At 39.2% G+C, this 71,398-nt stretch overlaps 5 protein-coding genes across 14 annotated transcripts in view; 2 read left to right on the top strand and 3 right to left on the bottom strand.

Moving 5' to 3' along the window:
• ncoa5 (nuclear receptor coactivator 5) overlaps positions 1-8,565 on the bottom strand; it is a 14,143-nt gene extending 5,578 nt beyond the window's left edge. The window contains exons 1-7 of one of the 9 annotated variants that reach the window (XM_079682080.1): positions 8,412-8,565; positions 7,527-7,583; positions 5,656-5,926; positions 5,328-5,435; positions 3,949-4,012; positions 2,378-2,701; positions 947-1,065 (exon numbers count right to left, since the gene is read on the bottom strand). In XM_079682080.1, coding sequence (XP_079538206.1) covers positions 947-1,065; positions 2,378-2,701; positions 3,949-4,012; positions 5,328-5,435; positions 5,656-5,824 — 784 coding nt within the window. In that variant the 5' untranslated portion in view covers positions 5,825-5,926; positions 7,527-7,583; positions 8,412-8,565. Of the gene's footprint in view, positions 1-946; positions 1,069-2,377; positions 2,702-3,948; positions 4,013-5,327; positions 5,436-5,655; positions 5,927-7,526; positions 7,584-8,411 lie in introns of all 9 variants that reach the window. The other 8 variants (XM_079682078.1, XM_079682083.1, XM_079682079.1 and 5 more) reach the window with 8 other exon arrangements.
• Positions 8,566-12,770: 4,205 nt separating this feature from the next.
• Positions 12,771-17,839, top strand: LOC307038970 (F-actin-capping protein subunit alpha-1). Its single transcript, XM_079680646.1, has 10 exons — positions 12,771-12,885; positions 14,601-14,664; positions 14,770-14,821; positions 14,917-14,980; positions 15,078-15,284; positions 15,364-15,443; positions 15,580-15,658; positions 15,752-15,823; positions 15,927-15,989; positions 16,978-17,839. The coding sequence occupies exons 1-10, from the start codon at positions 12,850-12,852 to the stop codon at positions 17,116-17,118; spliced, it is 858 nt and encodes a 285-aa protein (XP_079536772.1). The 5' UTR covers positions 12,771-12,849; the 3' UTR covers positions 17,119-17,839.
• An 808-nt stretch (positions 17,840-18,647) lies between these two features.
• Positions 18,648-38,336, top strand: mov10a (Mov10 RNA helicase a). Its single transcript, XM_079680106.1, has 23 exons — positions 18,648-18,752; positions 18,964-19,118; positions 19,202-19,307; positions 19,902-20,092; positions 22,074-22,315; positions 22,421-22,667; positions 23,235-23,360; positions 23,469-23,631; positions 24,420-24,562; positions 24,670-24,840; positions 31,566-31,713; positions 32,635-32,796; positions 33,290-33,393; positions 33,522-33,619; positions 34,983-35,081; positions 35,240-35,348; positions 35,436-35,553; positions 36,122-36,313; positions 36,398-36,469; positions 36,974-37,099; positions 37,190-37,278; positions 37,569-37,687; positions 37,817-38,336. Exons 2-23 carry the CDS (start codon positions 18,997-18,999, stop codon positions 37,879-37,881), a joined length of 3,012 nt encoding a protein of 1,003 aa, XP_079536232.1. The 5' UTR covers positions 18,648-18,752; positions 18,964-18,996; the 3' UTR covers positions 37,882-38,336.
• Positions 38,337-38,439: 103 nt separating this feature from the next.
• On the bottom strand, positions 38,440-53,139 carry LOC307038595 (rho-related GTP-binding protein RhoC). 2 transcript variants are annotated; one of them, XM_079680107.1, is made up of 5 exons: positions 53,009-53,139; positions 44,285-44,445; positions 42,344-42,464; positions 41,900-42,030; positions 38,440-41,081 (listed from the first exon to the last, which is right to left on the bottom strand). In XM_079680107.1, the coding sequence occupies exons 2-5, from the start codon at positions 44,438-44,440 to the stop codon at positions 40,908-40,910; spliced, it is 582 nt and encodes a 193-aa protein (XP_079536233.1). In that variant the 5' UTR covers positions 44,441-44,445; positions 53,009-53,139; the 3' UTR covers positions 38,440-40,907. The 2 variants fall into 2 exon arrangements, with proteins under 2 accessions (XP_079536233.1, XP_079536234.1); XM_079680108.1 differs by having other exon boundaries at positions 44,285-44,442.
• Positions 53,140-54,662: 1,523 nt separating this feature from the next.
• Positions 54,663-70,513, bottom strand: ppm1j (protein phosphatase, Mg2+/Mn2+ dependent, 1J). The gene is made up of 10 exons (XM_079683729.1): positions 69,991-70,513; positions 64,472-64,586; positions 62,668-62,997; positions 61,620-61,732; positions 61,257-61,341; positions 60,727-60,845; positions 60,174-60,237; positions 59,738-59,845; positions 57,242-57,393; positions 54,663-56,057 (listed from the first exon to the last, which is right to left on the bottom strand). The coding sequence occupies exons 1-10, from the start codon at positions 70,251-70,253 to the stop codon at positions 55,910-55,912; spliced, it is 1,497 nt and encodes a 498-aa protein (XP_079539855.1). The 5' UTR covers positions 70,254-70,513; the 3' UTR covers positions 54,663-55,909.
• Between the last annotated feature and the right edge of the window lie 885 nt (positions 70,514-71,398).

The raw sequence follows: 71,398 nt of genomic DNA, 5'->3' as shown, positions 1-71,398 counted from the left end.
TGAGGGGGACTTTATTTGCATGACACACGGCACTGAACACACCGGCAGAGGTGAACACAATACAACATTAGCACGACCAGTAATCCTACAAGCTGTCATCACTACCCTCCTGACTGTTCTCCTCACTGTTCTCCTCACTGTCAGACATAGTAGCTGCTGATGTAGGCCTACTACTTTCTCTCTGGTTGAGTCTGCGATTAGCTGCTTGCATCCACAAGCCAACAGCTGGTTTTGGGTGGAAAGTCTCTGTTGTCATCTTAGACAAGTGGATGTAATCAAATAAGTATGTGAACATAACCAATAACTTACCATAGCCAATAACAAATGAATGTAACTTATTTTATTTGTGTTGTTCATTCATATCTTATAGTTAACATTTATTTATGCATTTTTTTGTATCTCCAGTTTTAAAAGGATATTTTTGGTTACTGTCCTATAGTATACATTGGAATGATTTCAAACCTGTTTATCACAATAATTATAAAGGAGTGCCTTGAAAATATGTGTTTACATAAATTGTGACCAAACCGTTTGAACTTAGACTAAATTGAACTATCTAAACACTCAAGAGTCCTTTACCTCACTGAGCTGTAGTTATCGGCCTCTCAGTCTGACTGGAGAGGACTCTCCCTTCAAATTATTGTAGACACATCTTCTCCCAGATCTGGCGCCCTAGGCAAACATCTATAAAGCCAGTGCTACGGGCCGGCCCAGAGTTCATATGCAACTCGGAAATATCTCTCTCTCTCTCTTCTTTCTCCTCTGTCCTCTCTTTTCTCTCTTCTCTCTCTTCTTTCTCTCAATGTTGGTACGCAAATGCGCCTTGTTTCAAATGACCCGGTGCTCTTTTTTTGGCGAAGGTGCACCTGCCCACCAGTTATGTGCAGCCCATAACCACAAACAGTAATTAATCAATAATATTTGGAAAGTACACCGTCGTACACACCCTCTGACTCACGGCGCCCGTTCCAGGGATCTCTGAACGGCTCCCTGAAGGGTTCTTCCTTCCTCCGGTAAAACTCTTCTGCACCGCTGCCACTGCGGTAGAGTCGGTCATATTCTTCCCTGCTGCATGGGGACATTTCAAGGTCAGACAAAGATGCAAAAGGTGGATTTCAAATGAATGCAGGGCTCGACATTATAATTGGCCCACTGGCCCGGAAGCACTATTTAGACACCCCGGGCCAGCATAACGTACTTTCCACTTGCCCGCTCGGGCCACTAAAAATATTGCTTTAAAAAAAAAGAATTGTCCTGGGGTATTGGTATTTTGACTAGCAATTTAGTTAAATTGTTTCGTTTATTAACGCTACAATATAGCGTTTTGTGAGTCGGTTGTCGTTGTAGGGTGAAAAGCAAACAGCTGTTTGCTGCGGAGCGGAGCGCGAGCAGGCTCCCGTGAGCGGGAGCGCGCTCCTTCACTACAGACTATCGCGCCACCTAACCATTCGCCATTAATGTTTTTAATACCAGCGGTAACCGGCCAAGCGCCGGGCAAAAAACAATCTTCAAATAAAAGAAAGTCACCGGAGGAGTTAAAGGAGAGTGACAGGGAGTATGAGAAGAAGAGGGAGAGAACGTTTCAGCCAGCTTGATCGATGGAGTTGGCTTCTCGTGCAGTGACGCGTCCTAAACCCCTTTTATAATCTATCGACTAGATTTATGATTCGAAAATTATAAAAGTAGGGTAGACATGTGGAGATTATCCGGCTGAACAAAACGTGCATTTATCAAACAGGTTTGTTTTCCACAGACGTTATTTCCAGCTATTTTCCAAAACCCTGTGGAGAAATCCCATTGCTTTTTGTCGAGGGAACCAGCAGCTTACTTCCTGGTTTAGGACACGTCACTGCACCTCTCAATATGATGCCAATATAAACAAGGTCTTCTGTCGGCTCTATACATCAATGCCGACCTATGCTGACAAGTAAGTGAAGAGTAGAGAATATAAAAGGTATTGGCTATAGGGAAACAAATGTCCCAGCAGTTTAGGATAATGAAGGTTCTAATCTAATCTATTACATAGTCATTACATTTCTAACTCCTAATGACAGGAAGGCAGAAAGCGCATTATACTAATAATAATAATACTCATAATATTAGCTGAGATTTTTTAACAATGACCACAATATCATTATTTTAATAAACCAAATATGAACAATTGAGGAAATGAGGAAGAACTGATGATTCAAATGTTGTAGTACAAGTAGTAATGTAGTTAGTGCATAAATTACTATTGCAACAAATGTGTTCATTTTCTTCATTATAAGTCGATTTTTTTTTGGGACGAATGCTCCGGGCCAGTGGTTACAATGGTGGGGCCAGTGATAACACAATTCCACCGGCCCGGAGGAATGGGCTCAGTGTCAGTAGTCACCTGTACGCAGGATCACGAGGGTCCTTGTCTCTGCTCTCTGAGGTACGGTACCGGTAATCATGGTCACGAGAGTGGCCCCTTCCTGGTTCCCTTCCTGGTTCTCTTCCTGGTTCCCTTCCTGGTTCCCTTCCTGGTTCCCTTCCTGGTTCCCTTCCTGGTTCCCTTCCTGGGTCCCTCACTTCACGGCTATCCCGAGCATCTCGTCCTTCTCGGCTGTCCCGAGTATCTCGTCCGTCACGACTTTCCCGAGGCTCACGCGCATAAACAGGTGAGCGTGACCGAGGCCGGGGCTCTTTGCCGTCTCCGTAGCTGCTGTACGGGGCCCTGAGAGAAAAGTTTGCAATTAGTAAAAGGCCGGTTCGAGTTTGGGTTGCCTATGAAATACTGCAATGGGTTACTTCTGCCCACGACTGGTGCAGAAAAGCCTATAGTTGGTATTGTTTCATCGCAAACGGAACTAACAAATTCAATCCAGGAGGTGGGTCCGATAAATGTCCTTTCAACAATGATTTTTGAAAATGTCCATCGATCCTTGCACGCAACAAAACCGAGACGACGACCGCTTGAGTTTCATTGACCATAAGTCCAGCTTTGAAAGTGGTTTAACAACAAGGCAAATTATTTTGCGCTTTAGCACAATTTGCTTGAGATGGTTTGTGTTTTGCTCTCCAGTGAAACACATTCCCATGCTGCAAATACTGTGTAAGAAATGTGAATGAAAAAGCATGTGCTTGAAATGTCTTTAGAAAGTACAAGTAATTAATCTCAGCTTTATTCTCGATTGCGTGGAACAATCCGGTCTAAACTCTTTTTGGAAGCAAACAGTAGAAAATGACAGCTGAGGCTTTGTTAGAGTTTCTACAAGCATGAAAGGACCTAGGTGTATCCAAGTGGGCATGGTAAGTGCAGTTTGAACTTTTCATGTTAAGAAAAAGGTACATGATGCCTAGTCTTCCGTTCTATTTAGGGTTGGACCAGTATTTACTATGCTCTTCCACAATTATTTGCTCTAAATTAAGCAAAATCCTCTATTTTTTTTCCCCTTCTTCCAACATTTAGTTGTGTCACAATATGAACGTTTACTCATTTAGCTTGAGATATAGCTATATGGCATGTCAAAAGTAAAACGTATTCACAATGCATCCGCATCTTAATAAATAACCATTAAAACACATCACTTGCCCTGGACTGTGATCTTATGGGTGTAAATGGTGTAAATGCACATTCCTACAATATAATCTCCCTTACATACATTTTAATGTTTTAATTGCTTAATCTATTCTGGATGTGTCCCAGGCAAACATGGACCTGTGTCAAAGGTCCGGGGCAGGGTGAAACTATCATCTTGAAAGTTGTATATTTTAGGTCTAAGATGAAAAACACTACTAACCCCCTCAAAGAACACAAATGTTGAAAAGCGTTGAATCTTTGAGACAGACACTTTTTTGAAATTACATTCAGATGATAAAACTGGAGGTAAACGACAGTTGAGGAACACGTTTAACGCCTTTGTTGTTGTTTTTTTTTTTAAGGTGATGGTAGATCTTCACACCCATTTCGCGTTACTTTACCTTCGTGGAGGGCTCTGCTGGGATTGAGGTTTAGGTTGCCGTCGCTCCACTGCCATATTTACATCTGAAAATAAATCAATCCAAACGTTGAACATAACAGTGACATGTTTATCAGCTTCTGTTTTTACGCAGAACGGAGTGGCCGCGTCACTACTTCCACGATCCAAATAAAAATGAGCTCCAACATCCAAGTTGGAAAGTCCAAACTGAACGCGACAAAATGCAGCAAATGAAGTTGCCAAATCCGTCAAATTGAATTGTAGGATGAACAAGAAATGAAGTGATCATTAAACTACTTCAAGTACTGTTCAAAAGAACGATTAACACTAGCCAATCTTAAATGCGGAAATTACAGGGCTGTACAGAATAGTTTGACGCTTAATTACGTTGAATTTCCAATTCTAAAAGATTCAAATAATGCGCTGCTTTCTCTTTTTGCATGGCTACTTTTTCTGTTTAAAGCTAGAATTCTTTCAGTTTATTTCTTTATTATAAATAATCAAATATTTGTAGAATTTTATTCCAGAGTTTGATTGTTTCTGACTCGTTTAATCAACACATTTCCAATTGCTCCAAAGCGTTGTAAAGCCTGAGAGTTCATTAAGACCCATGAGTGTCAATTTTGAAATTGGACTAGTCCTGTTGTCCACAATTGGCATATGAATTCTTCAGTGTTGGCCAAAAATGTGTTTATACGGCTCAAGGTGACTATTGTCCACCAATAATCAAAACCAGTTAATCCTTCAGTCCAAGTGGACGTTTGTGCTAAATTTGAATACATTTCTTCTAAGTATTGTGTTAACGAGAATGGGTTGGACAACCTCGAAAACATTGACTTTAACAAAGACTTGGTACAGCCTTAGTACATTTGATTTTCTACTTGAAATGTTACCTTCAGAAAACAAATGAACATAAGCGAGACCTTTACATGTTGAAGAAAATTCACAAGAGATTTGTCAAAGATCAAGGCTTTGCCAGAATGTAATAATGCACTTGTTTATTTGCTTTGTAATTCAATAATATAACATGTCTACAAATAAAAAAGAGGTAGAAAAATCAGCTAGGCTGAATCTTCATTTTTGTTGAGTTGTAAGTCAAATGATACAACCTAAACTCTGTCAGATGTGGGTTATCAGGCACTAGTTTGATCACCGGGCATGCAGCTTATTAAAATACATATAAATTAACTATTTGTAATTGTTAAAACAGAAAATGTGCTACTTCTTTGCTGGCAAGGGAAGTACACTGAAAATATAATGCCCAATCAAGATTTTAACAGTCAGAACAGAAGAAAAAAACAACCTTCCAATAAATGTGTTTGTTTGCCTTACACCTATTCTCTTTGGCAGAAAATCACACCCACTGCAGTAAAGGCTTACCTATTTTATAACCTTTATACAGTCGACCCTTTTGAGCCGCCTTTGCAGCTTCGGCTTCCTCAACCCGTTCAAATTGTACAAATCCGAACCCGCGAAACATGGACACGCCTGGAAGAGGAACATTTTAAGTTGTACAGTCTTAAGATCATTTTGAAAAACATAACTATCCATTAATCTAATTGAAAAAATAGTAGCAGTAGGGATATCATTATGAATTTCACAGGTTTGCCTATCATGAAAAACACGACTCATGATGCGTAATGTTAATAGATTTGATTAAAATTATTATCATGAATTAAACCTATTGATTGTATTGTGTTTTACTAACCGATTACTTTCCCATATGTGCTGAACAGTTCTTCCAAATCCTTCTTTTCCATGTCGGAGGTCGGCAAATTCCCAACAAAAATCCGTCTCTCCAAATCTCTAGGGTCATTACTGCTGCAGGAGCGCGAAAAACTTCCTGGGGATGCGCTGCGGCTTCTTCTGCGAGACATGGCTCAATCCAAAAGGGTTTGCTGGTTTCTTCTTGCGTGCCAAATGCTTGAAAGGGTTTGATGGTTCAATAATAAAGCTTCTTTAAATTGTCGTCCACAATCCTGAAACATGTCAGTGAATTAAGAGAAAAGATCAAATTCCTTGGAGGGATGAAAAGTTTTAGCAGAGCAAAAAGTGGCAGACCAAAATCACAAAGTTCAGACAACGTAAATGCAGTGGCAAATAAATGTTCAACTGTTGAAAATACCTAAATTGAAACAAGTTGATTAAAAAACGCAAATCATTTTTGACAGAAGAAGATTTAACGCTGCACTGAACCGTAATGCATTAGAGCAATTGACTTGGTGGAATATCAGAGTACGATTAATGCGGTTTATATAAAGCGCAAATGTAAATCCATGACGCAAATTCGGAGATGCAATGGACATCCTTCCAAATGATACCTCATGGAGGGATGGGAAAGATGTTGTCTGGCTTTATACAGCTTAAGATGCAAGGCAATGTGTTGAGAAACAAAGCCAATCAAGCCAGAAATTATTTTCATGATACAAGACATTTGTCCCAGGGGTAGGCGGTATATTGTGGCAATCCAGTGGAGACTTTTTCATCGTATATATTGGCAACATCTTTTGTTGAAGTAAAGAAACTCTTTTCTTCTTTTTTTTTTTATCGTAGAATGCGTCCGCAAGCTAAACCAGATAGCATCCGATTCCTTTTAATGCTAAAATAAGCCGAAAACGGTTTGAACTCAATGCTGAAAACACATTTCACAGAAGGCAACACCAAGCCACAAACCCTAACGCAACATTTAATTGCAGTTAAAAAGAGAAAGTGCAAGAAAATGGCACAGATACCCATGGAGAGTCAAGGCAACGTTATATTGTGACATTTTTAAATGTTTCACGATTTAAGTTTAGGGTCCCATTGCGTATCTCAACGTTGTCTGTCCTTTAAATTGTTTAGCAGTGGAGCTGGTTTCAGTTAATGTCTGTATGGTTTCACTAATTCGCAATACAGACTCCCCACAAATAGCAACGCACCATTTGTTTAAATCATTCTCTTTGCTCCAAATGTTGAAAATATCTCGAGGAAAATTGCATTGAGGAAATAAAATCAAAATCATGGGTTTATGATCAACTTGTCAATGTCAAAACATTTTTTTTCTTCTATAGGTTGAAGAAACCAATGATTAAAAAAGTTTTCAAGGTAAAATGAAGTCTTTACACAGCCAACATGGCCCAATGTAACAGGATTTCAGAAAAACACAGATTTCAAAATAATACATGAAAGTGAAAGCATTTAGTGTTCATTTAAAAGGTGGGGTAGATAAGTTTGAGAAACCGGCTCGAGATACACTTTGTTATATTCCATGGAATGCCGATAGCAATGAATATCTTAAGTGCTTTGACAAAAAAAAAAAATCATAAAAAAATGTTATCTTTGGAAGCCCAATACTGGATGGCCTACCTGCCTGTCAGCCTTCCATCTGTGCACAAACTTATCTCGTGCCCTCATTGGTCATGTGCGCGTTCGTGTGTGTTGGAGGAGGGGCTCTGTAAGGAAGTGGCAGTTTTACTCCGGCTGTGTATATTCAAATTGTAGCGCACTCGAGCTGGTTTCTCCAAAAGTACCTACCCCACCTTTAATGTATGGTTGGAGGAATTTTAAGTAATGCTTTTTAGGAAGCAGCCCTTTACATACATTAACTTCAACGATGCCCTGGATTCTGTGTCGACACAATTCAAAAACAGGAACCGTCTGAGGAAGGGAAAAAAGAAAAAAAAAATCTATAACTTGTCTTGTCGTTAGTTTGTATTCATAATATAACTCTAAACAATGCAATTTCTCTTTGCATTCAAGGTTTATTGTTAAAACATTAATTCCAAATGTATTACCTAAATTGTATATCAATCTATTCATCTATCCATTTGCTCTCTTTGAAAGACCTCAGGTAATTAAATAATATGCAAGTGTATCAACACAGAACTGATATACTTTCTCATTATCCAATGCCGTTATCAGTAAGTTACATACTGACCACTTGTGATATTATTTAAACAGTTGGTATGAGAGATGCGGGGTTGGAACTTTCTGCAGGAAATGAATGATTATTCTGCAAAGTAATGCAAACTGTAACTTTATTTCTGGATATCTGGTTATTAAAATCGTTGAACCGTCCATTTTGACCTCCTTACTGCAAGTACTAGTTGTACTGTTTCCAACGATAGGCATGACTACCTGTACAACATCGCTCGCGCAGCAAATGGCGTGCCACGCGCTACGGCATCGGGTTGTGTGTGAACAAATAATAATATTTAGCGAGCTGTGTTCTCTGTTGTTTTGTTTTTTAATATCAGATTCACATGCACGTATGCATTTCCATACTTTTGTTTGTTAATGGTTAACATATATTGTGACGATATAGCTACACGTAGCTAAGTTAGCGGTTAGCGAGCTATTTAGTGTTAGCTGTCGTTAGCATACAGGTTAGCGGCTAGCCTTGCAGTTACACAGCCAACTGCACGGAGTCAGGATTTCCATTTGTATGTCGTTGTATTACTAACAAAACAGCGACTATTCACTCACCTTCAACGGGGATCGTATCTATTTTTACTGCCTCTCAGCGCCGGACAGATACTGGTCGAGGCGATATCGCTAGCTTAAGTCACAAAGCCGCTTCTTCTTCTTCTGCTGCTACTTTACGGTAGTTTGATCTTCTTCTTCTTCTTCTTTCGTGTTTATTGGCGGTTGACAAACCAACTTGTAGGTGCATTACCGCCACCAACTGGACTGGAGTGTGGACGAGAGACTAAGCAGAAAACAAGAATAAAAAAAACAAAACAAAGAACCAAAACTCTAGATTATTTGAAATGTATCAATTTCTCTTAGAAATTTAATAATCTCACAATATATATTGCCTGATGTTTTCCCTAACAGTCCTGACTCCTGATAGCGACAAGTCATGGAATTTTGCTTTCTTCGGTGTCTGGAAAAGCACATTTCTCTGAGTACTATATTTCCTGCAAAGCAGTAAAACATGCTCAACAGTTTCTGGCTGGCTACAGTGTATACACTTTCCGGTTGGATGCGTTCCTATTATACTTAATGTATGATTGAGACCTGTATGACCTATTCTCATCTGAGAAATGACATTTTCCTCCCTTCTTTTAAACCCCACCTTCCTTCCATCCCCCACATACCTTTGAATGTTATAAAGATTTCTTCCTGTATCACTAAGGTCCCAATGATCTTGCCATGTTGTTTGTGCATATTTCTGTATGAATGTTTTAACCTCCGCTTTACTGAGTGGAACTTCTATGTCCATACTTGAGTGTTTGTTTGGCCAGAATATCCACCTGTTCATTACCCACCACACCAAAATGAGCAGGAAGATTTTCTTCTTCTGCGGCCACAAATACTTTTGACAAAGACATCGCCCCATGCTGGTTACTTGGGTAAAATGTGCTTTTGTTGAACCGTTGAATTGTAGCTTGTTATACAGTAATTCCGATTCACAGTAGAAATCTAAAGTGATCTATAGATCATTAGGTAATAATGACCTAAAACAATAATGATGATTAATACATACACATGTATATGTCCCTATTGCTTCAAATGCTGTGTGTGTTTGTTCCAATTCAAAACAGCATCACCTGTGTTTGTTGTTATTCTGCTAGAAAATCATTTTGTACTGTGACGCCTGGGCCATGGGCATGAAAATAGCAAATTGGCTAATTCTGGTATTTTCTTATAGTTATAATATCCCTTCACATTATATACAGAGGTTCCTGCTACATGTGTTATGCCTTTTATCTGTATTTATGCAAATGTCAGCAGAAACTATTACAAACATTTGTGAAAATGTATTTTAAGACACAAAAAAAACGTATTGGAAGAAACGGTGTGACCAATGCATGTTTTGACTTGCATCTGTTTAGCCAAAGGAATGGCTCGGCTTTCCTCTATCAACTGTATCATTGTAATGTTGAAATTGTATTTTAAAAATATTTTTACTTTAGTGTTTTCTGTATTATATTTATGTATCTTGTCTATACACAAATATAACACAGCACATTTCTCTTATTTGAAGACCACTTGGCATGAACCAGATTCAGATTTTTCTGTTTCTGTATTATCCTCTCAAACCAATGCAAAATCACATGTTAAACCTAACTACTATCATGGACAATTATGCTTGCAGGCAGACATATTTTGCAACTATGGCTATTCTTGCTAATTTGCAAGAATATATCTCTAGTAACTATAGCTACAACACCAAAGATAACAGGAAGCATTTGAGTCTAAGTTGATTTGCACACAATGTGTTGATACTGGTTGCCTGTATACTGCACAGAGGCCTGCTTACATGTTTTCTTCTTCTGTCAACTCCACATGTGACGAGCAGATGCTTAAGCCTCACTAATTCTTCATACTTTTTTAGGTTGATGGTAATGGAATTTTTTTTTTCGCATTCTGCATTTGGTGTTTTTTTACAGTCGAGGGGTCTTATTGATCTACAGACATTTTTTTTATATATTGCTGTCAGAGATTTGGAGAAGATCTTGTACTTAAGTCAAAGTAGAAGTACCGGAGTGTAGGAATACTCCGTAACAAGTAAAAGTCCTGCAATCAAAATGTTATTTAAGTAAAAGTTTTTAAAAGTATTGGCATTCAAATATAACTAAAGTACCAAAAGCAAAAGTACTCAGTATGCAGATTGGCCCACTTCAGAATAATATATATTATAAGTTTTGATTATAATTATTGATCATTAAAGTGTTATCAAAGCTGGTAAAGGTGCAGCTAGCTTTAATAACTGTGTATGCTGCAGGTTAGCTTGTGAATGTACTCCAAGTGTAACTAAAGTCTTATTGAAGTGTTGATTATATTTCACATCATTAATCCAAATCTGTAAAGTAACTAAAGGTACAAAATGTATTTAGTGGAGTAAAAGTACAAGATGTACCTCTGAATTGTAGGGGAGTAGAAGTACAAAGTAGCATAAAATGGAGATAATCAAGTAAAGTACAAGTATCTCAAAACTGTACTTATGTACAGTACTCAAGTCAATGTACTAAGTAACTTATCACCTCTGGCTGTTTTAAAGTCCTTGCCAAAATAATTCACATTTCAGTATGTTCTTTTATGGGCCTTCATCCACACTGAATTTGCTAGTTAGATACATCTTAGTTGTAAACCTACAAATGTTCATTGTTACAAATGATGCCAGATTTCAATAACATTTGGGGAAAAACAATATTTCTAATGGTTTTATATTATCTAAATACAAGAAAAAACAAACAAGAGAATGTTAAAAATTGGACAACCTCAACCCTAATGACTGGCTCTTTGTGTGTCTTTACTGAGTAAAGCCTTTGGGATAAATAAAGTTTTCTGAATGTGATTATATTATGACATATATTATTATATATAGAAAAATGTCCCAATTTGGGATCTATAAAGTACATCTTATACAATGGTAATAAGACACATGTATATGTCCAATGGAAAGGCACCAGGATAAAAGATAGAAAGAGCAGCTTCACCGTGTTACTCAGTGATACTGTGAGTGACCTGATTAAAGATGAATGAGCACAATGGACAATTAGGCTCCCAACACTTCTATATAATGTATATCATGAGTGGGTTTTCTTGTAAGGGCATGGGGTTTGCATCCAAATTCCTATAGTGTGTGATATGTGTTCATCATTTATTCACACCATTTTTCTTTTTTTACAATATTTATTCTCTTTCTTCCTCTGTCGTCTCAGGTGTGTGTAAATTGTTTTTGTTGAAATACAAAACCCAGCATTAGTTTGAGCAAAGAGCTTAGCTGGCTGAGAATCCTGATGCCGCATTCAGGTAATTTCAGAGTTATTGTAATTAAGACATCCATCGTCTATATGGCGTTTATGTCAAAAAATATAAGTCGTAGTTTTATTTTTACTACAACGGTTATCCCACATTTTTAAAGCTCTTACGTGGGCCTATTGATATTAACCGATATTCACACAATGGGTCGATCATGCAAGCAATCCCGGCTGAAGGTAGCTACTTCAGCCGGGGTTTTATCTTTAGAGGACATTACACCAATAATGAAATGGATATACGTTAGTGGGATTACATTAATATTATCAATAGTATTCATTATTTTTAATCCGTACATGATCAACACTTACGTTGATAAACAGTTGTCTTTAACACTTGCAATCAGTCTCAAACGTACAATTCCCCCCATTTAACCAACATGACTTGAACGCGTCAGGGTTGCCAGGTTTTGGATATTGTCAGCTTCGTGTTGTATGTGAAAGTGTTGTAGGCCTACATTAAAAAAAATAAAAATAATAATCATGCGTTTCTTTTAGGTAAATGTTGCTGTTATTATGTAACACATCCGTTATAATAAATCCGTTTTAATTATTATTATTATTATAAAATCATTTATTTATTTAAAAGTCGGTTCTATTTCAATCGCTTTACCCATAAATACTTGATTTACTTTTAACATATAAACAGTTTACATCTCTATTCAACAAATATTTTTCATTAATCTACTTCTGATGATACATAATGTATTACAATCGTGTTTTTACATTAATTGTATTCACCTGCAATGGTGTCTTCCAGACATTTTTAGTTTTTTGATTAATGATTTACTGATAAATCTTCCCTATGTTTTAACTTGTTATATTTTAATTATTGTATTCTCTTTTCGCTTGTCCTTACGTTATTTGTGTTCCTTTTGTTATTATTGTTAATTAATACATATTTAATGAGCATTGTTAAAGGAAGCCTGAGATCACATATTTGAATTGCCAACAACTTTCTCTCTGTAATTGTTGTGCAGACGTATGATTATAAAGAGCATGAACCTTAAAATAACACTTAAAGGTGTATTATTGTATATTCGTGCGGTGGGGACAACCTGGAGAGTGTTCCTGCTCGGCCTGCGGCTGTTCTGGGAGGAGTCCCACATACCTGGCAACACCGGACGGGCGCTTTGTTAACACTTCATTGAGCCAAGATGGCAGATTTCGATGAGCTCAGCAATGAAGAGAAGGTATTACTTTATAAATTAATTGTATTATTATTCTTTTAACCTTAGTGTTTGTCTGGGATAATACCAAAGCTTTATGCAAGGCTCACGTTGTAGCATGAATTGCAAACGGGCCGTATTAGGCGTGTGCTGGTGGAGCTAGCTAAACCGAGGCAGTGTTTGACAGTTCAGAGTTGTATGTTGTTCCTGTGCACAAACGCACAAGTTAGCTAACTTATATGGCTGTCTTTACTTAAAAAGTAACATATGAGTACGGGCTGAGCTTGAGTTTAGAATATTTAAAAAAGCTAATGCTAAGATGTAAGGAAGTCGAGCTACTTCCTGCATTTACAGTAAGGATAATGAGTGCATCGGCAGACTAACACCACCCACACCCAGTTCACTATAACTTCATGCAGCTGCTTATACTGGTCTCGCCGACATCAGAAGTTATAGTTAGTGTATCGAGTTGGTTGAGTTTGCAAGTATTATGTATTTAGCTTGGGACTTTTGCACTCAGTTCATGGGACAGACGCAGTTTTCCTGCAGTGTTATTGGGGCTTGCAGCGACTGGCTGCCTCAAGCTGCTACATGTTGAAAAGTAATGCTCTGCATTCCTACAGCTGATGGAGCTGCTAGGGGCTTACCCCTCCCAACACTGCTACAGTGACCCCTTTAAATACATTTAAAGAAGTCAGTGCAATAAGTGTTGGGAATTCCCCTTTCTGAATTTTAATGGACATATCATTTTTATTTAAATGTATAAAACTACTTTTGAATATAGTATCCGATGTTTATGTTGTATTATTAGGCTGATTTATTGTAGTGTATTTTAACTTGGTCTGTATATTTCTCATTGTGATGTCCTGCCTTGCTAACACACTGCTGCTGTAATAAAATAATGTCCATATTTGGGATAAATGAAGAACGGGAAATCTAATACTTCTGATAGCATCTTAATCAGACATAAGCTCAGATTGTTTTACTGCTTGTCTGTGCCTTGGAGGCCTTTCTAGGCACTGAATGGAGCCACTATTCAGGAGTGTGCTGGAACTAGGTTACTCATTGTTATGCCCCTCTGGCCTTTCAGCTGGACAGGCCATTTGTAGGTCACGGCCAGCTGCTGCCTGGGGGCTCAATAACCCTGTCTGTCTGACAGACGCCATCACTGGCAAAGCCCCTCTATAATGTGGCAGGGACATTAAAAACTGAAAAAAGCTGCCAGAAATGATTAATGAATTACAACTTCTCTCTTGAGAGTAAACCTCGCTTCCACATTTGTATATGCTGCCTTGATTGTTAAACTCAGTCCCTTTTTGAGTATTACCTTATGGAGCACTACCTGCAACAACTTCTACACCCTGCAGCTTTGACACCACATGCTTACACTTGCATTCTGGATGCTAAGAAAAGCCCTTGGGCGTCATTCACTGCTCGCCATCTAAGGAGTGGCCAAAATAAAGTGAACAAGCCCGCTGCCAAGAAAGTGATCAGACAGCTCTCTGCTTCTCTCTAGTGGCTGCCTGCGTGTCTTCATTTTGCATGAATACAATACATTGGCTAGATAAAAAAAAAAAAAATCTGCAAATGTGGCTTATGATTAAAGAAAGTTCTTATTCTGCTCTACCACAGCTTGTTTAGGCATGAAGGGAACTGCCTCCATATTTTATACACTTTGTTTGTGATATTGCGATGCCTCCTACTATTTTCAAATATAATGACAAGTTATGTATTTCTAGGTCCGTATTTCGGCTAACTTTGTGATGCACGCTCCTCCTGGAGAGTTCAACGAAGTTTTCAATGGTGAGAGTCTTTCTGATTGGCATGTGTAGGGCAACCTGAATTTAACACTGGAAAACAATCGAACAATTTGTGAACGTGTTTACCATCTTAATTCTTTCTTTACAGATGTGCGAATACTGCTCAACAATGATAACCTTCTCAGAGAGGGCGCGGCTCAGTAAGTTTCATATTCTTTTTTTTAAAGTTGTAAGAAAATGATATTCTGGATGTGCATTGAACTTATGGTTGTATTCTTTCTTTTTCTTGAATCAGCGCCTTTGCCCAGTACAACATGGATCAGTTCACCCTTGCTAAAATTGAAGGATATGAAGATCAGGCAAGCTTATTAGTGGAATGTCATCATTATTTTACGTTATTAAGCCAATTCCTGCGTTAACAGGTGGAGTAATGGCAGGTTTCTCTGACCCATAAAGGTCCTGATAACGGAGCATGGAGACCTGGGTAATGGCCGCTTCTTTGACCCTCACAACAAGATTTCCTTCAAGTTTGACCACCTGAGAAAGGAAGCCAGCGAGCCCCAGCCGCATGAGGGCGAGTCGGGCCTCAGGTCCTGGAGAGACGCCTGCGATTCTGCTCTCAGGGCCTACGTCAAGGAGCACTACCTCAGTGGAGTTTGCACCGTAAGCTTTCCCAGACTGCACTGCAGCCATGTGTATCGTCGCTCACAATGAATCACTCATCCTGTGTTATCTGCCTCAGGTTTATGGGAAAACAATCGATGGCCAGCAGACCATTATCGCTTGTATCGAGGGCCATCAATTTGAGCCTAAAAACTTCTGGTAAGTTGATAGAGGATAATGATTTGAAATTCAATGTATTCACTTAATCAATTATGTTAAAGTGTAAAGGCAGTGAAGTTTTAGATGTGTTTGGCATTGTTTTTTTGGTGAACTGTTTCCTTTTCTCTGTCTCCAGGAACGGCCGCTGCCGGTCTGAATGGAGGTTCAGTGTCTCGCAATCTACAGCTCAGGTGGTTGGAGTCTTGAAAATACAGGTAGGTGGAGAAATGTTTAGGTGTAGTATGAGTTTAGCTGTGAAGTTGGTTCTGTTTCACTTTAGTGTGCATGTCTTCTGTCTTTATTTCCAGGTACATTATTATGAGGATGGAAATGTACAGCTGGTCAGCCATAAAGATGTACAGGAAGCACTGACCGTGTCTGTAAGTAGGACATAATGAAATCGACCTATTGGAATATATCATAGTGCTTTATGTTGAAGTGTGTTTTAAGTTGTTTATTTAAACAACACGTCTCTTTTGGCAGAATGAGAGCCAGACTGCAAAGGAGCTTGTGAAAATTATTGAGGATGCAGAGAATGAATACCAGGTATGTGGAGGTTAAAGAGACTTTCTAAGCACAAATGTAATAGTACTAATACTCTTTTTCAAGAGCATATAATCCTGTGAAACAAATATTCCTTGTGCAAGTGTTATCTTTGAATGAGCCTTTCCTATTCACACAGAGAGCAGATCCTATGTCCTTATACAGTAGGAAACAGGTTCCCGGTTCATTTCCCTTAAAGCTGCTCAGTCGCCCATGAAGCAAAGGCTATTTGTGCATTTAACAACTTTAAGGAACCATTGATTTAAATTAGGGCTATTCCAGTGTTCCTAATGGAGAGTGTACCTGAACAAATCACATCATTTTCTTCCCTAATGTAAGTCTATGGGAAAAGCTATTTTTGGGCCCTGGTATCATGTTACCAAAGTGGTATTTTCAAGTTGTTTTGGTCGTTGTGATAGTTGGCTCCAAAGCAAAACTCGTCTGGGAGGGCTTCCACAGAGTCCATGATGTTGCACCAGCATATATTGTTGTATCCCAGAACAGGCAAAGTAAAGATGAGCTTATTGGATGCGATTCCAATAAGTCCTATACACTCCTCATTTGAGAATAAGATGAGTTGCCCTCATATGTGTCAACATTGCCCTGCATACTGAACAAGACATAAAAGACTCATTTGATTCAGAATGCTGCTTCTACATTTCCAAGCACTACCACAAAAGTCAAATATGCAATTTGAATCATTATCAAAATCAGATTTTCAGACCAACATGCCTAAAATAAAACGTTAGATCTCGAGGAATTTGAATGAATAGTACTAGCAGTAGATTTAACAAACACATACAGAGTACAAAGCTGTTTCATAGCAAATATACACATTCAAATTTTCACATTAAATGCAACACAAACAAACATTTTAAACAATTTACATTACAAATTACATAGGTTCTGTTTTGTTTAGAACATGTTCAATTGACTGTCACTGGTAGATGCCATCCTGGTACAACGTGTGCTTATCTGTGTTGTGTTTCAGGTGGCCATCAGTGAGAACTATCAGACCATGTCGGACACCACCTTCAAAGCCTTACGCAGACAGCTCCCAGTCACCCGCACCAAGATCGACTGGAACAAGATTCTCAGCTACAAGATTGGCAAGGAAATGCAGAATGCTTAGAGGACAGACGCTGTTTGGGTGGCGACAAACGAACGAGAAGAAGCTGATGCTCGTGCAAAGATGTGTGACGCACCGTAACGTACTGTATGTCCTGCTAAAAGAGACATTTGTTTGGGGTCTTTACAGAACAAATAAAGCCTTCAGTGACACTGTGAATGCTTGGGTCATTCCTTGCTGTTCAAATTCTTAGTCTCATGGTAAACAAACATAGTTTCTGATCCCTCAGTGCTTCATAATGGACTCGCATCCTCCCACAACCCCTCGACTATCCTGTAGCAACTAATTAACCCTCTCTATATAACAAAACTGATATTCTTTAAGAGCTTCCAATACCCCCTATAGTTTTTTATTAACAGAAGGCAAATACTGTATGCAATTTGATTTATTAGCAGAGACACTTAACATCACCAAGTGATTTGGTTTAGTCTAATGTGTTTATATGTATGCATCTCTCTGGACGCAGGGTTGTAGCCAAAGCATCAACTTTCTTTGCCCATTTCCCTACTATATTCCCTCTTGAAGTTCTTTCTCTCGTCATAGATTTTGAAAGCCATTTTTGGTTGTAACCCCTCTATACTCCCCTGGAATGATAAAAGTATTGGTGTCCTCCAGCCAGCGGTTTGCCTTTAGCTTTTGCTATATTTTTTATACAATCATTGTACATTTATTATTCATGAAATAAAAGTATGATCTTCAAGCAATGTTGATCATTTGTGTGTTACATCTTGTGTTGAGTTTCTTTTACAGCGCCTGGGCACTATATGCTTTATTCTGGGAATCTTTTTTGACTACATTTGATTGCTCGAGTCTAGGAAAACAACTGAATAAATTAAATTACATCTAGTATCCCCCAATCAAACAGCCTGACAACAAACCATAATTTAGTGGAATACATTTTGCATTATATAAAAATAATGCAGCCTGTTTTCTTAACCAAATATTTGGTGCTTGCTGATTTTCCTTGGTTTAGCAAACTCATTATGTTTAAGTGGTGTAAAATCATTTTTCTAAATAAAAAGTTAGCCTTTGCTCTAAATAGGTGTCTGTGTGTGTTGAAAATAATTGTAGTGCAGAATGCCACGTTTTCAAATATGTAGATGTACTGCTCTTTGGTATTGTCATACAGTTTATGGTCATGACGTAATTGCACTACATATTTGGGTTTTGAATTGCCATACTAAAGGGCTACATAGCCTACTAATCAAATGCGAAATGACACATTGCATATCCTTTGGCTTGATATTTCAAAAAGTATCACTCACTCAACAGCTTAATCCATTAAATGTATAATGACTGACTACAGCCAAAGTGTATTTTAGTATTGTGAAAACATTATATTATGTAATCGATGGGAACGCCCATTTCACATGACTCCGCACGCGGCTGTGAGCCTAGGGAGTGTCATCAAAAACATGAGGATGTGTACTCCTCAAATAAGGTCGTAACGGAATTTTAAAAAATCATCTATAACTTATGAGGCATATGTAGGTGGTGGAGTTTACACTGAAGCTATTTGTGTAGACTATTGTTTTTTTTTAGTCGCTCTGGTGTCTTCGTTTTTTCTCTGTAAGACAATTGCAGACGCTCTCTTCCGGTTTCCGTTCCGGAGACCGTTCACCAGCTTGAATTTTGCGGTAAACTGCGTTAAGTATTTGATAAATGTATCATTTTATCGCCATTTAACCCAAAAAATGAACCAGAAATCGAGGCCCGGTTTAACTAATGTTTCCTTCAGACATGCGCAAAAGTGCCGCAAAGTGTAACATGTGGAAATGTTGTGCGCATTTCAACCAACAGCTACAGTGATACTTGGGTTGATAGTTGAACTTCCTCATTGTGATTCAGCCCTCAGACAGCAGCGGCCTGTAGCTCACCAACATGTCTCGTAAACAGTCGCTTAAATCCGGGCAGGACTTTATTGCATTTCTGGGAGACAGAATATCCAATAGTATCTCTAAAGAGGAACTTCGGGCAATCTACTACGCTGAATTTAAGGGCAGGTAAGCTGGAAAATCAGCATGTGTCACATGCAGTTGTTGGACTTGGCTGTTATGATACCCCTGTTGTGTTTGTATTGTCACAGGAAAGGATTTAAAGACCCCAGCTTTTCCTCTGTTGTCTACGCCCTAGTGAAGTCCAACAAAGCCATCTTAAAACAGGAGAAAATCTATTTAAATGTCAAACCTCAGGTAAGATGAGCCGTCATTTCACTAGTGCAAAGTGTCCCCACTAGCTATCACCTGCAAAATTTCCAGACATGTAAAGTAACTAAGTACATTTTCTCAAATATTTTACTTAAGTACAATTTTGAGAGACATGTAATTAAAACTAGCTGCACCTTTACCAACTTTGCTAAACACATTGAGGCATCAATAATTATAATCAACAAATTAACATATTATTCTTAAATGGGCTACTTTGCATAATGAGTACTTTTACTTTTGTACTTTAAGTATTTTTTGACGATAATACTTTTGTACTTTTACTTGAGTAATATTTTGATTGTATGACTTTTACTTGTAACAGAGTATTCCTTCACTCTGGTACTTCTACTTCTTTTTGTCTTCTTTAGATCTGAGTACTTCTCCCACCTCTGAAAATGTCATTAGAAAATGATGTTGGAGAGATGTTTATGCGTTTTGCATGTCTTTGCCAAGGGGAACATTGTCTTATAATCTGCATGTGCTCCTGCTGTGAGAAAACAAGACTGGATATGTTTTATTTATTTATTAAATACAGAATTAAAATGAAGACACAACCACTATTTTGAATCCCTGCTGTAGGTTCCAGTGCACTGTGACCAGCCAAGGAGGCCCCGGGCCCCTCAGTCGCCCCACACCCCTAGCTCTGGCTCCAAGAAGAAGACCGCGAAGACACTTTCACCCTCCTCTGCCCCCTCTACCCCGGTGACCCCGGTACTCACTCCAAAGAAAAAGCTGGCAGCGGAAATCCTGCGCAAGTTAAAGCTGAACAGGTATGTGCCTTATCACCTACAGTATAATGTTGTCATTATACTGTAGGTGCAAGGTGTAAGCCTCCGTGCTTACCCCAGGTTTTTACATGTGCATCCATTATATTACTTTTCAAAATAAAACTCTTCACATGAGATCACATCCAGCTTAACCCATGCATTAATAGATTCAGTTGAGGTCATCATTAGGATATAACGGGGTGTTGAGCATTACTAATGTTTATTTTATTATCTTTGCTTTGCCATTTTCTTAATGTCTTTCATTTTTATAAAGCACTTTGAATTGTCTTGTGTTGAAAGGTGCTGTATAAATAAACTTGCCTTGCCTTACTAAATTAAGAAAGTAACTGGAGAAGCAGAGGGGTTGACAGTCCATGATAGGTGTGGAAGGGGTCTTACATTATGCATGTGGCTTTGTCAAGGTCAAGGTTGAACTCTATTGTCATTAGGAATGCACATCAGCATATATTCGGACTGTGGCTGCGAGGAAGTGCGGTCGCCTCTGAACCAGACATAATAATAATAATAATGCATTTTATTTATATAGCGCTTTTCACGACTCAAAGACGCTCAAAGACATGTAGTATGTAAACACTTTGAGGGGTCGCAAAGACTGGATAAAGCGCTACACAAGTACAGTCCATTTAACATTCAGTCTGAGTGTGCTTATTTAATCACAATTGAAAAACAACTCCCATACAAAAGCACCAAATACCAACGACCACATGCAAAGAAAGTGCTGTGTATAGCAGGTAAAGGAAGCAGGTATTTTCGGATTAGTAATGATGACAATGTAAAGCACATTGCAAAATATGCTCTGCTAAATTCTCAAGTTGAGGGGTTAAAAATAGCTAATCATTTCTAGAAGCATCTAATCACAATGTAATCACAATGCACACACAGAATTCGTAGAAAATACTCAAATATAAAAAGAGCAGTATAATAGGGCAAAATATATAATCGTAGCAGTAAAGGGATAATGGTTAACAAATGTATATTTAAAAGAAAGATGTACAGTTACACCAATTTGTGACGATTCCAGTCACTTTTTTACTGTAGAACTTGGTACAGGTACTTTGACTTTTTAAGTTTCTTTAAGATGTACAGCCATTGCTTAGCCATCTTTATCAGAAGGGATATGTGCTTTCCCCTGACTCATCTGTTGTATCTTTGTTTTCACTGGTTGAAACCATAGGTTGAAACTAGTTCTGCTTACCACCTTGTAGCGTTTTATTATCACTTCAGGGCAGTTGCTCCTTGTCCTTTCCCACAAGGAGTTACAAGGTTCACTTGTTCTCCGATATAATGTGTCACAACTTTTTCCGCAGTGTTAGTCACTGCAGAATTACTGTGAGATATCGAACCCCTTTGCTTGGTTTTATAACTTTTTACCTTATTAACAATACATATAAAGACATTTTGTTTGAAGGACTCATTTCAGATTTCAACCACAACGGTTAAATTGCCTATAGGAGTGAATCTAAGAGTGAATAATTGTCTTTGCATATGTTTCATCCCTGTGATAGACTTTCTAGTGGTAGATTGTGGATTAAGGGTTAGGGCACCAAGCATGAACTGCTGTTTCCATCTTGCCTGTGACCTTTGTATCTTTTCGACCCCCTCTCTCCTTTTCCCTCATTTCCTGTCGTATCTCCACTGATGGCTATCAAATAGTTCTAAAAAGCTAGGCAGATTATCATCCAAAAATGTAATAAAACTCTTGAAACCCCCAAGAGAAATAATGGAATTCAGACCCAATTCTCCACCCAATGTTAACATTTTTCACAATTTCAATGAAACTCAATTAAATGTTTTTACTGTCATTCATCTCATATTTGACAGTTTATGGAGACAAAAAACAAGGGGAGATAAAGAGTTTTGACCTAGATCCATGACCAGAAATGAATGGTAAAAGTTTGACTTTTTTGTGGTTATAAGTTTTACAGATGTGTACCCTGACCAGGTCTTTCTCTCTGTCTCACAGGAAAAAGATGACAGCTGACAAGGGCGGCATTCAAATCACCTCAGACCCTGCTGCGATCGGCGGAAAGGTCCAGTTCACTGTGGAGCGTCTGAAGGAGTTGTTCCTCATCAGGTTTCACATCGCAAACAAGGGCACACACTGTGTCAACTTCAACTTCTACACTGCCCTGCACAATATGCACTGTTTCACTTTGGAGGACGAGAGGAGGGTGACCAGAGCTTGTCCCCTCTTCCTCTCTCCAGGTGACACTTCTAACACTCCTCCTCTCTGTTGTCATTAACAAAAAACACACTGAGGTGGAGGTCAGTGATGCTCACAGCTCCTACTCTGCTTCCTTTCTTTCACAGGAGAAAGCTATGAGGTTTTGGTTCGTTACACACTGAAACACTATGGATTTTTCCCCACCACGATGTACTTTGAGTTCTGCGCAGATCTGCCGGGAGCCGTGCCCTTTTGCATCGTGAGGGATATGGAAGCTGCAGCCAGGACCCCGCTGGCTGTGGAGCTGGGGCCTGTGTCTCCTTACAAACCATACAAGGTGGTCTCATACAGGCGTGGGGGCAGAATGATAGTGGAGGGAGTTCCACCTGAGAGGTACGTTATTACAAACTAATTGTAAACCAGTTCAAGTCTCAAAATAGAAATGGAGTTTTAAGGCTGGTTATTAAGGAGATAACTATAAATCAGGTACCACAGATTTTCCATATTGTGGGTTTTTTGTGGGTCCAGAGGAAGCAGAAAGTCATGGAACTGACCATTGTCTGATCTAAAATGTTTATGGATTTCAATAAATTATATTAAAGTCAGTATTAAATGGGAATAAACACATTTGCCCATACATTCTGGATTATCAACGTCAACATTTTAAAGATCTTATTTAAATGCTGGCCCCTATTATTTGAAACTTAAAATAATGTAGACTAAAGTGTAACTGATAGAACCAGAAGATGGTTTTACTAATTTAAAATGGAATGAGTACAGATTTATTTTCGCCAGCAGCAAGAAATCCGATATTACAGATTACTGTACACATATTTGATTTGGAAGCTCCTTGTAATTGCAACAGATAGACCCGGAATAGTCCCAGAAACAGTTTTTTATTAATTTATAATGTGTTTGTTTATAATGTGTGTGCTTGTGTTTGTGTTTTGTTCTCTGCAGGCCTGGGGTCCAGCCTTTACAGTCAACATTGAAATTAGGAAACTTTAACTACCCCAAATACCTAAAGGGACTGAGGCTGGAAGACTCTGAGTCTCCATCAACCAAGCAACACCTGTCATTAGCGAAGTGAGAGCATGACCTAATTACCTAAAGCTTCACCAACCCTGTATTTTCTGATCTGAACTCCCTCATGATCACAATGTGTGTCTCTGTGCGTGTTTGCTGTATATCCAGGAGTCTCCTTGACGCTCCCTTAAAGATGAAGAGCTACGCTCATCGATTTCACCTCCTGCTACACCTGGAAGAGGTACAGATGGAGAGGGACATCCAGAACTATGACCTCCACAATCAAACCATGACCCCTGACCAATTAAACAAGAAACTGCTTACACTCAGGGTAAGGAATCCTCACAGTACACTTTTTAAAAAGCAGCAACAACAAGTCTAATTATTATGAGTCTAAAACATTTTCATGATCTAAGATTCTAAGCGATGCCAAGTAGTCTTTATGCTTTCTTTGTATGATTTTCTATTATTTTAATGTTGTTGTCCTCTGAATGCTTGCTGATCTAATGTAAGTTCAGTTTAGGAAATACTTAAGCTCATATTTTATTTGAGAAATGTTTTGTTTGTGTGACATATTACATAGATGGTGAATCTATGTATCTAATTATTAGTAATCATTCCTCCATGTTTGTATGGTTTTGTAGTGATATAGGGGGACTGTGCTTAGGTTATGTGTCTGTTTGCAGTATGTGCTGGATTTTAACAATTAGTTCTGAAACACAGCGTGGCCAAACATTATTTATGTCTTCAACAATAGTGTGCTATTAAGATTTCGGGAAGTCTACAGGTTTGGATCACAACACGTTTTTGACCGTTTTTGTAATTTATTATAAGAATCAAGCATCATGTCTGCAGTGGAATGGACGAGATGCAATTAGGATGGACATCACCTGCCATGATTTAATTTAGTTTAAATAAACCCTTGTTTAAGTTGAACCTGCCTTTTGGGAGTACATTGGGTCTTCACAGAAACTTGGAAATAATTTGAAACGGATCAGAACTGAAAGACTTGCAGACAATGTGGAATGGGAACTTGTTGCAGTGTAAAAAAGGCCATCACATCCAGTGTTTGAAATGAATAAAACATGCATGATGGCCAACGCTGATATTGTTCAACAGGTTCCTGGTGTTGCTGAGAATCGGCCATCTGTACTACGAGGAGACTGTCTGAAGGTGACCAAATGTGGAAACGATGACACTGTGTACAATGGATACGTTCACAGTGTGGAGCTGGATAGTGTGAAGCTGGGCTTCAATAAGAGGTGAGAGCGGCACTACAGATACATGTCCATTTAAAACACAGTGAATGTCTATGAAAATGAATAAAGCATCTAACTCGAACACTCCTCCCACTTTCCACCTGCTTCAGATTGTTGCAGATTTTTTTCCCCAACATGAAGTTCGACGTGGAATTCACCGTCAACCGGTTCTCCTTGAGGCTGCAGCACCGTGCCGTGGACTTGGCAGTAAAGCATAGGCTGGAAGAGGTGCTGTTCCCGTCTGGTGCAGCAGTGGCTACTCTCCCTATGCCTAAACTCAGGTGTGAGGCCTACACACACAAAGTGAATGCTTATAGATCACTAGTTGATGAGTAAGGGATAATGTGTAGCGAGGCGGTCATGCTGATCAAGATCAGTCGGGCTCCTGATCTGCCTGTCGGGTGTTCTTTTCCCCATAATTGATTGATTGATACATTTTATTTCGAACAAGTAAAATAAATAATTACAAAAAACAAAGAAATGTTGCAGTGCATAGTCATGTAAGAGAAAACAAAACAAAGTGACATTTACAACTACAACAGCATTAGCAACATAAACAGTCTAGTAATCTAGTGTTCGAAAAGGAGTGAGAAGAAGTCGCTTCACATTATCCCGCTTATTACAAGGCCAAATTCTCAACAAAGTAACGATATGACTCCCAATATTAATTGAAATGCTTTTATAGATTTAGAAAATATTTGTATTGATTTAAAAAAGTTTTATTGATTTAAAATGACATGCATCCGCTAAGGAAAATAGTGCGTTGTTATCGTTTGAACTACGTAGCAACGGCAGGAAGGCGGAGCTTTTTGATTACAGATTTGAAAACATCGTTGCTTGTTTTAAAAGTAGCACAATTCATTATGTTAAACCTTGGAAAGTATCTAGATATCCCTGCCCTAATGCCAAAGTAACTGGCAACTGAATATGTTTGCCCTTCGATGTCTATGTCTGGACCGTTGCGTATAAAGGACCGCAGCTCCGTGTTGCCCCGTTACTTCTCCGCTGTTTTCTTATCCCTCTCGTCTTTTTATTTTCTTCGCTGGGGACTCATCAGCCACTAACCATTCATCCAAATTACTGTGCTCTCCAAATATATTAAAATCAATATTAAAATCCTCCATGTTGCTGTCAGACGGGAGACAACAGAAAACTAAAGACAAGCAAACAGTTAGAAAAGCAAACTGCATGCAGTTTGCTTTTCTTTCTGCAGATGTGAGCGTCCTTAACAACGGTCAATAAATCCTTGACAGCGGTCTGTACTACTGGATTAACAACTTGTCACGTGTTCTGAATTGACCAATCAGAATCGAGTATTCAACTAAGCCATGTAATAAGATAAGATAACATAACCCTTTACTAACCCCCAGAGGGAAATTCAGGTGTCGGATCAGCAACAGCAATAAGAGCGAAACACAGGACAGGAAAAAAGTAAGAGTTCAAAAGTTTAAAAAGAGAGTAGCTGACTCTACATTACATTACATGTTACTTGTTAGACGCTTTTTCCAAAGCGACTTACATACTCAACACTGTGGACAAATAGTCTAGCAGGAAGGGCCCTCAGATTTTGAGATACCCCTACCCGAGGTAGAACAAATGACAACAATGATTTTTCTTATCTTTAGGGTCTCCCATTAATGAAATTGATTGTTGTCAAATTTTATTTTGGGGGAAAAAATGTTTTTTTGGTTGTTCTTTAGAACTACCCCAATCCCTGAAAAAGAGCCAAATTAGACCAGGCCGAATATGGGCAAGGTGACAAGAAAGCGATAACTAGAGAATGATCACTCTTTTCCTCTTCACATTTGCTGAGGTATGAACCAGGTGGCTGTCCTACATCTCCAAATAGTCAGACAATGATTTAACTAAAGAAATACTGAATTATAGTCCTGTAAACTTAGCTTTAGTTTAGACGGAAATTGTACTTTTTGGTTATAGGAACATAGGACTCAATCACTTCTCTCATTTATCAGAAAAACTGAATTGTCTAGGGTGCTATTGAACACTAACCAGTAGTTGTATGGAAATATCTGGTACAGTTCTATTGCAAATGAGATTTCTTTAGACATAGGCCAACCTCTTCTCTGATACAGTCAAACTCCGAATGGGGGAGAAGTGGCACAATAGCCTATACTGTAAGTTAAGAATGCTCACTCTGATGGTCATTATATTTGCAGAGGGAAATACCAGGTGGCTGAACTACATCCCCAAATAGTCAGAATAAGAGTAACCCAATAAAATAAAGTGTATTAGTTCTAAATTGCAAGCCTCTAAAACATAGGTGTAAATATTACAGGTTTTATTGAAACTGGAACTTTAATTCAAAGTACAGTATACAATTCATCAAATAATTCTGTGAGAGGTCAAGTATATAGATACTAGAATATAATGTTAAATGTCAGGTTCCTCAGAGACGTCAGGGGACACATTTTGACATTCTGCACAGCAGGTGCAGGGGAAGTACAGGGAAGGCCAACAGAGAGGCACTGGCACTTTCCACTCTCTCCACACTTTGCATCTTTGCAATACAAGTGAGTAATGTCTCTCACTTCTGTAGGTGATGGGGTTTTGTAAATAGCACTGGTTGAATGGCCCCATCTCTGACAATCCACCCCCTGCCAACAGGACTCCATAACAAGGGTTTGGGTTCGGCCTGTGACGCCATATCGCTGTCTGAAACATTGCTCTTTACATGTTGTTGAAATGCATCCTCTGTTGGCGGCAGATTTTCCGAGGCTGCATCTGTTGTTGATGCAATTATGAACCTCAGTTCATCCAAGTTTGTGCACATCAGTCCAATTTCCTTTTTATTTTTTTCATATAGCAGAAGCGCAAATTCTCTTGCGACTGGGCCAGATCTTTGAGCTCGCTGAGATGGGTCTTGAGTTTGGTGAATGCTGTTGTCTTTCCTATTCTTTACAAACTACGTGTTGTGCCACATCCAGTGAGTGCATGACATGCTGGTAGTTAGACATGTAGTTGTCGCCCAGCTTCAGGACCATCTCCAACAAAACAGCCTCTTTGAGAATTTCCAGTCCGGTTTCCGTTCCACCCACAGCACTGAAACAGCTCTGGTCAGGGTCACAAACAACCTGCTGAAGGCGGCTGACACTGGATCCCCATCTCTCCTTATCCTCCTGGATCTGACTGCAGCATTCGACACTGTCGGCCATAACATCCTCCTTCAGCGCCTCAAACACACCATCGGACTCTCTGACTCCGCCCTGAGCTGGTTCCAGTCCTGCCTTTCTGGAAGAACAGAGTGCGTCTCCTTGGGAGGTGCGAGGTCCCAGACACACCCTGTCACCTGTGGTGTGCTTCAAGGGTCGGTCCTCGGGCCCACTCTGTTCATCCTGTACACTCTGCCCCTTGGCCGTGTCATTAGCCAGCATGGAATATCATTCCATTGCTAACCTGATGACCCACAGCTATATATAAAGACATGCATCCTCACTGTCACCATCATTATCACCGTTCCCATTAACATCCTTTAACACCTGCATTGAGGAGATAAAGACTTGGATGCAACAAAACTTCCTGCAGCTAAATAGCTCCAAAACAGAGGCTATTTTAGTTGGCACACCAAACCAGGTCCAGTCATCCCCCATAACCCACATCACCTTTTCTGGCCAAAACATACCCCTCTCCACATCAGTTACCAACCTGGGTGTAAGATTTGACCGACATCTGACCTTTGACACCCACATCAAACACCTGTGCAAAACCTCCTACTACCACCTCAGGAACATTGCAAAACTCCTGTCAGATGCTGAAGAACTGGTCCATGCCTTCGTTTCCTCAAAGCTTGACTATTGTAATGCTCTCCTCATCGGGACTCCTAGCGGGAGCCTTCAGAAGCTCCAATACGTACATAACAGTGCCGCTAGGATCCTGATGAGGGGGAGAAAGTACAACCACATCACACCCATCCTTCATTCCCTCCACTGGCTTCCTGTCTCATTCAGGATTGAATACAAGATCTCACTGCTTGCCCATCAGTGCATCCACGGGAATGCTCCTTCATACCTAAAATAACTACTCGCATCACAAACCTCTACACGTAACCTCCGTTCCACAACAAACCATCTGCTTCGCCCCCACCAGGACCAAACTCTGCACAATGGGGGATCGGGCTTTCTGTGCAGCTGCTCCTCGCCTGTCGAATTCCCTCCCAGACCACCTGAGGACTCCACAGACCACTGAAGCCTTTAAGAAAGGCCTAAAAACCTTTCTTTTAAAAAAAGCCTTTGATTAAACTTTTGTTTGTTTCTTATGCCTCCTGTAGCACTTTGGGATTGCTTTTAGCAATGAAAGGCGCTTTACAAATACAATTTTTTATTATTATTATTATTATTATTATGTATTTTCTCACGTATGGTGTTGATGGGGACATATCTCTCTCTCATTCCATGGCCTGCATGCATGTACACTAGAGATGAACCAAACATGTATTTGCTTGCATAATATATGAGCAGTACTTCCACACCTGTGTCATCAGACCTCACAATGATGCGGGAATATGACTCTGCAAGATGTATGGCATTGAGCACCATCCTTGTGTCTGCCTCCTCCTGATCACTGTATACTACTGTGATGTCAACTGCTGAAACATGCAAGCCATGGAATGAGAGAGAGATATGTCCCCATCAACACCACATGTGAGAAAAATTGGAAAAGACATGTCTAACTGTCTACCAGCATGTCGTGCACTCACTGGCTGTGGCACAACAAGTAGTTTGTACAGAATAGGAAAGACAATCAGCATCAGCAGGTCGTTTGTGACCCTGACCAGAGCTGTTTCAGTGCTGTGGGCGGAACGGAAACCGGACTGGAAATTCTCAAAGAGGCCGTTTAGTTGGAGATGGTCCTGAAGCTGGGCGACAACTACAATGATGTCTACCAGCATGTCATGCACTCACTGGCTGTGGCACAACAATTAGTTTGTACAGAATAGGAAAGACAACAGCATTCACCAAACTCAAGACCCATCTCAGCGAGCTCAAAGATCTGGCCCATTTTGGACTCTCTGCCAGCTTGGAAGAGACTTTGCCAGTCGCAAGAGAATTTGCGCTTCTGCTATATGGAAAAAAGGAAATTGGACTGATGTGCACAAACTTGGATGAACTGAGGTTCATAATTGCATCAACAACAGATGCAGCCTCGGAAAATCTGCCGCCAACAGAGGATGCATTTCAACAACATGTAAAGAGCAATGTTTCAGACAGCGATATGGCATCACAGCCCGAGCCCAAACCCTTATTATGGAGTCCTGTTGGCAGGGGGTGGATTGTCAGAGATGGGGCCATTCAACCAGTGCTATTTACAAAACCCCATCACCTACAGAAGTGAGAGACATTACTCACTTGTATTGCAAAGATGCAAAGTGTGGAGAGAGTGGAAAGTGCCAGTGCCTCTCTGTTCGCCTTCCCTGTACTTCCCCTGCACCTGCTGTGCAGAATGTCAAAATGTGTCCCCTGACGTCTCTGAGGAACCTGACATTTAACATTATATTCTAGTATCTATATACTTGACCTCTCACAGAATTATTTGATGAATTGTATACTGTACTTTGAATTAAAGTTCCAGTTTCAATAAAACCTGTAATATTTACACCTATGTTTTAGAGGCTTGCAATTTAGAACTAATACACTTTATTTTATTGGGTTACTCTTATTCTGACTATTTGGGGATGTAGTTCAGCCACCTGGTATTTCCCTCTGCAAATATAATGACCATCAGAGTGAGCATTCTTAACTTACAGTATAGGCTATTGTGCCACTTCTCTCCCATTCGGAGTTTGACTGTATCAGAGAAGAGGTAGGCCTATGTCTAAAGAAATCTCATTTGCAATAGAACTGTACCAGATATTTCCATACAACTACTGGTTAGTGTTCAATTGCACCCTACACAATTCAGTAATGGTATATTTTTTAGGGATTTCTGTTTTTCTGATAAATGAGAGAAAAGTGATTGAGTCCTATGTTCCTATCACCAAAAAGTACAATTTCCGTCTAAACTAAAGCTAAGTTTACAGGACTATAATTCAGTATTTCTTTAGTTAAATCATTGTCTGACTATTTGGTGATGTAGGACAGCTACCTGGTTCATACCTCAGCAAATCTGACGAGGAAAAGAGTGGCCTTTCTCAAGTTATGGGCTTTCTTGTCACCTTTCCCATATTCGGCCTGGTCTAATTTGGCTCTTTTTCAGGGATTGGGGTAGTTCTAAAGAACAACCCAAAAAACATTTTTTCCCCAAAAATAAAATTTGACAACAATCAATTTCATTAACGGGAGACCCTAAAGATAAGAAAAATCATTGTTGTGATTTGTTCTACCTCAGGTAGGGGTATCTCAAAATCTAAAGCCTTTTTTGAGGACTTGCTGCTGGACTAAATCCCCACAGGAGCAATTTGGGGTGAAGTGTCTTGCCCAGGGACACAACGACATGCTTACTGCAGTGGGGTTTGAACCTGCGCCCCACTGATCCGATCACCAACGCACTACCCACTACGCAACACGCCTACATGTATACAGGAATGAATTAACATAATCTATCATAATGTATAAATATATTTACATGGCTTTGTGTGAGCCCAAAGGAGGTAGATTCAATATCATGTATGTACCATAGACTGTATGGTACAGATACATAGACCTAAGCACCTTAAAGTGCAGTATCTCATGTTCTTATAGAAGCTTAAACTGTCTGCTTTTTGTGATAAGAGTGCATAAACTCCAAATGATGAGTGAGTGCTCAGCAGCCTTCACCTCAGCTCTCTCTGGGCACTAATTCACTCTATCGCACCAACAGGCTGTTATTTGGTTTAATGCTGTGAACTTGCCTGGATTAGATATGGGTCATATATGGAGGATTATGTTTGTGACAAAGTTCACATCCGGTTCTGTAACGACCGTGTATTGTCTGATTATACATATACAAATGACATTTTCGTCTACATTTATATATATTTTTTTTTATTCAACATTCTCACATGACTCTCCAGTATGTTCAACCGTCAGCTGGAGAACAACCCGGAGCAACATGCTGCCGTCCAGCGCATCGTGGCCGGGTCGTCAAAGCCCGCCCCTCATCTTGTGTTTGGGCCCCCTGGAACTGGAAAGACAATCACTCTGGTTGAAGCTATGCATCAGGTATTCGTTGTTGAAAGTGTGACATAACTAGACTGATTAAACCCTCAAAACTGAATCAGCCTCTCATTAAATCCAATGGTGGGATAGTTTTGACTGTTTCATGGACGAAAAGAGATGACATACCGTTGGAAGTGTTGGATATTTTGATGGCCAATCTTTCTTATTTTCGAATAAACCTAACAAATAATCAAGAAATTTATAATTTATAACAAAATGGTTAGTGGCAGGTCTTATACAAACACAGTATCATGATACAGATTTCTGTGATTTTCTGAGCCCCTCTTATTTGTTTAAAGAGGTTATTTTTGTTGAAAAATTGGTGATGTTGACTATTTCCACCTGCCATCCCATTTTAACAACATAAGAATCAGAAATGTGTGAACAGTTGCCTAGGAGACACCATTGTGAGTCATATCTGTTCAAAACAACCACAAAATCCTAAGGAACCAGATATCATTTTCAACTTTTCTTACATTTATGAATACGCATGTAGAAGTTGCATACTTAATCATAAATATATAATTTTGCAGAGGGACAGTTTGACTATGACAGGTCAAATTAAATAACGATCTGGTTTCATTTTTGATTGAAGTGCTGAATCTAACGATGATTTCCAATATTTATTAGTCTGCTTAAATATTTTATAGAATACATTTTTGGTTTTCTAAAATGCAAGAAAACTGACTTCTATAAATGTCTTGTATTTTCATTGAAAACCCAAAGATATTCAGTTGAAAAAGAGAAAAGCAAGAAATCCAACCAATTCATTTAGAAAAAAATCGACTAATTGTTGCAGCTCCAGTTGCTTCAAGGACATTCAATTTGCTACTTAATCTGACACTGTTGTTGTTTTTTATTATCAGCAAAGCATAAAAATAACTTAATTCAAAGAGATGAATTAGACTTTTCTCACGTCGACAGGTCAGCAAGGCAGACCCATTATCCAGAATCCTGGCCTGTGCCCCTTCAAACAGCGCAGGGGACCTCCTCTGTGAGAGACTGATGGTCCACATGGACCCTCATCGCATCTACCGCATGTACGCCAGCAGCCGAAACCCCAGAACTGTCCCCGCCGACCTGCTGGTGAGCATCAGCTGGCATTATTTCATCCACAAGATAATCGGTTACTGGCCATGAATCAGCTCTTATTGGGGATAACATCTCTACCAACAGATTTGAGCTTCGATAGCCTGTGATTCAGCACACTCATTTGTTACCATACTATATGTATGTAGGGCCCATAATATGTTTAGGTTTGAAAAATGTAAACATTGAAATATGTTCACATAGCACAGTGATTCCTCATTGCAGTTGCTACATCCACATGTTGGTGACATTAGTAACCAAAGTTAAGAACATATTATTTTCTGCATATAGTCAAAAGCATTGTTGTATAAGTGTTGCCTTTTTACCCTCTTGTGTAGATCAATAATAAACAAATAGAAGAGTCTGAAATTAACAGGTATCATTCATTCCTCTGCTTTTCATTTAAGGATGGTTGGATGGAAAATGGTTACATAAATAACCTTTCATTTTCTTCATTCTTACGCGTCCTCTTGTCTCAATTTTCTTCCAGAAATATTGTAACTGGGACAAGAGAGAAGATAAGTTTGTGTTTCCAGAGAAAAAAACTCTGATGAAATACACGATCATTGTTACGACTCTGGTCACAGCTGGCAGGTAGGTGGCTTTTCAAATTGAGTCATTATTCAATGTAGGACTCAATGGCATCAATCTTTAATGTTACACACTTTAAGGCACTTGCTTATTGCTAGTTTAACATTTCTGATGTGTGTTTCTGTCTTGAGACTGGTGTCTGGGGAATTACCTGTGGACCATTTTACCCACATCTTTCTGGATGAAGGAGGCCAGGCAGTGGAGCCGGAGTGCGTCGTTGCCATCGCAGGTAAATGTTGAGGATCTGAAGTATAAGATAAGATGTTCTTTATTAATCCCAATTTGGGAAAACTATTTTGTTGCAGCAGCATAAAACAAAACAAGGCATTGCACATAATAACAAATTAAAAGAGTAAAATAAACAATTCTAAAATAGAAATAGAAATAAACTAGCATTAGAGAGCAAGACAAATATACAGATGACCGTGAAGATAACAAATCCATAAACTGACAAATAAAAACACTATTGAAGGGGCCAATTTTCTGTTAACACAATAAACACAACACAATACAAGCAGGATATTATGTACAGCAAGTGTGCATGGAATGGAATATTCAATTAAATATAAATATAAAATGTACAGTGTGAATGTTATGAGTATATTATAACAAGAATTTGGTTTTGGCGAAACACTTTTTTTGAAGTCCTACACTAACTATTTTATTTGTATTGTTTTGGTGAGGTTAGAAGACATGGATGTCAACATGTCTGTCACACTGTAAAGAAAACAGAGTATGCTTCCTTGGAATAATGTCTTATAATTGAAGAGAGAAGTGGAAGAGACACTAAACAGATTTCTCCTCAGTCATCGTACAGAACTTGATCCAGATTTCCCTCCCTCTCTTAATCACTGCCAACAACAGGCGATTGCCGCAGTTCATCAGTCCAGAGACAGGAATAGGAAAGTAAGGAATTTAGAGGACAGATTTTCTTTGTAGCTCTGCATCCACCGGCCAGGTTTCTGTAAATGTACGGAGTGTGTGCATTGATTGTTGAATTAATATAAATGTAAACATTGTGAAATGCTCTACCCAGAAGTCTGGAATACTCTACACATCTCAAGAGTATATATGTGATGGAAACTTCTGAAGCAATGGAGACAAGACTCAGAGAGACATGCGGAGAGCAGGAACTTTGATGGCAAACACTGACGGTTTATTTTGGAGCTTCGGCTCAAAAGACATGTGCTGCTGCCACGAGTTGACACAACGGATGCCAAACCAATTCTGAAGGTCTCTACCCCAGACCCATGTATTTAGCTGGTTCTGAGAGAATAATCAACATTGTGCTTACCAAGATAATGCACTATAACACCTCTATCAGCTGACGCCAACTGGCAGGAATAGGGAGACAAAACACTGAGAGCACCGCTGCCCAAGGTTGCAGGTGCTCATTGTAAAAACTGGGTCAAAGTTATGGACCTAGGAAAATATTTCCCCAACAGTTTATTGATGTACATTTTAAAGATGTATCCACATGTTGCACTGTTTTATTAAATGAAGTCTTACTGTATGATTAAAGGTTAGTGTAAGTTTGTAGAAGCATCACCAGTAGTGAAAGGGATTCATTTAGTAACTGTCTGATCTCTCAGGTCTGCTCGATCCAGAGAAGGGTCAGCTGGTGCTGGCCGGAGATCCAAAGCAGCTGGGACCAATCCTCCGATCTAAAATGGCAGTGCAGCATGGACTCGGTGAGACGAGGGGGATTACATTACATTATTTTGTCTTGATGTATTCTTTTAGCACACTCCAATAGTAGTTAATGCCATGTTTTTACTGCTAAAAGTGTAAGAATACACGATTCAAGGATATAAATGTAATGATATTAATAATATGTAATATTCTCCAGGGCTTTCTCTGCTGGAGAGACTGATGAGACACAACACTTTGTATCAGAAGAGTACAGACTCTGGGCACTTTGACACCCGCTTTGTGACCAAACTGCTACGAAACTACCGGTGTGTTTTTTAGTTTTTACCTCCATTTTGCTTTTTATAGTTTTGATGAACGCTCTTCAGCTTTCTTGTTTTTCTTTCTTAACTCAGGTCGCATGCTGCCATTCTGAAAGTCCCCAATGAGCTCTTCTATGAGAATGAACTGCAGGTGTTCGCTGACCAGTGGGAGCGCGACATCTACTGCAAATGGGAGCACCTTCCCAAAACGGTGGGGCAGCAAAAGCCTTTTTCTTTATTCTCGGGCCATTTTAATACCAATATGATCTCACAGTGAAGCATTCTGAAGTTAGTTGCAGTGTTTAGATTTAAAATGTCTGCCCACATTACTGACCAACTACAGTTTAGTTATACATACCTTAAAGGGAATCTCCACCATTTTATTTTTAAAAGTCACCCAACTTCCTGAAAGTGCCATAATAATTGGTGTCCTTTTTAATTATAGTTAGACTCATGAGTCATTAACACTCATATAGTTTAAATATATATTATTTACATGGAACACAGAAACCAGCCGGAGACTGTCAGAGAAAAAAGACAACGATCATTACAGCAAATGAGATGTTATTATGGAAAGACATTTTGAAACATAATCGGAACTTTCATTAGAGTATAAGGGAAAAGCTCTGGATTCTTTATTTTCATATTATTATTTTAGTATGGTCGATTTCGGACAAAACTTAAAAAGGACATTGTGTAAACGAAGTACAAATATCTCCAAATAGCCTGTCAACCATGAGGATATTGTGGTAACTGACGTCATGCTGTCATCACTACAGGGTTTCCCGGTGATCTTCCATGGAGTGATTGGGAAAGACGAGAGAGAGGCCAACAGTCCTTCTTTCTTCAACGTGACTGAGATTGAGGTTCTGATGGACTACCTCACCAAGCTGATAGAAACTCAAGGGAAGAAGGGTCTCCCCAAACTCTCTACCAAAGACATTGGCATAATCGCCCCCTACAGGAAACAGGCGAGTCGTTGTGCTGTACTTAAACTGTCTTCAGAGATGCTGTAAAACAGTTCAAGCTATTCATTGCTAACTTTTATCTTACAGGTTGAGAAAATCCAAAAGGCTGTGAAGTCGGTTTCGGCTCTGAAGCGATTGGGTGATCTCAAAGAGCTCAAGGTTAGTAATGCTGCCGTCAGGTCATCTTGTTCGGGGAAGGATGATTGAAAAGGATGCTTATTTAATGTTTATTTTGCACAATACTAATATATAGATATGAAAAAAGTTTTGATCTGACGTGGATATGTTATCTTAGCACTCAGAAGAACAACACCATATAACAATAGAAAGACAGGAAGACTTTTAAAGATTATATTTGTGTACAACAAGTTTAAGAGATAAAATACTTCTGACTAGTCAGTCTGGAGTATGACTCTGAAGACTGAGAGAATCTTACAGGATTGTATACTATGTATCGCACAAAGTAAATATTTAGATGTCATCCTTATGTAGCTGACCTTTAACCATTAGCACAATTGAGCACAAATGATCCAATAATCAGTGAGGCCTACTTCTAAACATCTTTCTCCTTCAATGCACATGTGTTAATGTGTTATTGAATAAATCAGGATTGTGTTCATTTACAAATATGTTACAGTATATGTTTTCCTTGGTGGGTATCAGGTGGGGTCTGTGGAGGAGTTTCAGGGCCAGGAGAGGAAGATCATCATGGTGTCGACAGTCCGCAGCAGCATCAACTATCTCAAGATGGACAAAGACTTCAACATTGGATTCCTGGCAAATGAAAAGGTCTGTTCTATTACTTCCTTCACATATAATGGTAATAAAACAAGAATTATTTTGTATATGGTGCTTCTTTATATATGTATATATCTGCAGAGATTCAACGTGGCACTGACCAGAGCCAGGTCCCTGCTGATAGTCGTGGGAAACCCTGTGATCCTCAACAAGGACCCCACCTGGGAGAAGTAAGGAGAAACAGGCCCAAGTAGCAATGTTGGAGTGCAGAAAGTTGTCTTAAAATTGTGTATCTTTTGCAGTTCCAGACACTGATTTAAGAGCCTTGACATTTAAATGTGACTGTACTTTACACAATTACTTCACCACATGGTCTGTTAAGTAGCTATTCTGGAGTTAAACATCGGATTTTGCTCAGTTTATTATTTTTCATCAAGTTTTACATGTTCAGATTATTTTTCTTGGAGCAATTGAAGGACTTCTGTCCACGTTTGCTCACTTTGTAATTGTTCATGTGCAGGTTTATCAGCTACTGTGTGAAGGAGAAGGGATACACTGGATATCCCTTTGAAGACACAGAAGGGGAGGATGACATTGTGTCCAGACTGGCATCCCTGAAAATCGAAGTGGATTCTGACAGTGAGTACAGCTGTAACCTCAGCCTTATCAGCTGTACTAGTTCCAGCTAATATTACTTCCATAAAGCATTAGGAAAATATTCTGCTTGTGAGAAAATGCAAATGTTGTGTCCTTCAATTGTTGTCGTAGATCCTGAAGAAGAGCTGAGCGCCCTCCAGCAGCATATGGACCCCGAGTGGAAACATGAGCATTGAATTGACAAGGACAAAATAACAATTTGCGGTGCAATCTAATTGCATATAAATGAATTGCAAGTATCAGTATTTCCTTTTTCCTTTCGATGAGCTTCAATCATAACATTGACATGTATTTAGAATATATTCTGCTTATGTACTTTTCTAAGAGCAGTTTGCATATTTTGGTGCATAGAAGCAATGCTGTTTTTTGATGATAATTCCACAGTAAAACCTTTTCAGTGGCTTGAATAAAGCTGCCATTTAACACAGTGTGCTTAGTGGGACCATGGCCGCACAAAAGTAATTCATTTTCTGACAAAAAAAAAAAAGAGCACACTGAAATATGTCTCAGGAATTCGTCACTGTATGTCTTACCGCTGTTTTACACTTAACATGTTAGTGTCCTTTCATTTAATCTGTTTCTTTCTGATCATAGTTATACCCTGAATAAATAAACTGTCATTTCTGAATGATATAGTGTCGTAGACTGTCATTTCATAACCTTTTATTAATCGTCTCCTTCCATTGCATCATACGCTGTGAACCATATCTGAGAATCAAGGAAGGACAAGTCAGTATCGTCTCAAAAATAGTTTATTAACAATGTTCATGTTAGCCTTAGCTACAATACTTCCCGTTTACAAAGCATCATGACAATACGCTTAATATAAATCTGGATTCTTTATCCTTTCAAATACTTCCAGAGAAAGAAAGAAAAGCTGCACAACTGAGCTGAATCTGTTTCCAAAGCTGTGTGTGTGCTTACTTTAAAGACCAATGTTTTTCTCATGCATGCATCAACATCACAAGGACAACTTTTGATAAAAGTGCAACATTATCTGTTACAGCAGTATTGTTCATGCTCCTGGTGACACGTGTAACACTAGACCCTCTGCAGCTCGGAGAGGCTTTCATCAGAATGCTGCGCTTCCAGCTGTGAAAGCTATTCGACTATCTACTCCGACCTAATCCCCAGGAATTCCTTGACTTCATTAAGCTTGTGAACATCATACCACAACTATGAAACACATATCTTAAAATCCATGTTTTAATTGATAAAAAGCCTTTAAGAATCAGTTTCGCCTTGTTGGTGTGCTTGTTTACCACAATAAAGTAAAGCATAGAGCTAGAAAGATGTAAGGTAACAACATTAACATGGTGCTGTTTGTATGTTGTAGCTTCTCCACTTATTCAAATGTGCTTGGTTAGAATAAAGTGGCAGGTGGTTAGTTCTGTTGCCATTACTGGTTTTCTTGAAAGATCACATGCATGATCAAAGAAATCACACATTTCAACGTCCTCCCTCCTTTAGACGGGCAGCAACAAGTAACCGAGGGACATGAAGAGTACAGGAATGCGCTACAGAAGGAATGCCATAAGGAGTGTGAGCCTGAGGACAGTCACTGGGCTTTCCAGGTGTTGTATATCAAGCCGCTGTATTTCCAGCAAAAATATCTCAATGGAGTATTCTGAGAGGACCACGTGGACGGTCTATGACATGTCTTCAAAGGCTGCTTTAAGTACATTTCACAATATTCTATGTCTCTTTTTGACTTGAGGCATAACATATCAAACACCAACATAAATCAGGATATATATATACAGACGAATCAACCCAGTTGCACTAACTTTTTTTGGCAATAATACACAACTCTTAAACATCAGAGATAAACTTTATAGCTACAGATGAATGATTTTCCTTAAAGAGGATGCAAGTTATGTAATTTTCCTGTAATTCATTCGTGATGCACAAGGACATTTGTGTTACCTATCATATCAGGCAATATAATAAAGATTAGTCTGCATATATGGATTAATTCTAAATATATATTTTGTTATAAAGACTGAAAGCTTAGGAAACCTATGATACATGTTGCTGAATTGAGCCTGTGTGTAGCCATTCAAAGAACTAAGATGAGTGAAACATGATCCTTGTTGGCATGGCACCCTGGTCTATGCGGTCTGGGAGAGAACCACCAAAGGCACACCACAACAGAGAAGGCACCAGGCAAAAACAAACTCCTCACGGACCTGACTACACTCCTCTCAAACATTTAAAGAATGTCACTGGACTGGAAACATCCACACGCAAAGGCTAACAGCTTTTTAAACATTATTTCCAACACTCAGCTGACCCGACCAGCTCACAGAGTCCAAGGGCAGGCTCAATGGAACTGTAGCAGAGTGTAACTCAGTTGCCTGCTTTAAAACACACAATCCCTTGTTACGCCAGCCTTAGGCTTTTCCCTCTGTTTCAGCTTTGGCTTCTTTCTGTTTGTCCTAACAGTCATTGTGCATAGCTGGGTCATATTGGCCTGTTCTCACCCCCCCCCCCCCCCCCCAATCTAACTGCACAGATCAGCAATAGTTACAAACTACTTATCAAATCTTATATGTCATTATTATTTGTAATTATTCTCTTTATCCTAATTGAGCATGGCAAATGTTGAGGGAATGCAACAAAAATGACAAGCAACCCTTTGTTGTGCTCGATGAGGCGACAGCACTGAAAGCCTTACTTGTGGCTTTGCTCAAGTCTCCCAAATACAACACTGGCTACAGCACAATGGAGATACCCTCATCTGAAATGTTAGCTAAAAGCATGAGAAATAGATGGTGGTGTACAAACTTAAAAAAAAAAAGAAGGCACTAGCTCTTATGTTCAGAAGCATGACAGACTGGAGACATGAAGACTTTATACAGGCTAAGAGGGACACTGCTAAAGCTTGTGAAGAAAACAATGTCACTGCCTTGTTACATCAAAACAAAAAAGAAGTATGAACAATTTAAGTAAGAGTAAAGATAGATTTTGAAATAAAAAGCAAGCAAATCAAACTTTAAATATTCAATTCTAATCACTGTTGTAATATAGACAAAGTTCATTTCCTGTATTCAGTTGTAATGCGAGATACCGTACTAAGATGCCATTTAGTAAAAGGTAAGTCCTTTTTAAAAAAACAATTATGTTTTTTTTTTTTTTTTTTTTTTTTAAATGGGATTCTTTATTTCCTATCGGTCAGCTGATCTCCTGGTATCCGGTCTGCTCACAGCAGCGGGCAGCCGCGTCTCTTGGTGCGCTTTCGGACCTGCAGCGCTGCTCTAGTGGCCATCTCAAAAACTTCCCGCACGCCGTCCTTGGTCTTGGCGGAGCACTCCAAGTAGCCAAAAGCACCGATCCTGGTGATCATGTCCTTGCCTTCTTCTGCCTTCACTGGCTCCTGTGTGGGTAGAGCAGGGATAGTTAGAGACTATTACAAAACGTATCAATAGTCTTCAAATTAATCCTGATTAATCAACAGTTTTGGGGTAGTTACTCAAAAAAAGTCATGCCTTACTTTACTAAATTATTCATTGCTGAAAGTAATTAGTTACACAACTGACATTATTTATGAACTACTCTGTAACATCACCTGAGATGCACCATGAGTCAAATGACAAAGAAATATATAAAGTTCAACCTCATTTATGCCCAGATCCGCACACATCTTTAAACTAAGCACAATACTGTACAAGACCACTGCTCTTTCATTCATGTTTTCTTTGGCTCAGTTTCCATCGTGGCATAACCTTGGTCCAGGCAGCTTGCAAATGTTTTCCTGTCTGATGGCAGCCGTGGACGTTTGATTTATCTGTCCCCCCGCTATGCAGATAGTTGAAAAGTTATGCAAGTAACAAAATCATTTTGTGCTTAGTAACTGTAATGTAGTTTCACATTACATTACTGCCTTACAGATAAATGTATTCTGATTACAGTAACGCACATCACAGCATGTTTTTGTTCGATTTCAAATCGACTGACACCGTATAGTATAATCATATTTGTGATTACACATTCATCAGTACCTGAGAAAACATGCAAACAAAGCAGCCCCTTGAGCTTTATTAATGCAGTGCTGTCATCACTCTGAATGCCTGGTGTAGCTATATTTGTCGGGAAGTTTAAATGTTTTAGATAGAACTTTACAAATTGAACCTATTGAAATGTCTCCCACTTGTACCTGATCAACAGTTAATTGACCTTCAATGCTCTCCGTACCTGCTTCATCTTGGACAGCTCTCTCCGTGTGTGCTCATCGTTCCTCAGGTCCTTCTTGTTCCCCACAAGGATGATGGGAACATTGGGACAGAAGTGCTTAACCTCAGGCGACCACTTCTCAGGGATATTTTCTGTCCCGGGAGAGAGACAAGAAGTGAGCCGAAAACACAAGGTGGGGGGGATTGGGGCTATAAAAAGGGACAGGCGGTGCAGAGTCACAGAGCTTCTCATGATGGATTGCTCTGCAGACTGCCTAAGGCACCGATGTTTTTAGCTGCACTAATCCTACTTCTCATCAAGTCTATTAAGCGTTTAACAAACAGCTAAGCTGATATGAACTGCCTTGATTTAGTCAAGATAACAATAGGAGTATATCATGTATTTTATTTAGGTTTTCTGTTCTTTTGTTGTCCAAAAGACCACTGTATATCCGCAGTTCCTTACCTAAACTGTCGGGGCTGTCGATGGAGAAGCACATGAGGATGACGTCTGTGTCAGGGTAGGAGAGAGGCCTCAACCTGTCGTAGTCCTCTTGGCCTGCAGTATCCCACAGCGCCAACTCCACCTGGGAGAAAAGGAGTAAAACACTTTAAAAAGCAGTAGACTTACAAAAATACAAATATTTTACACATAAAAGTGGATTCATCTTGGTTTTACAGTGACTCTCCACACACAAAAATGTATCCAGCCACGATATCATTGGTGATCATGTTTCTTTTCTCATATTTGAAGAGCAGTGAATATTTTAAGTATGAGGTATGAACCTTGAGGCATTTGGTATGTCGTGTGTGTTTCTTTTCCAGCAGTCAATACTTCAAATACCAGCAGGTAAATGATGTGAGGACTGAATAACTCTGGACATGCAGCTTGCATTCTGATCATAACATCTGATTTGTATGAGTTACTCCAGCTGCGTTCCTTCTTTAGATATCTGCTTCCCCTCACCACTGCAGCTCTGACCTAATCAGCTTTATAAGGCCGTTATGTTCTCAGTGCTGTTCAGGGACTGTCCTCATCCCATCACACCACTGATTTATTCAATTAAGGAAAGTGGGAGATTAGCAAGCACCCAACCAGATACCTTCTGTCCCTGTAAGGGCATTAACAGCTGTTCTTCACTCTGTTCTCATACTGTCTCACAGTGGAAAATATTGTCCAAAGTTTGAAATACTGGAAATGGCTGAAGGACAATAGATTGTGGTGAGTGCACAGAGAGCGCAAGCATCAGTCTACGGTTCCAAAATAGAGGTTTGCAGAGGCAGCGGGTGGGAGCTGGCAGCACACTGTTGAGACATAGTCAGAGTTATGCTCCCACTTTTAAGCTGCCGAGGAAGAAAGGAAAGGGAAAAAAAGCAGCTATTTTTAGAGTCTGCTCAATCCACTGAAGGTGAGAGGATGAACATGTTTTTGTCCTTGAGGGGAGGATGCAAATGAAGGGTCTGCGAACACAAACTGAATCCAGCTGGGGAATCTCTCATGGGACGACCATCCTCTTTAAAGTTTGAGATGACACCCTCAAGAACGACGTCCACCATGGATCCCTAACTTTATATTTCCTGTCCAGAACACAACAGTTAACCCTTCCCCCCATCTAAGTGCGAACAGGACAGGAAATGAGAGACGTTTATCGGGCAGAAGGGTCCTGGTGAGAGGGGGGATTGCCAGCAGTCATCCCTGTTCCCTGTCTGAACAGGAAGCTGAGAAGTACAGTCATTTCCTGTTTTGCCCAGTGGTGATCCTGCAGCAGTGGTCGGATCAAGAGGACAAAAGCTCATAACAACTTCAAGCCATCTGTGGATCAGAATCCAACCCCGCTGACAAAACCCTTTGACTACGATTTTAGACATCAAACACTTCATGTTAATATCAGTGTGCTAAACTTGGATGATGAAAATCTAAGTTTCACTTCTGTCCCAAATTCAAAACATGCGGCTCACTATAGCCCACTACTCTGTAATATATACAATTGTGAATCAATGAACCTGATTTCAAAAACACAAAATGTAACTTACCATTTGCTAAACCCCTCCCCCATGCAGTGGTTGTCCAATCTGAGCTTTCTGCCCAGCTTTGGATATTTCTACGTTAAAGAGGTGTTCATTGGACTGGATTTGTAAAGATCTTTTACTTTTATATTTTAAAAGAGATATTGAACATTTTAAAATACAAAAAATAAATTAGAAATCTAACTTTAGCCAAACAATGGGGGATTTCCCTCATCATTATACATGGATCATAAACATGGTGAGGTCACTGCTTTACTTTCCTGAGACAAGCATCCTTGGTCTTTTAGTTCAATTTCATGTATGTAGCCAGCACCTTCATATTTATGACCTTATTTACAATATTCCTTTTGTAATGCTAATGGTAAATTAGGTTACAAACCTGTTTTCCGTCAACCTCGATGTCAGCGATGTAGTTCTCAAACACTGTCGGGACGTAGACTTCAGGAAACTGGTCTTTACTGAAAACGATAAGAAGACAGGTTTTCCCGCAAGCTCCATCACCGACAATCACCAGCTTTTTCCGGATGGCTGCCATCTCTGCTGGGAAACAAGAGAAGGGTGTTCACAAGAATTAGTCACAAACAGACATTCAAAAAAAGTGTTCTGTGTCAATTATCAAGAGTCCTACAAAGACAAAAACTACTTTTTTTGCCCTCTTGGGAGATTCCACTTGTTATGCTTTAGGAACAAGCCCAACAGTCGCACTGCAGATATTTAAATAATTTATAAAACATAACAGGAACATAATGTTGTACAAAACTTTTCCTGTCTCCAGGGGGACCGCTCTGACAGCTGACTGACAGTCCTGCCTCACCCCTGAGGGAGGGCTCTGGAGGACTACTTGGTGTCCTAGAGCAGACAAAACACAGCCCTGCTTCTGATCTCTACAGCTGCTTCTTCATGAATACTCTGATAGTAGACAATATCCTAGTCCTCTCAAAAAAAGAGCTCAACCTGCTGCACCTGCGTGTTCCAGTGCTAAACTGGAAATGCTTACATGAGGCTTACAGAGTTGTGGGTGTATGAACTACAAAAGAAAACATTTCCATGCAAGTATTTACCACGAAAAACAAAACCATTTCAAAACATAGGTGGATTTATGCTTTTGCCAGTTTCCAGTTTCCTGTGCACAAACTACAATCCATAAAAGCAGCAGAACCAGAAAACCTTTCTGTGACAACCCCAGATGAGAGGAATGGTTTGGTGGGTGCAGGCTGTGGGGCGGGGGGGGGGGGGGGGTGGGGGCGGTGAGGCAGCTGTGCAGCTGATGGATGAGCCGGAGCCCTGCTGCCTCGGAGCAGCTGTGCATGGATGGAGTCATTTGGATCCTCACCTCATCCACTTTCTGCCAGACGGTCTTTCCAGCAATCCTATTCACGAGGGCACCCACTTATCAGGGGAAATTAATTCTTCAGTGCTCCCGGCAAAACTTTTCGGCCCCAACGCCCACTTTTAATATCTGCTTCAATGCATAGCAACACCATAACTATTAGAGACAAATCATTAAGATCATCACAAAAACAGACTGAAATTAATTATCAAACTAATGCTTGGTTTCATTACAGATCAGGGGATTGGCAAAATCATCTAAGTTGCGTGCTAAAAAAAACAGGGCTGGGGGATAAAATGTGTATTTCAAACTACCTGCCAACATTTACATAGTCCTAACCAATCATCAGCCAGAGTTTATGTTGTAAAAGAAAAAGACAGCATATATTGCATGTATTCTATATAACTAATTGTTTGATATTTGTGGGGAAATGTGCATATTTGCTTTCTTGCAGAGATTTGAATGATAAGATTGAAACTACTTTAACATTTTAAAACATTTTAAAAGCTACCGCCAGCAGACAGTTAGCTTAGCTCGAAGAATGTGTGCTAAGCTAGGCCAAAACAGCTGTTCAATGAGAAAAAGGCCCATTTCCCAGAGCATCAAGTGTTATGATGTTGTGTTTTAACCAACCAACCAACAGTTTTGACAAGACCACCAAATGCACGTTTGTAACACTGGGACATATGTGTTGCTTTATTTATTTTACAATAAAATCAATCAAAAGATCATCTGATCACTTTATCTATTTTCCTTATAGCTGCAGCTCTTTTAAACTTTGTGTAATTAAATTGACTATCAGACTCTGGGGAATATAAAACAAGTTATTGTGTATGGATTTTAGTGCCAAAATAATAGAATAAGATATAACAGATCTGAAATAAAGGCTTATAAATATGTATATTCATAAATTATGTAAGAGTACAGTAGATACATTTTATGAACAAATGGCTTGAGTAAAGAAAAACAAAGGACACAAGGGAGGATATTGTTACCCGGCCATGTTTCCATGGATATTTAGACTTGGCATAACCCATGCTAAGATGTTGGATGTGTGGGCTTGTTTGACAGCTGTATTCAAATCTTGGTTGTATCCCTTCTTATGTGAACTCTGGTCGTGGTTTGTTATTGCCTTTCTGTTGCACAAAGGCCCACTCACTCTGGTGTAGCTATGCCAACAACTTATTTTAATTTGGCTGTTCTATCAAATATGTCCTACATGTTTAATATGTATTGAAATACAAAGCATTGGAAGAAAAGCCACTGAATACACTGTAAAAGACGGCCAAAAGTGATCACTTTAGATGCAGTTGCAAATGCTTCGACAATGAGACTACTTTACTGATTCCAGAGAAACTGCACAGTGGAGCTGCAATGATAAGTCAACTTATCAATGTTAATATTGTTACAAACTATTTTGACTATTGATTCATTGTTAGTTAGTAAGTTCATTTGTATGCCAAAATCCCCTTCAATATGAAGTGTTCTGCTTTTCACTGTTTTATATCATATCACACTTATATTCAAGTTTAGACGGACAAAACAACACATTTGAGGATGACCACTTGAACTTTGAAGAAAACAGCGATAGGCGTTTTTCACTAACTTCTTACACTTTATAGACGATAAAAGTGAACAGAAAGAAACCCTGCTGAAGCCCTTTTATTTCCCAGAGATTGTCTGCGCTAGATGATGAGTTCAAAACAAGACAAGTGGGAGATAGCAGCGCTGAGGCCTCAGAAGCTCACCCTGTGAAACAAAACAATCCATTTCCTGTTCTGGTCAGCCGGGAGGAGCTTTTGGCTGCAGTTCTGTTTGGACAGGCCCCTTCAGAGCGGGACACCGAGAGGGCTGCCAGAGGCAACGCAACACATGAAGTACACAAGCATGCTAAGCATCGCCACACACACACACACACACACACACACACACACACACACACACACACACACACACACACACACACACACACACACACACACACACACACACACACACACACACACACACACACACACACACACACACACACACACACACACACACACACACACACACACACACACACACACACACACACACACACACACACACACACACACACACACACACACACACACACACACACACACACACACACACACACACACACACACACACACACACAGTCTTGGTGCCCAACGGAGCCCCGCGCCCCCCTGAAATTCAAGGTCTTCTTTTTCATAATACATATTTATAGCCCTAACCCTAATCTATCTACTGTCAATGTTCACATTGCACATGTGCTCTTTTATTAAATAAACTAAACACTTTCATTTTAAGTTATGAGTTTAGTGTTTTTGACCCTAAGAAACACTGATGCATTAATCAATAACAATAATCCACAGCTCCTCTCTCTGCTCCAGAGGATTTTAAAAAACAAAGTATCCCAACAACACTGAGCTGCATGATGAGACGGACACTGGCGGGCTGTCGAGAGAGAGAGAGAGAGAGAGAGAGAGAGAGGAAAAGAGAGCGCTTCCGTTCATTTCTCCCGTGTTATTATCCAAAGTTAATGTAAACTTGAATAATGTACTTCATTTGAATGTAATAATTATGTTGGTTGTTGTTTGTGGAAGCTCCAGTGAATGAGCCTCATTAACTGAGTTGTAAACATCACTTTAAATGGAAGATCCCCATAGCCCCCACCCACCCACTCGATCAGATCGGCATCGGCCAATACTGATTCCGGCGATCGGCCCCAACATTGGTAATCGGAGCATCCCTCTCAGATACATTCAAAAACGGTGTCTAATTTCTGACTGATGCCCTTTATTTAAGTGCTAATGGATACAAATGACAGCAAAGGCTGAGGAGGAAGTTAAGGTGGTTGCTAATAGTAACCGATTACATGGTGCCGTCATCCAGTTAAAGTCTGTTCAACACGTTAGAGCCAGTATTCATCTTCTTCACCATCCTGATGCAATCACAACATGTGAATGGGCCCCTCTGATCTGCAGCTAGTATCAGCTGACTGACCTTTGACCTCCACACTTCTGGATAAAAGCTACGGTGTAACTAGCGATTTACCACTCTAACGAAAGCGGTGACAGAGCAGAAAAGGTTCAACATGATTCTTTTGGCTCTACATAACCATTACTCAGATCAGGGTGCAGACACTTTCATTTACCTGTCAGAGTGACTTTACACAACACAACTGAGATTTATCCAGAGGAACAAAAATGCTCTCTCATATTTATAAAGTCTTCAATCATGCAGAGGTTGAATGATGACCAACTATTTACAGCGAGACAGCAGGAACACTGTGTTTGCATGTTAAAAGATCAGAAGAGAGACTGTATGCAAAGATAACATAATAACACTGACGAATATGTTGTTTTAACACAGGTCCGATTAAATCCCTACATGATGCAAGCAGTTCTACCAAGAACTGATTTTCCTTTTCCCTATTGTTCCATTCAAATACAAGAATGAAGAGGTACAACTTTTAAATTTCTTCTATCTCATGTATCTCTTCTCCGGACTAAATTGAGATTATGATTGCTCAAACAGGGCTGGCTAAACAGGTGGCACACCTCAATGACATAATTTAGATGAGTAGTTTTTGGAAATAGGATTATTTGCTTTCTTGAGTTACGTGAGAAGATCGATACCAGTCTCGAGTCTGTACTATAAATATGAAGCTACCCACAGCAGCATGTTAGCTTGGTTTAGCATTGAAAGAGAGACTATAGGCTGGCTTTGTCCAAAATCTGCCCACCAGAACCTCTTAAATTAACTACTTAATGTAGTGCTTGTTCAATCCAAACTACCAAAACAAAGATGGAAAAATAACACGTTGTGATATTAGGAGAGGTCGGGGGTTGTTACGTCAACAAGTTCTGACACAATTTGACACTTAATCATAATCATAATAGTCAGAAAACTGAATATCAATTACCAACCATTTTGATCATTTTTGTTCATCAGTAAAGCTTGCCTGGCATTAGCTTCCTTATCTATAGCAATTTGTTGTTTTGTTTTCTAAAACATTTTAAAACTGTAATGCTTTAAGGATTTTAAATGGTTGGTCTGACAAATAAAGTAAACTCAAGATAAATGTTTCCTTATATTTGGATGTTTGATTCACTTAAAGGTGGGGTAGGTCATTTTGGAGAAACCAGCTCGAGTGCGCTAGAATTTGAAAATACACAACCGGAGAAAATCTGCGAATTCCTTACAGAGCCCCTCCTCCAACACACACGAACGCGCACATGACCAATGAGGGCACGAGATAAGTTTGTGCACAGATGGAAGGCTGACAGGCAGGTAGGCCATCCAGTTATTTTAGCCGGGCCGGCTAAAATGATTGGTCGTGCTTTTTAAAGTACTACGGCTTGCACAGATTACATTTTTGCTATGTTTTCTTTGTCAAAGCTCTTAAGATATTCATTGCTATCGGGATGTTAAGAGCATTCCATGGAATATAACAAAAAGTGTATCTCGAGCCGGTCAAACTTACCTACGCCACCTTTAACAGTTATCCAAAGAAAAGTTCATATTGAAAATAATGAGATCAATAAGTAGGTGAACATAAACAAATATTATAACAATAACTGATGGATGCCGTTGCAGTATGTGTGAGTAAGCCAATAAGCAATATAGCAGAAAAAGTGTAAAGTTAAAACTTTAAGACTCATAAAACTTGATCCAAAAAACAACGATAGCAGCCTTAAACATAGGAAAGCAAATGTCTTCATACAACTATTTTTACTGGGTAACACTTTCTCTAAGGAGGTTTGCTGAGGCTTAAAGCAGACAACAGGAGTTATGCAACGAGCTGAGCAGTTGGCACGGAGCAGAGCGTGACTGTAGGTAGAGCTGCCTTTCAATCCTTATACGAGTTTTAATTAAAACACAATGTTGAATGTAGACACACATCCAACCAATAAACAAGTTCTTCCTGCATAATGACTTTTTTCGTTCTGTGGTCCGGCAAACATTACAAAAAATGAGTCAAAGTGTGATTATGTTGGTCTTCCGACATGATTCCCAGGCCTGCATCTCTTTCTTATACACTACACTGGACTCAGTAAGATCAGATAAGACCATTGAAGAATTATATCCTAGATTTTTGCCATTACAAAAGAGTTAGCATATTATAGGCTTCATAACAAACAGAGGAATAAAGCCAAGGCTGGATATCAACTGTGGGTCAGTATGACAGATAAACATTTGCCCAGAGATCACAAGTCCAACCTAAATATCTATTGGACAAGATCAAACGCTAAACTTAACTTCACTATGAAAGTGACGTTTAAAGTACTTTAGGGATGTGATTTTTACAGCAAAGCCTCCATGTTTGGCGACTAAACTACTTCTCATTTCTAGGAAGTTAGTTGTTTTTTCAATAAATACAAGCTAACATACTGTTTTGGCATTTTAAAACAGAGGGAAACATTTGGATATGAAGGGTCGTCAGATCTCTGTGAATCTTTCTACCTGAGATATGGGCCAAAGTTCATAAGCTGGCAAAGGTTGTGGCTGACACAGAGCAGACAGCCTGTGACTCAGTCTGCCTGCACCACCTTTAACCAGGGTGTTACACATCTTATCTGACTGAAGCTGACATCAGATCACATGCAGGATCAGACGTTGGGTGGTTACTCAAAAAACATATCTCACAAGAAAGCTACAGGCTGTTTAAGATCAGGCTTTTATGGGTAAGATGCAGAGATTCCTGGGTAAGACTTGTACTTAAGTGCATCAAATTGAAATGGGAGTCTGTTACACAACAGCAAGAGTTTATACAGAGGATCAGGTCAGCCTCTTACATTCTTTGGGCGTTTTGTTACAAACACACCAGCTCCACTGTTCCACTGAGTAATGCCTTTACTGGTACACCCATGGAAATTACAGAATGTCCCACAAGTCAAACCACGAAATAAAACCATGTAGGAATTCTGCCTTAAGGCCTCCTGAGGACACTAACCAAGGCTTTTTATCCATGTCTATGTCAATGATATATTCGACAATAAAAAAAAATTGAAGCAATGTTCAATGTTTACGATTGGACATTTTAAAATGAATGACTAGCAACCTGGTTACGTTTACAGCATGGGCCCAGCAGCAATTTATAAATAAACTGAAAGAAGGTACTCCTGCCTGTAAAGCCTATTGAGGAAGTAGGGCAAGACAGGAGGGTTGAGTCAGCCTGGAGCGTGTTATCCAAAGTCAAAAACAAGAGGCAGAGGACACACCGCTGTGAGAGAAATGACACCTCATGACTCACTTTCTGTTCAATAGCCGAGGACATTAGCAGACATACCAGTTCTGGTTGTTCCTCCAGGGACATCAGGCAGTTACTTTCTATTTTAATTCAACAAACATTTGATCTATAATGTCAAGATTTGTTTATATTTAAATGACCATCCAGGACAATGACACATTACATTTGAAGACATCAATTTGTACTGTAAAATTAAGATTTATATTGTTCACCAATTTCTTAAATTTTTAGGGCTGCAACTATATTTATTTGAGTTAAATCAAAGTCTTTACAAATGTTGACAATCACAATTTCCCATGGCCCATTTCAAAATATTCAAATATCTTGTTTTCGTCTGACTTTGAGCCCATAACCCAGACATATGATATATTTACTAAAGTTAAATATAAAATAAGCAGCAAAGATTAATATCTAAGAAAGTGGAACCAGAGACTAATAGCAGTTTTCGCCTGATGAAATTATTTAAACTTCCATTACTGAAACACTGGCATTCCTAATTGAATTGATTTCTTAAAAACTACGTTTTTCCATCAACATATGTCTGCAAGTGTATTCACAATATTTAAGCATTGAGGCCACATGTTGGTTACTTGTCAAATGCATTTGAACATGTTCAAAAGAATGAGGACAATATATTGTCATCTTTCATGAATGGTACATTTAACAACCATTTTCTTTCACCTACTTTCCTCCCAAACATATTCAAGGTTGAATAATCATCCTTTTGGACATTTGTCTATGTTGTATCATCTTGTTCCAGCACTACATTAGAGCCTATATGACATGTATACCTAGTGAAATGCCCAAACCCATGACTCCAAATTTGTAATGGCTGCACCAATGGACATATTTTGTTGAGCATCATTGTATTCACATTTCACGTGAAAGAAGCCTGACATATCTGTGACTGTGCCATGTCAACTAACATTTCAAATAAAGAAGTTAGGATTTGGACAACGCTTGGCTGCACACCATGAGTTTATTATGACTGACTAGCGGCTCAGTGGGGGTTAAGAGGTTAAGATACTTGTAAGCCAACTTGGTTGTTTCAGCCTAAATAACTCACCAGATTGAACTCTCCACATATTCGGTTGTGTGTGCAAATCATTGTACGCAGTTAAAACAACGCCCTCTAAGAGTTGTGAGTGTTAAGGATGAAGAAATTAAGTGATCCCGGGATTAGAAATGGCTCATTAGGAGGTTTGCATGCGGAGTGTCGTATTGAGGTCGCAGCAAGTACCAACATCATCTCGGCCTTGACTTTAAAACTAATAACAACGAAGCTATCAACAGTTGTCCAGAAATACCCTGCCCTCAAACTCACACTGGATATCATTTTTAATGTATGTGGGATTTAACTACTACCTGAGCAGAGAAAAAGACGATGTCAGGCAAGCCACCACCTTGTTCTCTCACCAAAGTAAGTGAGAGATAATTAAACTGTCGACTTGAGTCAAACAACAACATTTAGGCAAAATAAGCTACAGATTCCGTTTCATAATTACCTGTTAGCAGCCGGAAGAGAAGTTTTTATAAATGTTAATCCGTGCTTTTCTCTGGGTCGTGGCACACACATACACACACTGTATGCTTGCTGCAGTATTCGCACATTGTAAAGACGAGTAGAGAACCTCCCTCCCACCCACCCGAGCGAGAACCAAGGCCAGGCTAATTGACGAGTGATTCCGTTTAGGACTTTCAAAATAAAAAAGGCATGTTGTCGAAGTGAAGTTGTTCAAAAATATCTAGTTAATACGACGATAACAACAACAACAACACAAACAATGATACAAATAATTAAAAATAATAATAGCATTGTAATAATAATAATAATAATAATAATAATAGTAAGAATGCATAACAGTACAATAAACAATACAAACTATTTAAGTAGGAATACAAATATTGAAAGTAATATTAATAACAACAAAAATAAAATAATTAAAAATATTATTATTATTATAATAAAAATAAAAATAAACAAGTGGTTCATTGTCTCAAATGTTTTCAATTACTTGCAAATGTGTACCACTAAAGTACTAGGTCCCTGTTTTTTACGATACACAATCTTGTGTTCTAATATTATTTCCTATGGTGCATTTACTAAATAGTAGACAAGTAGGAAAATGGTTGTATAACTAGTATAGTATACTGAGTCCCAATAGTAATATAATGTGTGTACATAAGCCAATACTGTACAAATGTTTTCAATCAACTGCCAAACTAGAGACACAGAAGGTTTCTCATTTCTCTAATTCCCCTCCTCGACTCCCCTCCTCGACTCCTATCCTCGTGTCTTAGTCCTGCCCACAGGAGATGCGAGCGGAGGAGTCGAGGAGGGGAACCGAGGAGAGAGGAGGGGGAGCAGCAGGCGGTTAGAGAATTGAGAAACCTTCACAGTTGCACTGACATCATTGGTTGATTATGTAATTGTTGGTTTTTAAAGAATATAAATAATTATTTTGCTTGGTACACTCATATTCTAACACCTTTTGTTCTCCTGACGTGAAAATACATTTTACACTATTATTTTGAAGATTTCTGCCTGAATTTCCGGTGTTGTTATGGTTACCACTGAATGAATTGACGGAACTACTGCAGGCTCCGGAGTCCCATGTCCCTCCTCCCCTCCCCGGGCAAAGATGACATCATCCGTAGTACAAGATGACTCGTGCAACAGGAGGGTTAGACGTGGATCTCTGAAAACAAATTAAAAACCCATTAACTTTACATCTGAACTGTCAGCTGCTTCAGGCTGTGAGGTGTGTCTTTGTGTCAAATAGTATGTGTTATTTAGCACAATAGTGCCTCTAAGTTAGGGTCAGTATTTATACTCTACTTTATGCTTCTACTCCGCAAGGGAAATAGCCTACTGTAACCTACTGTAGGAGTCTAGCCTGCTACAGTCTGCAGTGCAGCAAAAAATGGCACTATATACCAGCTGAGGTTCTTCTTCAACAAAAAAAAACAGTAAATATCTTAATGTTTAACAATTCCGAATAGGAAAAATTGAATATTCAGTAAGTTAACTTTCTTCTTAGTCAAACTGTAATTATCAGTGACAGGCTCTCTGAACTATTGTGACTCATGGGTTTGTCACATTAAAGGTTTATTTCCATTTTGTCACACCTGGGGAAAAATAAACAAGTTCAAAGCAAATGGGAAAAATCAGATTTTATTTTTTAAGCTGGTACATATTATCCCTCTACCTATATACATCATCTCTCTAAACAAATAGTTAATGGATAGAAACATACAAATAAAACATCTGATAAGGCCATACGACTTATAGCCAATGTTGTTTTCAAAAATATAAGGATAATCTAAATAACAACATAACATAACAAAATGGTACAAAAGAGGTATACGTTACATTTAAGGGCCTATAATGTTCCTTGACACTTCTACAAGTATCAAATTTAGTGCATTTGAAGAAAATAAAATCTCTAAATAAGGCATATGTGTGACATTTATCACATCTTACTATACCAAGACATTTACAGAGAACAGATTGCTGACTCCTCTTAAGGATGACAAATAAAAACGTAGTTAAATCAAACAATATTATCCTTTCTCCTTATTTTTTTTTACATAACACAAGTGCAACACTTTATTGTAAAGTCAAAAATAAAACAAATGTATGAGCACATTCAATGAACAGATATTACAAATCAAAGGCTAACCACAGAGCATGTGTAACCGTCTCTAAGTGCCTAAGGTGTCGTCATTCATTCATCGTTAACACAGGAAGTAAAGCAATGCAGACTCAACTGATTGAGTCCAGAGCTATAAAAGGTCCATTCCTTTTTTTGTTACTCCCTACATGCTTATTGTATGTACAGATATGAATTTAATGATATTTTTTTCTTTTGACAGATTACCATCCATATGCCACAACAGCATCTCTTTGGTTTCCTCACATTCTTTACTGCAATCCGGTCTACTGCGACACCCTTTAAAATATATGATTGTGAAACTGCGGGAGCCTTTTTTATGTTCTTTTTTTTTTACAAAAGGGCCATTCACGGCATGACATGAAAATGAACAAACCATTAAAAGGATTGAGTAGCGATCCAGTCTCAAACATAAACAGGAAAAAAAAACACTACATGGGTTTAATTCTCACTGGCAACCGTCACAAACAGCAGGTCTGGGAGGAAGAGTGTGACTTCTCTTATGATGTCACTGGAAATCTTTTTGTCACATGAAACTATATGGGATCCTGGGTTGGGTTGAAGTGGGTCCAGTCTGGGGTGATGAAGGTGCTTTGACCCAAGTCTTCCCTATGACAAAGGTTTTTTTTTTCTCCCACCGCGTCATCAGGTCCAGGGTTGAGGGAGTTTGGAGGGACTGTGGGAAGGACCCTGAAGCGCCGTCCCTGTTATAGCGGTGGCTTCAACACAGTGTCATGTCTCTGTCCCCGGCCCAGCCAGTGGGATGACGAACACAGTGATGTCATCGCCTGAGCCCAGTCTTTCGTTGGGAAGCCGCCAGCCGCGCTCCTTCAGGACGCCTCGAGACCTCATCAACAGGTCCTGGGCTGCCAGGGTGTACCTGTGCCACACAGAACGCAGGAAAACAGTCATTACTGCTGTGAAAAACACTGTAATTTAGGACAAGAACAAACACACACACTCTAAATACAGACTCATATTCAACCTGAATTTTTTTCTTTTTTCCTTTACTAAATATAGACTCTTTTTCAACCAAGTAAATATTTTGTTGTTGCTTTAGCAGATATAAGCTTTATGAATTCAGAGAGCCTAACATCAGTTTGCAGCTACCCAGGAATATACAGTTCACAAAGCCGGTCTGTGTATGCTTGAGGAACTTGAGCTTTAGGACTGCAGTGTCATGTTGAAAGAGGTTTCTTCTATCTCCTATTGAAGGCGTCAGATAACATAACATTAACTTTTGTACAGTGGCCACTAAGAAAGTGATACATCATTAATCTGAAGGGTGACACTTTAGATGGTCAACCTATAAACACACATATATACATATATATAGGTTGACTATATGAGTTTAACTTGTCCATTGTGACACTGATCAAGACATCACTATTTGTATTACTATGCAGTATATCAACTATTAATAAAGGTTTATTACTTAGTATCATGTAACTGATAAAACGTTGTTTGTGTAGCTGTCAACTAAATTCACTCCTTAATATAATATATAAGTGTCTTCATAGGCAAAGTAAAAATTGTAAAAAATACTGTACACTGACACATGTAAAAATGTACTTAAATCATCTTATCAGAATCTGATTCAGAATCAGAATTTCCTTATAAGTCCAGCAGTAGAAAATGTACAGCGCGACAGAAAAAGTGACATAGCAGGTAACAAAGGCAAGCAATAATAAAGAATACGCTAAAATTAAGTCTTAAATATAGAGAAAATGCACACATTGGTAATATAGAAATAACTACAGATAAGGAAATTAAAATGCTTCATTTACAATACTCCTCTTGTTTTACAAAGTAGTTATACAGTTAAAAGGAAGTGTTAGCAAGCCAAAGCTATACCTTATATACTATATATTTTACATATTATACAATCACTAAAAGCCCAATTTGGCATGAAACCTGTGTGTTTGTCACCACCTAGTGGACATACTGAGTACTGCTTTACATGATTTATGAGACTGGGGCTTTCATGTAGATTTACGTTCACACGGCACATGATAGAATATATAGGCAGAACAAAAGCCTAATGTAAAGGATTATTTATCATACCTCATGGGATCAGAGGGGTCACAGCAGGATAAGTAGGCTGACACAGCATCTGCCACTTCCCTGTCCGTGGTGACGTCCCACAATCCATCTGTGCCCATGACTAAGACGTCGTTTGGCCCGTGTTTGTTTTCATCCATATTATAAACCTTCACCTGTGACGGGAAAAGTGTTATGAATGAACAGTTTTGAATAAATAAGAAAAAATGTTGTGTACAGTACTGGAAGATTAGCAAATAATAACAAAGCTTTATTTATATAGCAATTTTCATTAAGCAGGTGTAGCTCAAATTGCTTTACAAAATAGCACACATTACAAATTAAAACAAAGAACAAGAAATTCCACTCATATCAGATGTTAAGATGGTTTTTTGGAAACATGCAGCTGCATAATATAACATTTTAACAATAAATAATAATAACAATGTATGTTGGCATGAAAGGGAACAAGCTCCACTACAGAATAGGGCTGCAACAAACGACTAATTTGATAATCGATTAATCTATCGATTAATGAAACGATTAATCGATTATTCGGATCGTTAAGGTTTTAACTGTACTACTTATATCAATACTGCTTATCGATCCGGTCCTTTCAACGATAGTATTAACGGTTCTTTTGACAAGAAATAAGGTAAACTAACTCAACAAATTGTGAACAAAACTAACATTTCTTTTTATTTTAATTAAATGCATAATATTTCACATCAAAAGAAACAACAATGTTTTAACAAATCATATTAAATAATGTGATGACAGAACTGTAAACAGAATAGCTGAAACTTTAACAAAATAACTAATTCAGTTACCTCTAATCATTAACCTATGTTTTTATAACTGAGTTAACTCTGCGTGTTGCTGCTAGCATACATAACACCTGACGTGGAAAGGTTACTCTTGGAAGGGGCTACAGAGCTACTAGAAAGACAGCCGAACCCGGTGCATTTCTCCGTCTGAATGTGGTGCACTTTTGCTAAATGTTTAGACAAATTGCTCGTTTTACCGCCTTTATATGATAAACTGTTATTGCAATTTTGGTAACGAGCATTGTCCACATCGAGACGGATAAAGTTTAACCACACCTCGGAGCGCGTTCTCTCCGCCATCTCCTGCGTGTGTGTGTAAACTGCCCCGCCCCCTCGCAAGCAGGCGGGGGAGAGATCGCTCGTCTGAATTCGGAAGATCGAAAATACATTATAGACGCATTTTGTTGTCATATTGCATATTAGAAACTGAGTTGGCGACACTAAGACTGCGATATAATGTTTATGTAGCAATAATACATAACATATGTTTTTAAATGTCTCCTGTACCCATACAAAAGAGTGATAACGTTGGAGCTTAACGGGGTGTAGAACACATGTGATGACGTCACCAACGAATCGACGACTGAATTAGTTGCCAACTAATTTGGTAATCGATTTTAATCGATTAAGTCGATTAGTTGTTGCACCCCTACTACAGAATTAAAGCTGCTCCAGTTCATACCATTTTTTGAGTGACATAAAACAAAATTAAATGAAACATTTGGATCAGTTCAATAAATTGATGCCTGATAATATTCCTGTATTGGTGAGCTGAGAAGCGCTTGAAACAGAAATGAGAGGTGGAGAGTATTTTAACTTCATGAAACAAAATAAGAAATCATGTTCTGAGAAGCAAGGTACTGCCAAAAAATGTATAATTAGTGCACTAGTAAGTATTTTACAAATAGATTCCACTGCCTGATGTATTATAGCCCATGCATATTGTAATTTTTATCTAATGGAAAAATAAATGAGTTCATGAAAACCAAGATATATTTAGATATTGGCATGTCAGGGATTATTATGTATTGTATTTACTGAGGGCTCCAGAGTGTTTGGTTGGTTCACATAATCAGAATAATTTAAGAACTGTATCAGGGAATAAACATGAACTCAATCACAACTGCATATGAGATTAAACCTGTGTTGAGAAGTTTTTGTTTCCACAGACACAAGCTTCCCAGTACGAGGACTTATTTCAGTTTTTGGGAAATTGTATCTTGTGTCATCGCAGAAGTAACTGGTTTAACAAATAACTTCATGGACTAAGAATACAAAATGTATGAGCATGGTTGTAAAGAAAAACGTTTTCTTTTTGCATAAAGACTAAGGTAGAGACGATATTTACGTTACAATATGGATATAAATACCGTGCAGGTTAAAAGACCACTGGGTTCCCATGCTTTGTTGATTATTGTTTTCTCTGTTCTATGTGAAACATCTTTTAAATAAAACTGGAAAAAGGTATTGCCCCACTAAACTAATCTGTTTCTTTGCCTCATAGTTGAGTCTGCAGTATGGCAGCAAAAGCACATTATGAGTCACAGCTTTGAACGGCTGACAAAGCAAAGCCCAGGGCCCAAAAGCTGCTCAAATGGATCCTAAAGGCTCTCAGGTGGCTGAAGCAGCAATGCAGAGGCGACTCCCCCGACATCGCTGATAACCAAAGCTGCTTCTGAGTCCTCACACTCACCTCAGGGACGCAGGACAGGAAGGGCTTGATGTAAATGTTGGAGTTGTAAACCTTCAGCTCATGATCTCCCAGCCCACGGGTCACTCCGATTGTAGCCATGACACGTGCCTACACACACACACACACACACACACACACACACACACACACACACACACACACACACACACACACACACACACACACACACACACACACACACACACACACACACACACACACACACACACACACACACACACACACACACACACACACACACACACACACACACACACACACACACACACGTTAATGTTCTGGTTGTGAATCAGTTCTAGGAAAATCCACTTATAGGGGATTATTGATCTCATTTATCCAATAAATTGTAGTCAACATGGATTCTCTTTGGAGATTCTGTGTATTCATGGGGTTTTACGTTTTACTTGTTTCTTACCTTTTTACCCTCTCCATAAATCAGGGGGAATTTCAGATCATCTTCAACTATCGTCTTATAGGCCCTGCAACAAAACAACCAGCAGATCTCAGATGTAGGTAACTGAAACACATTATTCAGCAACAATTATGATAAGTAATTCATTGTTTTATTATTCTTTTTAAAATAAAATAAAAATAATAAGTTTGTTAAAGATAGCTTGTTTTTTTGGTGTGTTTTTCTTATCATTATAACATTGAAACTTCAAATCAAACTAATTATTTGTGGTTCATTTTTGGTCAGAAAAATAACAATTTGATCAAGTCAATTTGAGCTCTGGGATTTGTACGAATGGATATACAAATTGATTCTTCAATAAAAACAAAAAAAAGCTGCTGCTGCTTTTGATTGATTTATATTATTTAATTGCTTTATTGGGTGAATACAGTTTGGAGAATTCTGAACACTCCAAACTCTAAAAAGTTAAACAACTATAGGACGTCTGATACAGAGTTCATGAAAAGTGATTACAGTAACTGTCAGACATGTGATTAGAAAGGATCTCCAGTATTACCAGCCAGTCATGGTGTGGTCTCTGTAGAGCATCTTTTTGCCCAGCTCACTGTGCTGGATCCTACGCGGGAACTCAATGTGAGTGAACTCATTACCCAGGAGCTCTGGCCTCAGGAAGCCCTGGAGTGACACACACAGTTGGGCAAGGTTAAATAAACTGCAGAAAAGATGCTTTACTTGAAGAAGACCTGCAGTATAGTGCATTGTTAGGCACAAAGCAGATCTGTTTTCTTTACCAGCAAACATCATCCTCCCACTCTGTGACTCATAACAGCCTACCGATGCACGTCAGATTATTTCAGCACTGTATCGGATTTCCTCCCTCGTCTTCATGTTGTCTGCTTATCATGCTCAACATTACTGTTTGCAAAACCTCATTTGACTTGATATTCATTACTTGTACAGCTTTCCATGCACTTATGCACTTACAAGATCAGTTAACCCTTTTTTAAAACAAAATCCAGGCAGTTGTTGTATGTTTCTGTTGGTTAAATAATTGTAGAAATGTAAAAATATAAAACAGAAGTTTACCAGATACTGTAGCCGCTGTCTCTCTGACTCAGGTGTGAATTCATTTGTCATGGGAATAACCTCATTATTTCGTATGATTATGGCCCTACAGACAAAGGGGAAGGGGGAGACACAATTGAGATGGATCACACAGTATAACATTTACATTTCTTTAATTGTTTTATACATATGATGTTATATGAGTAGTTTGGTTAGTGTTTGTAGGAGAAGCTGCAGGAACAGAAAGTGAACCCCAGGGGGCACAAGAAGCTATGACTGAGAACATGTTCCACATAAAGCTCCACATACTGTACAGTGGAGAGCTAAAGAGATGTACAGTTTATTTTCTGCAGTCTGCAGTAGAAGTTTTATCAGTTGTCTCACCTGCTATCTCCAGCATTGGCTACGTAGAGCTTCCCCATTAAATTAATGGCAGCTAAGGCACAACACCCACCAGAGATGGCATATGATGCTTTTTCCTTTTCAATTAGGTCATCCTGAAATACAAAGAGAAAATCTAAGTGAAAAGAAAAGGCCACGAAACCTCTGTGGTTTAAGAGCCCACTTTGCCTCATCACCCTGAATAGCTCATTATTCATGAATATTCATCCAAACCAAACAGCCCATACATTACCTGCACTGTGGGTTATAATCATCTACACAAGACAGCGGGTGCATCAGAGGAGAGTAAGACTGGATGAGACAGAGGAGATTTGGCCTATTTGCCCAAATGCAATCCTCAAGTGTTCTGTAGTTATCCAAAAACAAGAAGAGCTAAAGGTTTAAAAAGTTTGAATCTGCAGAAATGCTTGCAGCTCTGTGAGGCTGCATGATCAACTCTGAGATGCTCAGAATGACGATGGTTATTGTTTACCATGTTATCCTTCTTAGTTTAGCGTTTTAGCAACATGTCTTTCCCAATTTGGTTATTGGTTAATGGTTATTAATTCAAAGTTCTTGAGATGTTAATCATAATTGTATTTTGTGTCTCTACTGTGACATGTTTACATGCTTTAATGTTCCAAAAGCTCTTTGTTTTTCTCATACTGCCTGTGCTGCAGCACCTCTTTTCACCCTCTGTCTGAAACCAGAGCCCAGTCTGCTCTGATTGGTTAACTGGCCGGCTCTGTTGTGATTGGTCAACCTCTTAGAGGTGTCCGTCCCCTTAGCAACACGTACAATGCATTGAAGCGCTAGCCAATAGAAGTGTAAGTGTTAAATAGTGATGTAGAGCATTTACATGCACACAAACCTATACAACACACTACGGGAAAGGGCCCTTTTAAATCCTGATCAAAGTGGAGGATAATTTCATCTTCTAAAAAACAGTACTGTTGTTCTTAAAAATAAATGTTTTCATAAATACCTCTAGCAGCTAACAAAGCATTGATGTCTTGTTTTCTCACAGTTTGTTAGTGAAACATCTGCTCACCATCTGTGAGAAGGCGGTCTCTATGACTCCCATCACCAGGCTCTCCAAGCTGACAACCTTCTCCATGTGAAAGCGTACTGACGAGTCGGTGACAGCATCGGGGTCTTCTGTATCCTGCGCCGCCCCCTTCTTTGAGTCCGCCTGGTACGAGCTGCCGTTCTTGGCCAGGCAGATCGGAGGTGCACTGGTGGGATTCTCCAGCAGGTGGCAGATTTCTCCCAAACGGTCTCTGATGAGGCGGTGAAGAAGCTTGGAGGCCACGATGGCGGCTCCAGAACCTGCATGTCCATCAAAAACGCCAAAGTAGTGCATCGGGATTCCTGTACCATCCTGGAAGAAAACATACAAATGTATAAAGTATATGTTGTAAAGAATAGATGTAGTGATACAAATAAAATATAGAAAAAGTAAAGACCCTATCAATATGATGGTAACATTCTTTTAATTTGTTTTAATGCTAAGCAATAGGATTAGTTCATTTCAGGTGTCACTAAACCAGAGTTGCAACAAGTCTATATTAAATATTATAGGAAAGCTGGCAAAAAAAACTTCTATGATGAATATGGCAAAATAAAATATGGAACACAAATGTGCAAAACCCATAAAGTCGAAGTAATATTGACCTACAAGGGTTCTGTGATGTTTCTTTAAATGATCAACACAAGTGATGCAGAGACTCTAATGAACTGATCTAACAGGATGCAATGAGTAATGATGGGCGTTACCATCTTTGTGTTTGCTGGCATGTTTACAAGCAGAGTTGGCGTGAGTGACTGACTAACAGATGAACAGCAACAAGACACCTGCTAACTGCTCTAATGCTACACCCACATGGGGAGGGGTGCAGCAAGGGATGACGTAATTAATGTACAACTAAAGGGAATGTGTGTGTGTTGGTTGCGGTGTGTCTGTGTGTGCGTAGAGGAATAGTCAGTGTTTCCCCTATATATACAAATAGCGGTGGCACATTTTTAAAAATGTTATTAAAATAATAATAAGTGGCGCCCCCTAGCCCTCGCGGCAACTATTTGTAACACTATTTGTGTTACTGTATGTTCAATAAACGTGTATTTTGCTAAATCTTGAGACATTGCCACTGTATGTACTAGGCCTCAAGAGCCTTTCTTGTGCTGGCAGACACATAGAAACATATAGGCCGGGCGCACTTCGCACGCAAAAAAAATTCACACTTAGCTGGGCCCGCGTGCCTTAGCACCGCTGCTATGACTCCATCCTAGGGGAAACACTGATACTACATCTAAAACATCTAAACCATCTTTTATCACTAGTTTAATTATATCAAGAAAAGGAATCACTATCTGGATTGTGTGCTTAACAAAATACGTCAATGCTCAGCTTGATCTTACACTTTAAACCCCAACAACCAATGTTTTGGACACTTGAGGGCAGTGACAACATATAGAGATCTTTTCAGTTAATATTTTTAAGATGTAAGCAATCAGTTGCCTATTTATACGTCCTGCAGAGATGTTGCCTCATTATCATTGATTTAGAATCAAGTTGATTTTCCATTTTTAGCTTTGATTTTGGTCCCAACCAACTACAGATTTAAGTCTTTGGCCGTTGAGCGTCAGACATTTGGATGAGTGGTATACTAAGTGAAAGATTACAAGGACTTCAAAACCAAAATGATACAAAATGCAACACTTCTGTCTATCAGATAACAACAATCATGCTAATATGATTTCAATGCACTACTGTTTTTATTATTGTTGATTGGAGCTGCCAGAAGGTTCATCTCACACTCCTGTTCTGATGTGAAGGAGATTGTCTCTTCGCTCACCCCGTTGTCCTCCAGCAGGGAGGAGTTGCGGTTTTTGCCGCTCGGCTTCTTCACAAACAGCTTCTCACAACAGCCCTGGTCCTCGTTCAGCATGCTCTTCCCCGCATTGATCACCCTGATGGAGAGAGACCAAAGTGAGTCAGATGATTTATAGTGTTTTCTGCCTCTAACCACATGAAATTATAATAGCAGCCAAAATAATGGAGAGAGTGGAAGACAGGGAAAAAATGCGGGACAGGATGCCGTCATGTCCCAGAGGGAACTTGCAGGAGGGATTAAGTGTTTTTATTGTGAGCCGATTCCTGCAAAGGATAATAGCTTCAGAGTAATGCAATGTTTCATATTCTGGCAGCATCATCTAGCCTGGTATGGACTGCAGCAGTGTTCACCGGCGGGACCAATGCGGAACACAAAAATAGTGGTGAAGCTGCAGAAAATCTGCTACGTAGCTCTATGAGAAATAGTATTTCATAACAATGTATGCTCAAACTATCTCAATGTAAAAAAATGTCGGTGCATTATACACTTTTTCAGATTTCTGGATGTATTTTTTAAACAGAAAATTATCAATTATTCCAGTACATTATTGAAAACAATAATCAGGTTTTTAATAATTGCTTGACTTGTGTTTTCCTATAGCCTACGGATTAAGGAGATTATGTTATGGCTATATGTTAATATACACAATGATAATCTCTTTGCACCATTTATTCATAGCACTATTAATAATCTCAGTTTTTCCTTTTCATTCGTTTTTTAAGTAAACGGAAATGTCTGCCAGGGAAGACATACGCACACAAATCCAAACCACAACAGCATGTTTTTCAAAATGGTTAGCTGTAGTGTTTGCAATCTGTAGACGACTGACAGGAGTTAAACAAACAAACATCTGCTGGCTTGGACCTTTAAGCTGCACATTAGGCAGACTTGGAAAGGCTGCAGTTTGGACTTCATGCTGGCATATTACATAACATTGTCATTTTCAATTATAGATAAAAGCCACATTAGCTGGATAATATGGCTTAATGCCTATCGAGCAATTCCAGTAATCCAAGTAGTGTCATTAAGACTCCGTCAGAAACTTTTACAGAGAAAGGATTAGTTCTTCATCAGTTCTAGGATCTTTAAAGGAAGGGAAAAGAGAAAGAGGGTAAATATGAGGGACAAGCAGTGACAGCGGAAGAGGAAAAACTGGACAGTCACACAAAAGAGACGAAGGAAATCTGGAGTAAAAATCTCATCCAAATAAGACCTCTGACCTCTCAGTTTCTGAACCGCTGAGCTGATTAAAATCACTGTGGAAAATGGTTGCTGTTTGTCCCAAAGCTCTGATATAAGCTCAGCAGAAATGAGGCAAAAAATGCAACTGCTTCCCAAATCTGGATTATAAAAAGCCCTTTTACTGTCTAATCAGTTGAAAGCAGGAGACAGGCTCCTAAGTGTCCTGCACTCGTTCCCTGCATCAGGACTAATGACAGAAGAATTTAAAGTCCCCTGCTCATCGTCTTAACTCTCTGCCAAGGCCACAAGTTGGCACGAAATAAAGAGTATGTTTTTTTATTGGCTGTTATTGGATGCATCCACCATTAGAGTCTAGGAGTAAGTTGAGCTAGCTAAAAAAAAAGGCAAACACAATACCATTTATAAAGTTGTGTCCTATAAATTGACTCTTCTATAAAATGGCCTCACATTGTGGCATTCAGGGTAAACATATTTTGTGTAAGTTAAGTTTATATTATCGAACTAAATGTCAAATGTGTGGAATTGAAGTCCTTTGTTTACTTGCGACAGTGACATCACTGTGTAACACTCAGGCTTCTATTGGCTAGGCCTCCAACACATTAAGCTCTAGGCGGTTGACTAATCACAACAGAGCCAGCCAGCTAACCAATCAGAGCAGACTGGTTGTTTCAGACAGAGGGTGAAAAGAGAACAGGCAGTGTTAAAAAAATAAAGCACTTTTATTTATTTTTGGCACAAAATACAAAAATGAAGCTGAAAATAGGCTTAATAGCGCTCCTTTAAGAAAAGACTAGGTTGAACATGAAAGTAAATGCGTTCTGTCTACATGTTTGCAGTGTAATAATGAAGTTTCACCTCCACCACAGCAAAGAATCAGCTGTATTCTCTGTTTTGAAAGCAGTCACATGCGCTCAATGAGCTATAATTGAACACCATGTCTGCGGCGTGGGAGGATGTGATTCAAAATCAGAAGCTCAAGCATTTCTAAATTGTGACAAAACTCTTTAGCATATCTCTGTTTCGGTCATATGTTTCAGTAACTTGTGACTTGAAATAACTAGTAATTTTTGTAAAACAGTATATTAGGCAAGGAAAGCTCAAAAGAGGAAGTAGAGAGTTCCAGTGAAATCTATGATTGCAGCAGACGGGCCTTTTCTCGTTATAAATGTGATGAATATGTCTGTGGTGTTTTTAGACATCTTCTCTCAGGAAAAGAAGCCAGATTCTTTAGCAAAAAGAACGACTGTGGTTAGAAAATGTTGCAATTCACCTCGTGTCTTATCAACCCCTGCAACTCAATAAACGCTGATGAAGTTTTGTGGTTCAGTCAGACGCAAACCAATGGTTCATCTGAAAGATTACACCTATAAAATAATCCTTTTAGATTTGGGTAGTTGATCATTTCCATAACATTTTTTTACTTTTTGAATTATTGGCTGTTGTAGCTCTGATGTGTGGTTTTATGTGTCATGATGCTTTATGAATAAATAGTAGTTAAAATGGATATAAAAAAACAAGAACTCTGTACTAGTTTGAGGAGTCTGTCGATTAATTAGATGCACACCACAGGACAGACACATTTAAGGGTAATAGACTGGAAAGTTTGAGAGGATTTGGGAAATTTGAATGTTTTAAAAGATGAATTGCTGGTGGCTGCTAAGCTATGTTGTATTAGGTGGAGGTGAGCAGCTAAACAAACACTGCAGGCCTGTGCGATGTGTTCTCACGTAAGAAGGAGAGTCATAGTCTGAATTCCTTTTCAGGGAGAGGAGGTTGCTCTTCATGTTTGTGAGGCACATGGTGCAATGCTGAAATACAATTCCTATTACAGTAATCACAGCTTCTGTGGTAAGTTGAAAATAGCTTAGAGCATAATATAGATACTGCAATTAAAACCTGCTGCAAATACAACATGTGTGCAAAGTTTTTCTCCATGAAATAATTCTGTTAAAAAGTAATACATTCTCTTATATCTGTTTATTGACGTCAGGAAAGGGCTTTGAATGATTTGTCCTGTACTTTAGTGCCTAACTTCTGTTTATTCATACATTATTAATAGGATCCCAAAATAGTTATTATATTATAGATACTAATGATTATGAATAATATAGGAACTCATGGAAGATATTATAGTATGAGTTATTAAAATGTGTCCCCACACATGTCTGGGCTTGAATAACAGATGATATCCATAAATAGATTTCCAAAATGAGTCTCTGCATCCTCACACTCTTTTATACTATCTTAGTGCTGGGCCTAAAAGCCTGACTCCATATTCAATTGTATTAAATAGCCATTTGACAAAAGCACTTTCAGCGGCTTACCGTAAGTGCACTCACTTGTTAATGCTGACACAATGTTGTACAGTGGCATTAGAGCATCAATTATACTCGTTATTATGAGCATCCAGAACCTGTGAAGGGCTAAAACTGCTGACGGACCTTAGGTTGACAATTACCTCGTAAATTTGAGCCTGTGTGTCTGTGAGTCAACAACAATGCTTAAAGCTTTAACTACCATACAAGGTACATTTGGATTAGTGAAAACAAACCAGAAAACTGTGCAGGCAAACACAACAACAAGACCATAAATCCTCAGTGCCACTATAATGACACTAATGAAGTGATTTCAAAGTGGAGAAGTTGCACAAAGTCCAACTAAACGGCATCCACCTCCACTTTTTGTTGTTGTTCCCACTCATTACAGCACCAGACAAATGCGATGACGCTGATAGATGCTCCAATACATAAACCTAGCTTTGTAAAGAATATTAGTGAGATTTGGGTGCGGCTGCACATTTTAATCCTCCCTGTTTTCATCAGCCCATGCACATCACACTTCATTCGACACCTTTTGGTGAATCAGAATAGTGTTATCAAGGCTGTATAAACCCTGTCACTCACTCAATCGACCACTCAATAAACACTGCCGTACATTCATCCAAGTGTACAATCTTTACAACCTGATTACAGCAGTAATTTGGCATTAATGCTGTGGTAATTCTTGTAAATTACATATGTTTTCAGTCACATTGCTGTGTGATTACTTTTATGTTCGTTTTTGTCCGCTCACTTTGTGTTGCTTTAACGCTGATGGGTCTTGTTTTTCTAGATGTTTACACTGACAGCTGATGCATGATCAGATCAGCTGATTAGGTTGTGTAGTAAACAGCACTGCTAACGCTTTGATTACAGTTTTTTCGGCAACTTTTTAGAATGTAGACAAGAAATGATGACGTACACACTGACCTCCCTTTATGCATTATGGCTACCTTATTTGACCTTTCTTAGACAGCCAGAGACCCATATGTGACGTCACTTCTCGTCCCCATCCCCTTGAGACTCTCTGCATGAATCATCATTTTCTTTCCCAAATCGAGGCAGGCAGGGGGTATAGCCCACATTACTGTAGGACTGGAGCTATTCAGCCCTTCACATCTCCTCCTCCCTCCTCCTTTGGGGGAGTGGAATATGTGAAAGTGCTTTACCTCAGCTGGAATCGCACCAACAGCAGATCCTGACCACAGTGTGAATGAAATTGTGCTGATCTGTTTCTAACTGTGTGATCACTGCAGGTGTAAAGGAGTGTAAACACACCTGCAGTAAAGCAAACAGATAAGGGATGAAGAGCGTGAAGAGCGTCCTTTCTGTACATTCATAAATAAAAGTGAATGGTCACTAAAATACCTTCTTTTTTTTTAAGACAAATTATGAAACATCCTGGAGTATTAAATGAAAAAATATGAATGGTCATTGGAGACCTAGACTAAGTTGAAAACAACTGACATGATAAGACCACAAGCTCAGGGGCTCTTTATGAATACACACAGGCAAACGATTGAAAAATGGAGCTCTCACAGGTTTTTTGGAAAGTGGAAGCATCAAACAGGACGTGAATATAAGAGAATGCACAGACTGTACAGATTTGTTAGTATGAGCAGGTAGACATTTCCTGCTTTCACTTTTGTGCCCTCTGACAGTCTAGCACAAATCTTTAACTCGCCTTGAGGAGAAGCCTGTAGTCCAATATCCTTGTTCACAAACGACACTGTACGATAGGGAGCGTTTTCACAAATTACACACTGCTGCAAATAGGAACTCTGATGTAGAAACTGTACAACAGCAAAAGGCCATATTGGCCATCATGTGGCTGCTGCAGTGCTCTTACAGCTGCTGAGGCTGCAGCAACACGGGCCTGACACTCAGGGGTAATAAACATAAGCCTAATATTTGGTGAATGTCTTTTTTAGGGACATCTCGTCAATGAACGCTACTCACTCTGCGTATCCCGACCTCCAGGGAAGCCTGCTGTCTCTCTTTAACGTGAGCACCGGCCGTGAAGCGTGCTCCGTGGAGTACTGCAGGAGCTCCGGGGTGAGGTCCAAGAAATCCGGTCGGCCGTATGGGAAGCGCGGCGGCAGGCTGTCCGGTCCGCCGGGCTGCCCGCCACCTGGATGATGGTTGTGGTGGTGGTGGTGTCCGTGCGGCATCATGCCTCCCACCAGGCTGGACATGGCGTTTTTTACCTTACTGATCATCATCGGCACCGACACCAAAACAGCTCCGGATAGGAAATTAAACACGATGCGATGTTACGTTTGAGAGAAAAGAACATGCACAGCCAGCGGTGAGAATCATTTCAGGAAGCGATTTTTTTTCTACCCCTCCTCGGCCCCATGTGACAGCTTTCGGGCAGGCACACACGATGTTTTCCTCATTCAAACAGAATAAAACCCTCGCTGGCTGCGTGCAGCCTGTAATCCGGCTGATAACTCATCTCAGAAGGCAGGGCTTCACACGGGAATGTGCTGCCAGCCGTGAACACATCACACACATCCAAAAATATCAACTACAAGAAATATGTTTAGCAGCTTTATTCACAAAGATTAGCAGATGTTTATATGAAAGTCAGCCAAGGACATATAAAATATGCTACCATACATGTAGTAGATTATTCATTGGCACAATAATAAAGGGAACTCAAAAATATTTACTTTAACACATCAAAAAAGACTATACGAATCGTTTAATCAAAGCTAAAAAACTCTTAATTATTCTGAAAAGACCCCAAAAGGAACATTATCTCTCAGATTGTTGAGTAATTGATTTTCGGAGGACTGGTACATGTCAGTGAGTGGCTCACTTTCTAATAAACCACCAACTGCGGATGTTTAAATAAATTACACAAGGGTCACCATACATACTCAAGTACATATGTAAAACTTTGAGGTACCGTACTTGAGTATTATTATTTGTAGTTTTACATTTTACCTTTCTATACGTCCAATCGGTGGATACTACATAAAGTAAAACTACACAATTTAATGTAATCCACAGATCTGTCACAAAATCAGCATCTATCTAGGAATAGTATACTGAACTTAACACTTTAAAAAGGGTGCCTTCTTAAAAATGTACTGATTATTATCCTGGAGAGCAAACAAACTGGAGACATGGTGGCAGATGTCTAAAACATATAGTGCCTGGTTTATGTACCAGAGTACAATGATTGATCACTATCTGCATCTACTTTTGAATAGGCCCAGTAAGCATAGTTCACCATGTTCCCCTGACCACGCATCAACACTGAGAGTCAATCCGAGCACAAAGAGCTGCAGTTGGGCATTAGGCTCAGAGTCCTTGTTTTGAATGAGGAGCAGCACTAATGGTAGGGGAAGAGTGATCT

This window comes from Notothenia rossii (genome assembly GCF_949606895.1).
Source record: "Notothenia rossii genome assembly, chromosome: 5".
In the NCBI taxonomy this organism is placed as follows: domain Eukaryota; kingdom Metazoa; phylum Chordata; class Actinopteri; order Perciformes; family Nototheniidae; genus Notothenia; species Notothenia rossii.
This window is presented reverse-complemented; position numbering and strand designations above follow the sequence as displayed.

What these genes read in the sequence shown, in the direction of transcription:
- LOC307038970 (XM_079680646.1), top strand. Translation starts at nt 12,850, where the DNA reads ATGGCAGATTTCGATGAGCTCAGCAATGAAGAGAAG. An exon ending in AGCTCAGCAATGAAGAGAAG is followed by an intron (nt 12,886 to 14,600) that starts GTATTACTTTAT and finishes ATGTATTTCTAG; the next exon opens with GTCCGTATTTCGGCTAACTT. An exon ending in ATGCAGAGAATGAATACCAG is followed by an intron (nt 15,990 to 16,977) that starts GTATGTGGAGGT and finishes GTTGTGTTTCAG; the next exon opens with GTGGCCATCAGTGAGAACTA.
- mov10a (XM_079680106.1), top strand. Translation starts at nt 18,997, where the DNA reads ATGTCTCGTAAACAGTCGCTTAAATCCGGGCAGGACTTTATTGCATTT. An exon ending in CAACACCTGTCATTAGCGAA is followed by an intron (nt 23,361 to 23,468) that starts GTGAGAGCATGA and finishes CTGTATATCCAG; the next exon opens with GAGTCTCCTTGACGCTCCCT. An exon ending in GTGCGTCGTTGCCATCGCAG is followed by an intron (nt 33,620 to 34,982) that starts GTAAATGTTGAG and finishes CTGATCTCTCAG; the next exon opens with GTCTGCTCGATCCAGAGAAG.
- LOC307038595 (XM_079680107.1), bottom strand. Translation starts at nt 44,440, where the DNA reads ATGGCAGCCATCCGGAAAAAGCTGGTGATTGTCGGTGATGGAGCTTGC. An exon ending in CGACAGCCCCGACAGTTTAG is followed by an intron (nt 42,031 to 42,343) that starts GTAAGGAACTGC and finishes CTCCCGGGACAG; the next exon opens with AAAATATCCCTGAGAAGTGG. An exon ending in AGCTGTCCAAGATGAAGCAG is followed by an intron (nt 41,082 to 41,899) that starts GTACGGAGAGCA and finishes CTACCCACACAG; the next exon opens with GAGCCAGTGAAGGCAGAAGA.
- ppm1j (XM_079683729.1), bottom strand. Translation starts at nt 70,253, where the DNA reads ATGATGATCAGTAAGGTAAAAAACGCCATGTCCAGCCTGGTGGGAGGC. An exon ending in TGGAGGTCGGGATACGCAGA is followed by an intron (nt 64,587 to 69,990) that starts GTGAGTAGCGTT and finishes TCTCTCCATCAG; the next exon opens with GGTGATCAATGCGGGGAAGA. An exon ending in TCCTGTCCTGCGTCCCTGAG is followed by an intron (nt 57,394 to 59,737) that starts GTGAGTGTGAGG and finishes TTCCCGTCACAG; the next exon opens with GTGAAGGTTTATAATATGGA.